Raw genomic sequence first — 67,500 nt, 5'->3', positions numbered from 1 at the left:
CATCATTATTACTCAGTCTCTTAGTGGTGTGTTATCATTCACAACACACACACACATTCTTTTGACACCAGCAGTACACCATAACAACAGGCCAGGCCCCCTGCCACTTGTCATGGCTGACAGGTCTCATCTCACGGAGGGAGTGGGAGAGACAGGCGGGCGGACAGCCGGAAATGGCGGCCCTCAAGCAGAACCAACAAGACACACAAGGCCTGGTGACACTGACTGACCAGCTGAACAGCCCAGGTCCGGCAAGACACGGTCCATCAGGGGGCAGCGGGAACTGACCACTGATGACCACTGTCCACTCACTCACAGGTCTGACCTTACTCCCTCTGCAACCTGTCTGTCTTGTCTCGTGCCGTCCGACTGGCAGTGTGTCATGGAAAGCGTTCACTGCATTTTTTTTCTTCTTCATTAATGGTAATGTGATGGTTCTGTTTGAACACTGTCGTTTGAGGAAAGTAGTAGTAGCAGCAGCAACAACAGCAGTAGTAGTAGAAGTAGTAGTAGCAGCAGCAACAGTAACTCTGGCATCATCATCAGCAGTAGTAGTAGCAGTAGTAACAACAGCAGCAACGGTGGTTGTAGTAGTTCCAGCAGCAGTTGTAGCAGCAGCAGCAACATTAGTACACGCAGTATCAGTAGTAGTTTTACATGAGTAGAAGTAGTAGCACTGAGCAGCAGCAGCAGCAATAGTTATAGTAGTAGTAGTAGTGTGTTATTCTTTTGTCACAACTGTGCGAAATTCTGGCTGCTCTCTCCAGGGAGAGCGGATCGCACTTAACAGTAAGAGCACCACTTTTTTCTTTCTGCCTGTGAGTGTGTTTGTTTTCTTGTCATTGTGGATATTTCAACAGAATTTGCCTGTGACAACCCTTTCAGTTGTTGCCGGTGCGTGTTTTTTTTTTTATGTGTTAACTTTATCGACTCATCCGAATAGCTGCCTAGCGCCCAGAACTGACACCACTCAAGGTCTAGTGGATTGGGAGAGAATAGTATGTGGAGTGATGGCCTTGAGGTAACGCGTCCACCTAGGAAGCGAGAGAATGTGAGCGCGCTGGTTCGAATCACGGCTCAGCCGCCGATATTTTCTCCCCCTCCACTATACCTTGAGTGGTGGTCTGGACGCTTGTCATTCGGATGAGACGATAAGCCGAGGTCCCGTGTGCAGCATGCACTTAGCGCACGTAAAAGAAACCACGGCAACAAAAGGGTTGTTCCTGGCAAAATTCTGTAGAAAAATCTACTTCGATAGGAAAAACAAATAAAACTGCACGCAGGAAAAAATACAAAAAAATGGGTGGCGCTGTAGCGTAGCGACACTCTCTCCCTGGGGAGAGCAGCCCGAATTTCACACAGAGAAATCTGTTGTGATAAAAAGAAATACAAATACAAATATAAATACTGGCCTGTGCAGTGTGGGATTCAAACCTGTGCAGTCAGAATTTCTCGCTTGCTGTGGGGACGTGTAACCACAAGGCCACCAACCCACACCAATTCACTTCATTAACAGTAGTAATAGTAGTAGCAGCAGCAGTAGTAGTAATAGTAGCACCAGCAGCAATAGTAGCATAGTAGTAATAGCAGCACCAGCAGCAGTAGTAGCATAGTAGTAATAGCAGCAGCAGCAGCAGTAGTAGTAGTAGCACCAGCAGCAGTAGTAACATAGTAGTAGTAGTAGTAGTAGTAGCAGCAGCAGCAGCAGCAGTAGTAGTAGCACCAGCAGCAGTAGTAACATAGTAGTAGTAGTAGTAGTAGTAGTAGTAGTAGCAGCAGCAGCAGTAGTAACATAGTAGTAGTAGTAGTAGTAGTAGCAGCACCAGCAGCAGTAGTAGCATAGTAGTAGTAGCAGCAGCAGTAGTAGTAATAGTAGCACCAGCAGCAGTAGTAGCATAGTAGTAATAGCAGCACCAGCAGTAGTAGTAGCACCAGCAGCAGTAGTAGCATAGTAGTAGTAGTAGTAGTAGTAGCAGCAGCAGTAGTAGTAATAGTAGCACCAGCAGCAGTAGTAGCATAGTAGTAATAGCAGCAGCAGCAGTAGTAGTAGCACCAGCAGCAGTAGTAGCATAGTAGTAGTAGTAGTAGTAGCAGCAGCAGCAGCAGCAGTAGTAGTAGTAGTAGTAGCAGCAGCAGCAGCAGCAGTAGTAGTAGTAGTAGTAGCAGCAGCAGTAGTAGTAGTAGCACCAGCAGTAGTAGTAGCATAGTAGTAGTAGCAGCAGCAGCAAGAGCAGCAGCAGCAGCAGTAGTAGTAGTAGTAGTAGTAGTAGTAGCACCAGCAGTAGTAGTAGCATAGTAGTAGTAGCAGCAGCAGCAGTAGTAGTAGTAGTAGTAGCACCAGCAGCAGTAGTAGCATAGCAGCAGCAGCAGCAGCAGCAGTTAGCGTAGAACTCGAACGGTCTGGGTTCGAATCCCGCTCTCGCCCTTTCTCCCAAGTTTGACTGTAAAATCAAACTGAGCATATAGTCATAAGGATGAGACGATCAACCGAGGTCCCATGTGCGGCACGCATTTGGCGCACTGAAAAAGAACCCATGGCAAAGAGAGTGTAGTCCTCTGTGGACAAAATCCACTCTGATATGTACACAAATATATATTATATGCATGCACTCAAGGCCTGACCAAACGCGCTGGGTTATGCCGCTGGTCAGGCATCCACCTAGCAGATGTGGTGTAGCGTATATGGATTTGTCCGAACACGGTGACGCCTCCTTGAGAAACTGTAAACTGAAATTCAAACAGAACTCGCTGCGATCCAGTGTTTGTAACACACTCCAAAACCCAGAGCGACGAATCATATATCGGTCTCATAGCATTTCTCCAACCAAGCATTCCCTCAGCTATCTTATCAGCTGTGTTTACGAGTGGGTGTGGTGTTGCTGCAATTAATTGCCTGAGTGGAGCGTGTAGTGTGCATCGCATTGAGCTGCACTGTGCAAGATTGTGCGCTGTTTAATTAAAGAATATTCATCGCTATCATTTAAAAGCTCACATCAGAGCTCGAGCAACCTAAATCCCGGACAACTCCAATCACATACATGATGTTACGTTAAAATATTCGCTGAAATTGTTCATGAAAACAGAACATTCAGACAAAGAACTTTGTACATTTAGAAGAATACTTTTTTTTGAATAGTTACAATGTACTGATGGAAAACTGACGTGTTTAACTCACTCAGTACGGCCAGTCCTCTCTTCTCCTCTACACAGACCACTCGGATGTCCAGTGGGTGTCTGAGTGACCCAACCTTTAGCTTCCGTCGTCAGAATTGTGGTATTCTTTGTCAACATTCACCTCTTCAGTATAAGAGCCTTCCGCTTGCAATATTTTGATGATGGTAATTGGGGTGAAACGCTGTTAACGTCGTCTCTTTCGCCGTTCGTATGGAGAGAGTTAAGAAGAAGAAAAATAGACAGAAAGGAAACAGATAGAAAAGAGACGGGGTTTTTTGTTTTTGTTTGTTTGTTGTTGTTTTTGTTTGTTTTTGTTGTTTTTTTTCAAGTGAAGAAGGCGTGTGAAGTACCAAAAAAGTGTTAAAAAATATATACATATATATATAATTGTGGTGCTCTATGACCAGCATGCAACTGAGGACACACACCCACACACACACACCACACAAACACACACACACACACACACACACACACACACACACACACACAAACACACACCACACACACACACACACACACACACACACACACACGTTAAAGGTCCCATCGCCTTTTACTGCCACCACCGAAGCACGGTGAAAATTTACATCCACTATGTCCAGGCTCGACACAAGAAAGGTTGGGGCCCAAACCTCTCCTTCAGCCACTGTAATAACCTTCCCTGACCGAAGTCGGGTACCCGTTTAAACTGGGTGGAAGTCCGGAAGATCCGGGTAAAGTGCCTTTCCGAAGGACACAACACCAGTTAAAATCATTTCGTCCTACCCCTATATCCTGGGAGGAGTAATATTGAAACAAGTACAAGAGACACCCTATAATGGAGTACAAATCGCGAGCGACTTGAAATGGTCCCCACATATCTCCAATATCTGCCGCAAAGCTGGATCGACCCTAGGGTTCCTGCGCCGAAACCTCCGAACTGTCTCAGAGACTGCAGGCGCCTGACATATACGGCATTGGTCAGATCCAAGCTGGAATACAGCGCGACAGTGTGGGATCCGCACCAGAAACAGGACATCGAGAAGCTGGAGAGAGTGCAACGCCAAGCAGCACGCTTTATTACCGGAGACTACAAGTCCAGGAATCCCGGATGCGTAAGTGGCATGCTGAAGGAACTAAACCTGCCGCCCCTGGAGGAAAGACGCAGGCACCAACGCCTCAGCCTCTTCTGTAAGATTGCTGAGGGTGTCTTCCCAGCTATCCCAGCGGAAAAACTCCTAACTCCGGCCCCCACAAATCGCCGCAGAATTAAGCTCACCAGTTCTGAGGGATTCAAAACAACAAATGTAGTTGAAAGACAGGCCATCAACCACTCCCGTGGATTCCGGGTCCCTGACACGAGAACAGAGCAATATTGTAGCTCTTTCTTCATCAGGACTGCCATGGAGTGGAACCAATTGAGTGAGGCCACTGTCATCGCAGGCTCCGTCAGCGCATTTTCATCAGTGCTGATCAGATCACCATCTGAGCTTGTGACTAGCAACCACTAAATTTTGTTGTTGTTGTTTTTTGTCTTGCTTCTGGAAGTGGGGCCTGGACTCTTCCGGCCGAACCAGGTGTTTTGATGGTCTTAACCCTGGGTAGACAGTTTTCTTTTGGTTTTTCTTTGACTATTTTTTTCTGCTAGGTACATGCGTCCTCATAGTTCCTTCGTGTTTATATCGCCAGAAGTGGCGTACACCACCAGATCCAGGCCTTGCCTCCAACTGGGATCACCGGTGAACACTGCATCACAAGTCCAACACCTATAACTGATCCTGTCCTGGCGCCTCCATTCTTCTTATCATCATTTGTCAGATGACTGCAGTGTTGTGACTGTCGGAGACTCAGTTATTTACAAAAGACAGTCTTCGAAGAGACTTAACCATTACGATCTTCATTATCCATTATTTACAAACTTAATCCCCCGCCACACTCCAACCCCACCCCCCAAAAAAGAAGCCAAACCAACCATGAAATCAACCAGTGAGCATGAATCAACATTCTTAAAAGTAAATTCAAGATAGTTTGTTTCGGTTTGTACTGGTGTAACTCAAACTAATCCCATCAAATCAAATCAAATAATAATGAAACGATGTTGCTGGAAGCCCAGCTGAAGGCAAAGAGGCCATTTCAGGGCTGAACGCTCGTCAGTTCTTTCCTTAACCCCTTGCTGGCTAGTACGCTTGTCAGTGAAGGGCTGTCAGCTTGCTGAGATGACACTGAACTAAAACACTTTGCAGGTTCATCAAGGTTCGGCAGTCAAGGGGTTAACTCACAGACAGTACAATCACAACACTTTACAGGTTTAGCTCAAGTCATTCGTCTCATCGAGTCCGCAAGTCCCGTTTTCATGAAGTGCAGACTCACTGAGTCGTTACAAACACTGTACTGAGATGTAGTATGCAGGACATTGGTTCTGGAGCGCCTTCACATCTGCATCTTGTTCAGCGTTCTGATCATGCTCATGGTACTGTGTTTGTAATCCTCGCCATAGTGGTTCCTGCACATGCAACAGTAAAATGAGTGTGTTGGCCTGTCTGCGTGTGACAAACTTTAGTTTTATCTGCTTATTGTTAGTTTGTCGTGTCCGACAATGACGTTTACCAAGAAGCTGTTAGAAGAGAAAAAAAATTAGCGTGTATCAGTGTGGTAGCGTGCGAAAACTAAATTGATGCGCTGTGAAAACAAAAACTACCATCCTGATGTTTTATTTTCCCCTACCTTCGTGGGCTGCAACTCCCACGATAACTCGTGAGTGGGCTTTTTACGTCCATGACTGTTTTTATCCTGCCATGTAGGCAGCCATACTCTATTTTCAGGGGGGCGGGGGAGGGGGGGGGTTGCATGCTGGTCGTGTTCTTGTTTTCATAATTTACCGAACGCTGACATAGATTATGGAATTTCTCTCGTGTATATTTGATCTCCTTCACATGTATACACATGAAGAGGGTTTATGCACTAATTGGTCTGAACCTCCACCCTTCACCCACCAAGTGCCTTGATATGGATTCGTACCAAACGCTCACACACGTGCACACGTGTGCGCATATACATACACTCACACGCGTGCATACATGCGCACGCACACACATACCAGGGTTCGAATTTAACTTATTTTTTTTGAGTGCCAGTCGGGCACTCTGGACAAAACATTTGAGTGCCCAGTTGTGGTTTTGGGTGCCAGCATAATAAAATGAAATAAAATCTTCCTTCGTTTCAACGGTGTGCTGAGGAAAGTCTTTCTGCCAGGCTTCATTGTGCATGTGCTGGCGCTTTGAGTCGTACTCCTGCTGTTTATTCATTTTTGTCATCCTGAACTTTCGTCTCTGTTTCGGGAGCCTTTCTTTTAACATTGAAGATGGGAAACATCGTTCTTCGCTAACGCGCCATGAACGGCAACATCCGATCGCGTACGTGCCTTTAACTCACTCAGTACGGCCAGTCCTCTCTTCTCCTCTACACAGACCCCTCGGATGTCCAGTGGGTGTCTGAATGACCTAACCTTTAGCTTCTGTCGTCAGAATTGTGGTATTCTTTGTCAACATTCACCTCTTCAGTATAAGAGCCTTCCGCTTGCAATATTTTGATGGTGGTAATTGGGGGTGAAACGCTGTTAACGTCGTCTCTTTCGCCGTTCGTATGGAGAGAGTTAAAGAAGCAAGCTGCAGCTGACAACACTTTACATTTCGATCGACCGCGTTCAAGCTTGCTTTTCTTGGTGTGTCTTTTGAGTAATTTTATTTCGCCTCGATCATTTTTTGAGTGCCAACTGGGCACTCTCAACAGAAAATTTGCATGCCCGAGCCAACTTTTCGTAGCATTTGCACCCTGGCACCCACTAAATTCGATCCCTGCATACACACACACACACACACACACACACACACACACACACGCATGCACACACACACAACCAACACACACACACACACACACACACACACTACGCTCCCCGCCCCCTCCCCCCCCCCCCCTCCATCCCCTCCGCCAACAAACACCAGACAAACAAGAAGCTCTCACCAGCTGTTCAGGTAATGAAAAAGCTGATACAGCTGGAGACGACTGTCAAAGCCTTTCTCTTTGGGCAGCAGTTTGAAGTAGCTGTCGAAAAAGCTTTGGGGGAAACCCACTCCAAACATGGTGGCTATGGCCATTTCATACTCTGAGTGTCCGTAGAAGGAAGCTGGGTCGAAAATCACTGGAAGCAAAACAAACCTCATTGAAACAACAACAACAGATCACTGTGTGGATCCGAGCATCATTGTCTGTTCATGTACGCACACACATGTTAACACGTGCATGAAACACATACAAATACATGCAAACACAGACATACGTATATACATACATAGTGCAAAGACATACGTATGCGCATGTAAACAACTACATACTAACATGCAACGATACATTTATGATAGTCAGTCGTGTGACCATCAGAACAGCAGAGAAGGTAACTGCAGTCCCGACTATCTGGGCCAGGACTTGATTATAGTGAAGAGTATCTATATACATACGCATGTGCAAACACACACATATATACATATTCATAGAACAACACACACACACACACACACACACACACACAGAGACAGAGAGAGAGAGAGAGAGAGAGAGAGAGAGAGAGAGAGAGAGAGAGAGAAGTTCAATTCAAAAAGTACAATAGTCAATAACTGATTAAGAAGGTAATCAGAACGGAATTAATGAGTTTTGTGAGGAACATCTACATCACCTAAAATTTTGCGCGACGCAAATAGTGGGTGTACAGTCATCCATGGTTTCTAGGCTTTGTCGTACGTCGTGGGTGTACAGTCATCCATGGTTTCTAGGCTTTGCCGTACGTCGTGGGTGTACAGTCATCCATGGTTTCTAGGCTTTGCCGTACATCGTGGGTGTACAGTCATTCATGGTTTCTAGGCTTTGCCGTACGTCGTGGGTGTACAGTCATTCATGGTTTCTAGGCTTTGCCGTACGCAGTGAGTGTACAGTCATCCATGGTTTCTAGGCTTTGCCGTACGCTGTGGGTGTACAGTCATCCATGGTTTCTAGCTTTGCCGTACGTTGTGGGTGTACAGTCATCCATGGTTTCTAGGCTTTGCCGTACGCTGTGGGTGTACAGTCATCCATGGTTTCTAGGCTTTGCCGTACGTTGTGGGTGTACAGTCATCCATGGTTTCTAGGCTTTGTCGTACATCGTGGGTGTACAGTCATCCATGGTTTCTAGGCTTTGTCGTACGTTGTGGGTGTACAGTCATCCATGGTTTCTAGGCTTTGCCGTACGTCGTGGGTGTACAGTCATCCACGATTTCTAGGCTTTGTCGTACATCGTGGGTGTACACTCATCCATGGTTTCTAGGCTTTGCCGTACGTCGTGGGTGTACAGTCATCCATGGTTTCTAGGCTTTGCCGTACGTCGTGGGTGTACAGTCATTCATGGTTTCTAGGCTTTGCCGTACGTCGTGGGTGTACAGTCATCCATGGTTTCTAGGCTTTGTCGTACGCTGTGGGTGTACAGTCATCCATGTTTTCTAGGCTTTGCCGTACGTTGTGGGTGAATAGTCATCCATGGTTTCTAGGCTTTACCGTACGTTGTTGGTGAATAGTCATCCATGGTTTCTAGGCTTTACCGTACGTTATTGGTGAATAGTCATCCATGGTTTCTAGGCTTTGCCGTACGTTGTGGGTGTACAGTCATCCATGGTTTCTAGGCTTTGCCGTACGTTGTGGGTGTACAGTCATCCATGGGGTGTACAGCCATCCATGGTTTCTAGGCTTTGCCGTACGTCGTGGGTGTACAGCCATCCATGGTTTCTAGGCTTTGCCGTACGTCGTGGGTGTACAGCCATCCATGGTTTCTAGGCTTTGCCGTACGTTGTGGGTGTACAGTCATCCATGGTTTCTAGGCTTTGCCGTACGCTGTGGGTGTACAGCCATCCATGGTTTCTAGGCTTTGCCGTACGCTGTGGGTGTACAGCCATCCATGGTTTCTAGGCTTTGCCGTACGCTGTGAGTGTACAGTCATCCATGGTGATGAGCCTCTCACCGTGAAACACGTGCTCCTTGACTGTTGGGATCTGCATGACGTTAGACACAGACATTACACGGCGGTTTCTTGAAGACCTTGTTTCGGTGATGTCCCTCCGTGGGCGCTGATGGACTTCTTGAAAGAAGTGAACATTTTTAATCAGATTTGAAGGTTTTAAATTATAGAAGTTTTTTTTAAACTTTGAGTGGAAAGTTTGAAGTGGTGACTCGTTTTAATTGTTTGTTTTTTTACCCTTGTAGTAGGTATTAACGTGGCGATAACCTTGAGATGGCCTTAGTGGTCGGCGAGGCTCTAAGCACCATAATTTCATTTCATTTATCCATGGTTTCTAGGCTTTGCCGTACGTCGCGAATGAACTGTCATCCATGGTGTTTGTAAACGACGTTGTATTTCGTGGGTATGCAGTCACTCACAGTTTCTGTGACGCAACAATAGTTTGCCCAACGTAGCGGGTGTAAAGTCAATCGTTTATTTCTGTGAAGGAACAAAACATCGTACGTAGTGGGAGTACAGTTAACCATGGTTTCTGTGAAGGAGTCTGAATGCTTTCTGTCACAAATTATGAAGCAAACGAAGCACGCATACAGAAATTACAAGTGATCCACACGGATCGTCTGATGTTCTTTGTCATATTTCGAAAGAGTGATGATGTAACATGTTGAAATGACACAGTGACGGAGTAAGGTTACTACTTTTTGTGTGCTGATCAATGGTGTCATTAATTTTGCTGAACAATCAGCACTGCAGCCCCAAGAGGAAAAAGTCACTGACACCCTGACCTACAAACCCAGTTTCATCTCAGTGAGAGACGGGCGCAATAGTCGAGTGGTTAAAGCGTTGGACTTTCAATCTGTGGGGCCCGGGTTCGAATCTCGGTAACAGTGTCTGGTGGGTAAAGGGTGGAGATTTTTCCGATCTCCCAGATCCACATATGTACATACCTGCTTGTGCCTGAACCCTTTCGTGTGTATACGCCAGCAGAAGATCAAATATGCACGTCAAAGATCCTGCAATCCGTGTCAGCGTTCGGTGGGTTATGGAAACAAGAACATACCCTGCATGCACATCCCCGAAAACGGAGTATGGTTGCCTACATGGCGGGTTAAAATCGGTCATACATGTAAAAGCCCACTCGTGTGCATACGAGTGAAAGTAGCAGTAGCAGCCCACGAACGAAGAAGAATCTCAGTGAGAGGTGACAACCACTTGTCTGAAGACAATACCTGTTAGCAGCAGCTGAGGGATTCAAACTCACCCGGTTCATCGGCAGTCTCGCCGGCATTGCCGGACCACAGGTCTCCGTGCAGAAGGGCGGGGACGATGGTCAGTCCTGTGAAGAACTTGGGGATGTTGCGCTGCAGTACCGCCCACTCCTGGCCTGCTTCACGGTCGTTGTACTGGAACAAGGGGACATACTGTTTGTGAACCATACCACTGATCGGTATACTGTTTGTGAACCATACCACTGATCGGTATACTGGTTGTGAACCATACCACTGATCGGTATACTGGTTGTGAACCATACCACTGATCGGTATACTGGTTGTGAATCATACCACTGGCTGCTATACTGGTTGTGGATCATACCACTGGTCGTTGTTCTGGTTGTGAATCATACCACTTACCGTTATCCTGGTCGTGAATCATACCACTGGTCGTTGTACTGGTCGTGAATCATATTATGGGTCGTTATACTGGTCGTGAATCATACCACTGGTCGTTGTTCTGGTTGTGAATCATACCACTGGTCGTTATACTGGTTGTGAATCATACCACTGGTCGTTATACTGGTTGTGAATCATACCACTGGTCGTTATACTGGTTGTGAATCATACCACTGGTCGTTATACTGGTTGTGAATCATACCACTGGTCGTTATACTGGTCGTGAATCATACCACTGGTCGTTATACTGGTCGTGAATCATATCACTGGTCGTTATACTGGTCGTGAATTATAACACTGGTCGTTATACTGGTCGTGAATCATACCACTGGTCGTTATACTGGTTGTGAATCACTGGTCGTTATACTGGTCGTGAATCATACCTCTGGTCGTTATACTGGTCGTGAATCATATCACTGGTCGTTATACTGGTCGTGAATCATACCACTGGTCGTTATACTGGTTGTGAATCATACCACTGGTCGTTGTACTGGTCGTGAATCATACCACTGGTCGTTATACTGGTTGTGAATCATATCACTGGTCGTTATACTGGTTGTGAATCATATCACTGGTCGTTGTACTGGTTGTGAATCATACCACTGGTCGTTATACTGGTTGTGAATCATATCACTGGTCGTTATACTGGTCGTGAATTATAACACTGGTCGTTATACTGATCGTGAATCATACCACTGGTCGTTATACTGGTCGTGAATCATACCACTGGTCGTTATACTGGTTGTGAATCATACCACTGACCGTTATCCTGGCTGTGAACAACACACACAAACACACAAGCGTGTGAGTGCGCATCACACACACCAACACGCACGCGCACACACATGCACCACACATCACAAAACATATACCACACACACACACGCGCTTGCTTGCTCGTACGCACGCACACACACACACGCACGCACGCACGCACACACACACACACACACGCACACAGTGTGCTTTCATCCACACATACAATATTTAAAGAAAGAAATTGAGCATTTAATGATGACGTACCTCTTTCTGTATCAGGGTGACCTGCTGATCCAGTTTTCTTGCATAGAACTCCTGAAACGAACAGACACTGTCACGTAACTTCCCCAACCCAAAAGGCATCTGTTGTGTTGAAACTAATTCACATGGAAGACGAACCGTATTTGGTTGGTTCTGTTGGCGATAACAACCACGGAAAATCAGACAGCCGAAGGAAGAAACAATGGCCTGAGTGGTGATCACACACGGCACTGGAAGTCTGCTGATGTCTGGAGAAGCAAGGGAGAAATTTAAGTAGTCATGTGTAAAAACCACAGCGAGAAATGTGTTTGTGTTTGTGTGTGTGTGTGTAAAAGTCATAGATAGAAACGAAAATGACAACTATAGAAAGAATATTAGACACAATTGTTTGCCTACAACTTGAAGAAAGTACAACAGAAAGAATATTTTACATAAATGTTCACCTACAACTGGAAAAAAAATACCACAGAAAGAATATTTTATGCATAAATGTTTAACTGCAACTGGAAGAAAGTATTACAGAAAGAATATCATACATAACTGTTTACCTACAACTGGAAGAAAGTACTGTGGAAAGAATATCATACATAATTAATTGTTTACCTACAACAGGAAGAAAGTACTGTGGAAAGAATATCATACATAATTAATTGTTTACCTACAACAGGAAGAAAGTACTGTGGAAAGAATATCATACATAATTAATTGTTTACCTACAACAGGAAGAAAGTACTGTGGAAAGAATATCATACATAATTAATTGTTTACCTACAACAGGAAGAAAGTACTGTGGAAAGAATATCATACATAATTAATTGTTTACCTACAACTGGAAGAAAGTACTATGGAAAGAATATCATACGTAATTGTTTACCTACAACTGGAAGAAAGTACTGTGGAAAGAATATCATACATAATTGTTTACCTACAACTGGAAGAAAGTACTATGGAATGAATGCCAAACATAAATGTTTACCTGCAACTGGAAGTACTATGAAAACAATTATTTATCATACATAAATATTCACCTTCAACAGGAAGTAGGCTACTATGGAAACATTAACAGCATCACACATAAATGTTTACCTACAACTGGAAGAAAGTACGATGGAAAGAATGGCATACATAAACGTTTACCTACAGCTGGGAGAAAGTTAAACGCATAAAACATAACGTAGCGAAGTCAACCTTCGCTCTCCACGACTTGGCTCACTCATTGACCATGGTGACCGACATAGCCGTCACAAGCCATGGCAGACGTCACCTTTGCCGTAACACTGCTCAGCACATGACCTGTAGCTTACCGAGACAATGGCGTCACGCCATTTCAAAAATTTAATAAACTAAAACCCACACTACAAAAATGTTCCCAATTTTTTTTTTCAACCCCAAAAACAAAAAAACACCCAATTCTATGTATCATTCACTGCTCTATTATGCCTGTTGTGCTTTCACACACGCTTGTTTGATTTTTTTTGGTTTGACGTTGAAGATTACGTGATTCTGTCTTTTCGTCACATATGACGCTTAATTTATTGATTCTCTCTAATAATTATGATTGCTTGTCGGTGCACCAGAACCAACACTTTTACAGTGTGGGTATGAAAATAGATCAGGCATAAGATACGAAGCAGATTTTCATTGTTGACACAATGACAGTCACTTCGTGTATTTGGCGTTGCTTGCATGCTTGGCTGATTTGCAATCTGTGTTTCAAGTATCCACAAACAGAATAATTATCTCTTTCACCAGATCAGAAAACTCCAAGTATTATATACTGGCAGAATTGTCGCAGTTCCTTCTTTACCTCTACACGTTTAGTGTTTGCCTTCGTTAAACGGATTTAACGCAATAAGCAATTTTCAGCTCTGACCTCATTAAAAGTGCTCAATATCAGATGCATTGAATTAAGTTTACAAATGAATCTTTCATTGTCCAAACTTCATTTTACATTCATTAGAAAGGTTGAGCTGAGCTCTTTCATTTGCAACCAATCTGGCGTAAATCGGTTCAGGGTTCATTTAGAAATCTATCATTGATCACTTTGCAACAAACACAAATTTCTCCATTTTTGACCCAGCGAGGAGCGATTTGCATGAACCCCCACAGGGCTGTCCTTGCAGTTCGCGTTGTCAGTATCTTGTTCTTATTCTTGTTGCTTATAGCCCAGCCGACCGCATGGGGCCATATCAGGACTGTCAAACCATACAAATACTCAACCGCGTTAACACAAAACTGTCACATCTACGAAAAATCACTAAGACAAATCCAGAAAACACAGTTCATGACATAATATCCCAACCATTTAGCTCCTTATGGCAAATAAGACGAGGCCATGCTGAGGACGCCAGCCCTTCCGCTTAATTTATCATCCCAGATTACAAAAAATCATTAAAAAAAGGAAAAAAACAATACTTCAAAGCCAAACAAAAAAAATACACAAAAAAGACCATACAGGCAAATAACACTGCAGAATGGGCAGCTAGTGCCCATCCCACTGTTCACATCACACGACCAAATCGCCAGAGCAAAACAGCACAGATAGTGCATCATAGACTGCAGAAAAGAGAAAACAGTGTCAAGGCTTGCTTGAAAAAAAGAGGGGAATGGACTGGGAAGGCAGACAAAGGAGACAACAGTGAGGAAAGAAAAAAAGGCAGAAACAAAGAGAAAATTTCTAGCGCATAATTTCCAGAAGGCGGGAATCTTATTTATACTGAAAGACCCCCGGCATCCCCATAAATAGCATGATCGGCGTTAAGCTTGTCAGTTTCAAAGGCGTCCGTTGCTCTCCAACACACTTTCAGTGAGTCGCACACAGGGCCAGCTGCCCAACATGAGTACTTTATGTTATGATAATTTTTAAATTGTCAGTTTTGACAGATTGCTAGTTTTCATATCAGTATGCTGAGTGTATTGAAGGTAAGTATGCTGAGTGTATTGAAGGTAAGTAAAGTTGGTTAGAAGAATGGCATTGTCGCTCAGTCACAGGCCTAATATCCTTGATGTAACTCATCCTCGTGTCCCTATGATTTGCTTTCAGGCTGTTGCGGCCATCATTTTTTTTCTTCGAACGTCACAGTCAGTCATTGACGTAAAGTGTTGACGTAGAAATCTTTTCGTCTCCACTCACTGATCCTTTGTTCGGATACATAAGGACCATTCAAGAATGATCTAACATTCTAGGGCTGATACCTTTTTCTCGTCTGTACAGCGATCGGCCTAGGCACAGTGGTGAGGTCTTTCAAAAGAATTGATTAAAGGTTAAAGCAAATCTTGTATATCCCATGATAAGTGGAGGAAATTTCATCTCATTTTAGGAGAAAGTCCATACCCAGCTGTGTTGATACTGCCAACGTTTGCCCCCCCATTCAAAATAATGATACCGAAATAAATGACGACTTTATCTCGACTCATTCCTACAGAGAAACTATGTGTGGAACTTAACTGATTAATCATGTTTCTTTTAGTTACAGCTGAGCCGACCACAAACGGGCCATTTCAGGGCTTGAATACCCCTCAGTTCTTAAAATCTGTCAAAGAGAAACCAAAATAATGTTTAAAGTGTCAAAGTTTAGTTCGAAATACCAATTCGTCCTCGTTAAATTTGCATGCCATGTGAATACCCACTCGTTATCAAAGGAGTCAAAGAGAAACAAAAAATGCTGTTAAATGTTCAACTAAAATTACACTGACAGTCAGTCGTATCCAACTATTACCACCAGAATGGGAGAGGAGGCAACTGCTGTCCCGATTATCTGGGCTAGAATATGATAATAATGGAGAGTGTCTTGCCCAAGGTACATCCCCACTCTTTCGGCTAAGAGGGTTTTTGAACAGTCGGCGCTGGGATGGTCCCAAAAAGGCCAACAATTAAGTCCCTAAGGCTGCAGCACTAAGGGCCAGAGCAGTCTTGCCTCCTATTTTGAGATTCGTAGTCCTTCACAAAAGACCAAGCTGTAAGTGTCTTCCCTTTAACGGAGAAACCATTGCTCGGACAGCTCTCTCTCTTTGCTGCTGGAAATTTCCAATTGACCCACGTCTTGTGCAGTCCAGGTCAAATTTACCTCCCACGTGGACGTCCACTCGTTGTTCTGAGGGATGTATCCACAGCATGTGGTCACGGGGAAACCGAACTCCTTGACAGCTCTGGCCCCGCTCCCCTTGTGCACGGACTGAGCCCCGGCTGTGTTCTTGGCGGCCAACTCCGCGTTGTGCCTGTGAAGTCTGAAACAAAGGGTTGACACCACGTCAGTCAACGAGTGCAACGCCACGCAAACAGGCAGTTAATTAAAAAAAAAAAAAAAGAACTCAAATAAACCAGCAGATATTTATGAATCATTTTCAGTTTCAGAGAGGCATTAAAGCATGCGGACAGATCCATATTATGCTACACCATGTACCATGGGGAGGGGGAGGGGGGGGGGGAGCAGAAGCCTGACCAACGCACAGACCCAACGTAATTGGCCAAGCCTTGAGAATATACAGAAATATTTGTGACTGATCGATAAGGATGCTTATATAGCACCTATCATCGGTCAGAGACCAAGATCGAAGCGCTTCACAAACAAGAAGTCATTTGCACAACAGGCTGCCTACCTGGGTAGAGACGACTGTGAACTACCTTTGGCCACTCACTAATCATTCAGTTCCTGTGTCATTCAGTCAGGCTTCAAACACAGTCCAGGGGTACTTGGAATGGGCGGCGTGGGAACAATGCCAATGAAATAGTGGATGGTTGAGCAGTTAAAACAAACAAAAAAACAGAGGGAATCACCTGGCCAGTTGATCGCCCAAGGTGGCCGCTTTGGAACGCACACTTCCCATGATGTCCAAGTTCTCCATCACAAAGGCCGCCCCTCCGCTGGGGATGGATACCACCTGTACAGAGTGTTGTGTTGTGTTGTGTTGTTGTGTTGTACTGGGTTATGTTGTGTTGTACTGGGTTATATTTTGTATTGGGAGGGGATAGCACCTGTACAGAGTGTTGTATTGTATCGTGTTGTGCTGTATTGTGTTGTCCTGCATTGTGTAGTGTTGTACTGGGTTATGTTTTGTATTGGGAGGGGTAGCACCTGTACAGACTGTTGTATTGTGTTGTGTTGTGTTGTCCTGTATTGTGTTCTGTCGTGTTGTGTTGCACTGAGGTGTGTTTTGTATCGGGCATGGATAGCACCTGTTCAGATTGTTGTATTGTGTTGTATCGTGCTGGATTTTAATGTATTACATTGCATCGTATTGTCCTGTGGATCCTATCGTATTGTTGTTTATTTGTTGTTGTCATTTTGTTTTGTACTGTACTGTATTGTATCGTACTGTATTTGTCGTACTATATTGCATCATACTGATTTGTATCATATTCTACCATCTCTTTGTGACCCCTTCATTTGAAATAAAATCACACCAGTTTCTTCTTCTTCTGCATTCGTGAGCTGCAACTCCCACGTTCACTCGTATCGGTGTTCGAGTATGATTTTACGTGTATGACCCCGCCATGTTGGCAGCCATTCTCCGTTTTCGGGGTGTATATACTGGGTGTGTTCTTGTTTCCATGACCCACTGAACGCTGACATGGATTACACGATCTTTAACGTGCGTATTTTCATCTTCTGCGTGTGCATACACATAAAAGGGGTTCAGGCACTTGGTGATCTACAAATATGATGACATGGGAGAACAGTAAAATCTCCACCTTTAACCCACCGGGTGTGCCGAAACCAGGGGATCAAACCCAGGAAACTCCAGGGCTAGGATACAGCTCCTGACCACAGCGACCGTCAAAATAATCATGCCAGTGGATGCCGAGGACCTTGATCTCCCATAGGCATTTGGTGCTGACATCAGACCCCGCCAGGCATGATCCACCAAAGGCATGGGAGTGGGTGGAGTGGAAACTGAGGTCACCATGACAACAGGGCATGTAAAGCCAGAGACTTTGGGACATTACAAAAAGAAAAAAAGAAGAAGACGAAGAAGAAAAGATGGTAAATAAATAGCGCAGTCACATTGTTTATCCTGAAAGGAATGTGTTTGTTTTTCTGTGGATATCATACCTTGACGGGCTTCGGCATCTTGACCACGTCCACAGCAGTGATCGCTTCCAGACTTGCCGCCTCTCCGTCAAACATCGTCCTGGCCTGCAGACCGGCAGAAATGGGACTGACGGTGGTGTGGTGTGTGTGTGTGTGTGTGTGTGTGTGTGCACGTGCCAATGACTTCTGACATTAATATGCAGGCAATTTAAAAGCATCAGCCAGATGTTTTCAGCCTCAGTCACAACAAAACCTATCGATAGCATGTCTTTCATCTTAGTCAAATGGTAACTCATTGCATATTATGACCTGCAAGAGTTTTTAACTCGGACAAAAAAACTGAAACAGTTGAAGAACACTATGACTTTGGTGGGATGCTGAATGCTTGAATTAGGGACACAACTCAATATTTTTATAACAATTAACATACACTCTGCTTTCCCTTCATGTCTGATTAGTGTAGACAGCATTCAAACAACATCACCTGTGCTTTGATATATGTCTTCTTTTTTTTTCAGTTGATACGAAGTAAATATTGTCAATATTAAGACAATATCACAAACATCAAAATTATTTTTCAATGTGTTTGTTTTCATACTTGTGTCGTTGCACATTGCTGGACCGAAGTTTTTGATCCAATGTGTATAATTATATTTGTTATTGTTTTCTCCACACCCCAGAAGGGAAAAACGTTATTATAATATACAGATTTCTTTGACTCTGTGGATCATTTCGACAGCGGACGGGCGCAATAGGCGAGTGGTTAAAGCGTTGGACTTTCAATCTCAGGGTCCCGGGTTCGAATCTCGGTAACGCCGTGGAGATTTCCCAAGCAGAAGATCAAATACGCACGTTGAAGATACTGTAATCCATGTCAGCGTTCGGTGGGTTAAGGAAACAAGAACATACTCAGCATGCACACCCCCGAAAACGGAGTATGGATGCCTAGATGGCGGGGGTGAAAACGGTCATGCATGTAAAAAGCCGACTCGTGTACATACGAGTGAACGGGGGAGTTGCAGCCCACGAACGAAGAAGAATTTCGACAGCTTACACCCTTTTTTGTGTTGATCTTGATGAAAACTTTGCCAGCGTCCGTGTCGCAGGTCTTCGCTTCGCTGATCCAGCCCCCACCGCTGCGACCCATGAACTCCAGCTTGCTGGTGTTCAGCTCCTTCTTCAGCAGCTCCGTCAGTTCGGAGTCCCCTGCTGCCTTGGCCGCCATGCTGGGTCTGCTGCTCTCTGTTGTTGCTGCTGCTGCTGATCCTCCCTTCCACTCTCCACCGTCGGCGTTGTTGTTGTTGTTGTTGTCGTCGTTGTGCTGCTGGAATCACACGTGAACCATGAAGCATTTGCTTGTTGTTGTTGTAGGTGGTGGTGGTGGTGGTTTTGTTAAATTCTTCTTCTGTTCAGCTCTGTTGTATGTACCATGTGTGCAGACGAAGTCGCACGGATTTTTTTGAATAATTTTGTTTTAATGGTTTCTGAAGTTAAGATGTGTGTGTGTGTGTGTGTGTGTGTGTGTGTGTGTGTGTGTGTGTGAGAGAGAGAGAGAGAGAGAGAGCATGCGGTCAATCAGTCTCTGTCTTTCTCTCTTTACTCTGCGCGTGCTTGTCTTTTGTTGGTATACATTTTTTATGTTGGGTGGGAAAAATAATATCAATAACTTACCTTATTTTCTTCGTCAAACAAATCCTCTCTCTCTCTCTCTCTCTCTCTCTCTCTCTCTCTCTCGGAAGCAGTTCTCTTGAATTGTGCGTAGGTTTGTTAATTCTGAAAAAAAAGAGCATCTGATTCAGTGTAAAGAAATCTGCTGTGGCCTATACTTCAGAATTACTTAAAGTGGAAAAAATATAAAATATTACTACTTCTACTACCACTACACACAAGACACACACTCATACCACTGACACACGACACGCATTTCAAGTCAGCTGTCTTCAGGCAAAGGGCCTATAGAGACAACACCATCAGACCTACATGTCCTCCTGTGCGGAACCCCACCCCCACCCCCTCCTTGCCCCCCGCTGCAGCAAAAGTCAATCTTGGCTTCAGCAACGAACTTACGGAGATCCAGAGCACACACACACACACACACACACACACACACACACACTACGGCACACACACACAAACACGCACACACACTACGGCACACATACACCGTGACACACTCACATTCACACACTGACATACTGCCACTCACCTTCCTTTAGACTCCACACCACACTGACGTTTTATCCATGCAGAAAGATGAGAACAAAAGAGGTTAACTATCACACGCACGATGTGTGATGGGCTTATGTATTATATATATAGTATTCAGGTCACATTTTCACCGGCACATGTTTTGTTCGTATGTGCGTTTATGGTATTGGGTGATATTAGGTAGTGTTCCTGGCTTCAGTTGTGGGACAATGAAACAGGGGCAGTCATGTCTACTGCTGTGTTGGGTTAAGAAAGGAGAGCTGTGTGTGTGTGTGTGTGTGTGTGTGTGTGTGTGTGTGTTAGCTGTAGTCGTAGTAATGGCAGTGTCACTAAGTATCACTCACATGCGCGCACGCGCTCTGGCATACTCAAAGTCAATCAAAAATGAACAAAAAACAAGACAGTGCCCTGTTAACCTGGTTCCTTTCGAGATGAATCACTGGTGTGTGTGTGTGTGTGTGTGTGTGTGTGTGTGTGCCAGTGTGTGTGTGTATGTGTGTGTGTGTGTGGGGGGGGGGTAGCTGTAGTTATAGTAATGGCAGTATCACAGTGTATCGCGCGCGCACACACACACACACGCGCGCGCGCGCGCTCTGACATGTAATACAAAATGAACAAAATAGGACAGTGCCCTACTAACCTGGTTCCTCCGTGGGTACAGCAGACGTCATTTACCCCGAGACTGCTAACATCAGAAGGGCGGTCACTCATGTAAATAGAAGCAGACGACGTTCGTTTCAACTTGCACGGCGTTCAGGCCACTGGTCTAAAAATAGGGACCAGGCATCGACGACAGTCTCCGTGGCCTCCAGTGGTCAAGTCAGTCAGCTTCCCATCTCGAACTGAAAAACAGACTGGATCATACCAATCGCCGAGAGGCTGACACTGCGTCTGCCTCTTACTGACTCCGTGGAACCCCAGTATCCAAATGTTGGAGTTTTAACGACCTATTGGCGCCTACAGCCTTAAGGTCAAGTTTGTTCGGTAGGAGTTGTTTAATCCCAGTATCCATTAAACAACACGAAAACGTACATCATGTCACACTGAACAAAACATGTGTTAGTTCTGTTATCTTTCTTTTTCTAGTTCTCGAAATTTTGCATGGCTATGCCATTCTGCTTCTCGGCACTGGGAAGATGATTTGTCATCTCCCCTCTTTTCTTATTTAATAAAAAAAGAAAAAAAAAGTGATAATTTTGTTCGTTCTTCTGCTGTGTTTGTGATGCAGGGAAGTAACTGTGTTCAGGGTAGTCGATGACGCGTTTATAGAGTGTCCTCCCATTTACAAGCTGCTCTATTCGGTTTTTCCATGACTCAAAAGAGTTAGTGGGAATAAACAAACTCTGAAACGCTGGTGATCTGTGTATTTGTCTATGGAGTATTGCTTTCGCTATTCCTATTGCATTGTATCAGACTGATGATTACATTTGGCCTTTTATTTTATTTCATTTTTTTCCCACTTTTTTGTATTATCCCCCCTTTTCTTTCTTCTGTTTAAAATATCTTCGCTCTTCCTCTGTGGCCGTCATCCTGTTTTTGTCATGTTTCCTAGTTTCTCTATGACTCAAAAGAGTTAATGGGAATAAACTCATTGTCATTGGAAGGTAAAACCTTTGTTTTATTGAGCATTCTGCATCAAGCCGACGGGCTGCTTAATATGATTTTGTCTGCGATTTTTGTCTGCCGTGTAGTGATGTGGTGCCAAAAAGTAGATTTCGGTGCTCATAGAGCAGGCCGGCTTCAGAGCAGGGAGAAGCACAACAGAACAAATCTTCAACCTGCGTTTGCTGTGCGAGAAATATCTCCAGCACCAAAGAGACCTCTACCACGTCTTCATTGACTTCAAGAAGGCGTTCGACAGGGTATGGCACGCTGCCTTATGGGCCACCATGCACAAATTCAACATCAGTGAAGACATCATCCAAGCCATACAGAACCTATACGAAAGAGCAACCAGTGCAGTCCTCTTCAATGGTAGCACGGGTAACTGGTTTAGAACCACGGTCGGAGTCAGACAGGGCTGTCTACTCTCTCCCACTCTCTTCAACCTCTTTCTTGAAAGGATCATGACTGACGCCCTGGAAGATCATGTGGGAACTGTCAGCATTGGAGGCAGAGTCATCACCAACCTGCGCTTTGCCGATGACATTGATGGCCTGGCAGGAGAAGAGAAAGAACTCGAAGAACTCGTGCACAAACTTGACAAGACATCATCAGCCTACGGCATGGAGATCAGTGCCGAGAAGACCAAGGTTATGACCAACAACAGCCAAGGCGTAACGTCCAACTTGCACGTAAACGGTGAAAAACTGGAAGAAGTCTCCTCCTTCAAATATTTGGGTGCCATTGTGTCAGACGAGGGTTCGAAACCAGAGGTCCTGTCCAGAATAGCGCAGACTACTGCCGCACTGAGTCGATTGAAGACTATATGGAAGGACAAAAAGATCTCCCTCTCGTCCAAAATCAGACTAATGCGCTCCCTCATCTTCTCAATATTTCTATACGCTTGCGAATCCTGGACCCTCACTGCAGAACTCCAGAGAAGAATCCAGGCCCCGGAAATGAGATGCTTCCGCAAGATCCTGAACATTACATACAAAGACCACATCACAAATGAGGAAGTGAAAAGAAGAGTCCAAAACACCATTGGCCCATTCAAAGACCTGCTAACCACAGTGAAGGAACGCAAGCTCCGCTGGTATGGACACGTCACACGATCAGACGGCCTAGCCAAGACCATCCTGCAGGGTACCGTACAAGGAAGGAGGAAGAGAGGCAGACAGAGAAAGCGGTGGGAGGACAACATCAAAGAGTGGACGGGCCTGCCATTTGCCACAACTCAAAGGGCCGCTGAGGACCGAGGCAGGTGGCGCGAGCTGACCAGGCAGTCATCCATAGTGCCCCAACGACCCACCCACGGGTCATGGGATAGATGAGAGATGAGATGAGAGAATCATTGACGTCAAATCGTTGGTAATTGCATCAATATTGACGTCATCCATGTCGAGTTTCTCGTATTAGATCTGCGACGTTAAATTTTGTTCGAGGTCATATTTAAGTGTTGCTGAAAGTCTTCATTCAGATTTTTGTTGTTGTTTTTGTGTTCAACTGAAGGGTCAGGGTCCTTGACTGGCGAGTCGGGTAGCTGTTTTGTTCAAGTTGTATTTTTGTTTCTTCTCAGTTTCGTAAGTAGTCATTCCCGTGGAGCTACTGCCCTTAATGACAAATTTCTGGAAGCTGAGTGCCAAGCCATCTGGTCGACCTGCTGTTCACGACATTGGCAAACTTGTGTTGGCGCCGGTTCTGTGTGCTGGTTTGATCAGCCGGCGGGTCAAGTCCAGGTTTTCGGCTGTTTCTCAAGTTCGGTTCTTAAGTGTCTCCTGCCCCTCTCGCTGATGAGGTAGCTGCTTTGGCCGTTGCTGTCGCCGCTGGTGGGTGTGTTTCGTTGACTGAGGCGAGGAAGAAGACGTCGTTCATCTACTTGTGCACCCCGTCCTTGTGAACACAGAGGGTGTGTGTTGTGTTGTGCGCACCTTGTCTGTGCGCGCTTTGCAAGGGTGTTTCTTCATCTGTTGCTGCTGCCGGGATCAGGATCAGGATTTGGGGCGTTGTTATACTGATACAACTTAGCCTTTTTTTGGCTTTTTATGCCTCCGAGTTCGGATTTATTCCTTTTTATTGTTGGTCAGGTTGTTGACTAGCTCAGTCATTTTAATTATCCGTCAAAGTAGTATTTCGTTTTTGTCAATAACTCATGTTTATCTATGAGGTTCTTAAAAGTATTTATACTAGGTGCACGTTTAATATGTTTGTTAATTTGTTCCAATAATTTGTTACTCTGTTATAAATGTAAACTTTCTGAGTTTGTTCTGGAATATTGTTTAAATATTTTGCCTGTACTGTTTCTTGTAGTGTCTACCTTTGGAGTATAAAAAAGCATGCTTTGTTTACATCGTCAACCCCATTAAATATTTGGTACGCCTGTATCAAGTCCCGTCTTACTCTTCTTGCTTTTAGTGATTGTAGTTGTAAGTATATGAATAATCTTTTATGCTATAGATCAGCTTTGTTGCTCTTTGAACCCGTTATATGGCTTGTGACTGTTTTATTTGCGTTGGGTACCATACAGTGTTTCCATATTCTAGGATAGGTCTAACTAATGTTGTATTTAACCGTAAAAAAGTAACCTTATCTATAAATGTAAATGCTCTTTTTGTTATTCCAATCATTCTGTTCGCTTTGTTTATTCTATTTGTTACATTTTGTTAAATGATAAAATGTCATCGTAGCCTGCGCCCCTGTCACCGTAGTCGTTTTTGTCTTCACTCCGTCGTCGCCGCCGTCGTCGACTGCGGTTGTCGTCGTCGTCACCTTCGCTTCGTCATCGTCTTCACTGTACCTTCGTCGTCGTTGTCTTCACTTCAGACTTCATTGTCATCGTCATCGATTCTGTCATCGTAGGTGCCTACGCCATGGTTGACCGTTTATTTCCGGTGGTTTGTGTGTGTTTGCGAGGCTGTGCCAATGTGTGTGCGGATCAACTATTTATATATATATAATATTGCTTTCGTTATAATTGGTTGTTTGAGTAAAATATTTGTGTCCCTTTATCTATGGCTCCATATTATCTTGTGTTTGTTTATGTCATGGTGTGGGGGTGTCATCAGTAAGGAAGGGCTGAGAAAGGGGAAATGTCTCGGCTTAGCGACCGTGACAAACCATGACTTTAAAAAAACCATTATTTTCCCCCATCTTTTCCAGTAAATATAGAGCAATTCCTACGGTTACCAATCACACACAAAATGTTTTTAGTTTGTTTTTTTCACTCTCTCTTTTCCCAGTTATTTTTAGTATACTATATTTTGTTATCGCTTAGTAGCAGTGACATAAGTGGATGAGCTCATTACACAGTTTATACACAATGTGTTGAGTTTACTCACCCCCCCCCCCTCCCCCCACCCTCCCCTCCCAATTCCGACACACACACATACTACCACACAGATACACAAACTTTAACATATATTCGAAATATAAAATTCACCAAAACACCCCAAATTTGAACTAAACATACAGACAGAGAGAGAGAGAGAGAGAAGGATAGAGACAGACATATGGATATAACATTATGAGGGGCGTGGATTGTACATAACAGTAAATACACAATTGTAAACATAAACACAAATAAACTTAAACATAACAAGAGAGCTAAGGCCTTCCAGACTCACGTGTGCTTGTGATGCATGCTTTTTTTCCATCAAAAATTAATCATTGAAATGTGTTCTGCATTTGTTATTATAAAGCTTCTGGTAAAAAACAACAGGGTAGACAGAGCTGTCAGGAATGAGACACCAAGCTGCAGTGGTTTGGTATCATTATTATCATTCTTCTGTTTCCATTTGTTTGTAAGGAATGTGTGTCCCCCTATGTCTGTGTGTGTGTCTGTGAAGAAGGATTCATGTCATGGATATTACATGTCTTCATGATTAAGCTGCGCCTGAAAAGTATCCAGTTTGTGGAGGAGTTGGAAGACATTAATGTATGTGGTTTCATTTAAGAGAGCATCTTATATATTTGTTTCTGATTCCATTCGTTTATTTATTTTACTATAATACCATGATTGTTGTGTCGTTTGGGCTATGATGGTGTATAGTTTTCAGTATTGTTATTCTTATTATTGATTAGTTTTTGCCTTTCTCTCTGACTGTGAGCATTAAGCAGGGATGAGTGCACTGGCTCTGTGGTCAGTGGTCTTGCTATTGCGTTTTGTAGTGTTTCTAAGAGGAAGGCATATGTGCGAGCATATTGGTGTGTGTGTGGGAGGGAGGGGGGGGGGGGGGGGGGGGGAGGGGGGAGGGAGTTAGAGAGCCTGTGTGAACTGTCATTGTTTTTTTGTTTGGTTGGTTTTTTTGTGTTTTTTTTAGATGTGGTGCTACTGATGATTGAATGTCATTTTAACAACCTTTACAAATACTAAATTCTAGTTGAAGCCAATGAATTCTTGAAGTCTTATTTCGTGCCAACAGTATTCTTCCTAGAGATAATTATTGATTCACTTGTGTTTACAAAGTCTGTGTAATAACCAGTTGTTTCAATTGTGTGTCCATGCTAACCGACCGTGTAAACTTGAAACTGACATTTCCTCGGCTACTACAAGTGGCAGAGGAACCACAGTTGGCAGGATAGTAGTAAGATGATATGGTAAGCAGGGTGAGTGGTCAAAGGTCAAGTTAAGAATGTAGCAAAATACAATCACACACACACACACACACACATCTCTCTCTATATATATATGTGTGTGTGTGTGTACGTGTGTGTGTGTGACGCAGCACGCGAAATCCCGGCCAAAGTCGCATCCAGTGATTCTTAGCTGTACACAAAAACAAGTGGTTAGGGTCAAAATCATCAAGATTAGGATTTTTTTTTATAAATATTGCATCTTCGAAGTCTTATCTTTGCTGTCGGTAAGCATCTTTGCACAAAACACCCTGGAACTGTAGTGTTTTCAATGTTTTCAGGTGCATGCCTGTCAAAAGCATGTAGAAAAATACTGCACTCTTTTGCCCTATTTCAGTTGCATGCTGAAAGCAACGAAGCCGGGGAAATTCCGGTCTGCGAAATAATATATGGAAATGAGCAGTGAACAGGCATTAATTGTCTCCCCCAGACCTGAAGAATCAAGATAGCGTATGAATGCAGTCGGTTTTCAAGGGTTTTACCGGCTACCCTCTGTAAGTTGCAACTTTAGCCGGGTCCCATCGAGTCTTCGAATTTTGCCAAGTTTCCAACTTAAAGTTGGAAAAAAAATCATTTTATTGAAAGCTCAGGCTTTCTGTGGAATATTTTAATTGATGTTGTTTAATTCTGTGGTGTGTGTAACTCACAAAAATTCATCGAAGGACCTATGTGTTCATAAAATCAACGCAACGTGAAGTGAACAAATATGGCGTCTTCGAAACCATCATCTGCTAAGCGGCTCGTAAATTCTCAAGGAATCCGAAGAGGAAGAAGACAAAAATGACTGCAGGATTCTTCAAAGACAAAAAACTAAAGTTTATGAAGACCATTTTGATGGTAGATGAATCCTCTTTGTTTAGTGGGATAGACGTTTCGAACCACAGGCCCGTTGTCAAGTGATGAGAAGAGGACAGTGTGTACAGGAAAGCCTATGTGAGAAAAGGGTGATGACATCTCACTACTTTGTTGGACCATGCACACTAAAACACTTGCTGATCACCATTCAGTGCAATACATACTCACTCACTCACACACACACACACAAATATATATATATACATACACACATACATGTATATACACACATATACATACACCCATACACACACTCACACACACACATATATATATACATATATATATATACACACATGTACATCCATATATGTACACACATACATGCACATACAATATATATACATATATATATGTATATATATATATATATAGCAGACCCTGTGGGGATCAAAAGTGCAAGTGCTGCAAACAAAACGATTCTATCTTCAGCAGCCCGCATCCATCTTCATTTCATGGTTTTAAGATCATTATTTAGATTTGTCAAAGTTTCAAACTTCCTCTATGTTTGTCGCGACTTTCTGGCATTACTACTGTAAAAGGGGTGGGAGTGGGGGTAAAAGGAGAAGAAGGAAGAAGAGGTAGGATAACAGGCAGAGGATAGGTGCACAATCCACTCTCTTCGTACCACAGCAGGGTCTTTTAGTAAGATGAATTGAGGTGTATATTCCCCTAACTTAACAGCACTAAGCAGCACATCCTAACTTAGCAGCACATCCTAACTTTGCAGTTAGCAGCAGCTAGCATTTAGCAGCACACCTGGAACACATACAAAAACCAGAACCAAGGTCAAAACAATACCAAAACACGTGCTAAACATCACTGCCATGAAAGGCTAGAATAACTTGCAAACATCAATATGTCGTCGGGCCGATTCAAACACACACTCAAAGCCTTCACCATGTACGCAAATGTATATACTCTCCTCAAAGGAATCCATGTAGAATACAGAAGCTCCATTTACTTTAGCTTATTCTCAACCAACAGTTAGTGACATAAAATATTGTACCAAATATATGACTAATACAAACTGTGCACCAAAAATGTCACTGACTAAAATACAAACTCTGAGTGTTCATAACCACAGTTAAACCACCGTACAATAATAACTGTTTACAAAGTACTGAACATATCTTCCCTTTGTCTCTGTAAAGTATCTCACTGGTAATCGTAGTACCAAGTAAATAGTCTCTGGTAAAATATTTAGCAACCTGTGTGCACCAACATAGGACTGACTCTCAGTGGTCTCAAATCTTTTAAACACATTACAATTATGTGTTGTCCCACTGGCATTTAACTCTCTCCATACGAACGGCGAAAGAGACGACGTTAACAGTGTTTCAGCCCAATTACCATCATCAAAATATTGCAAGCGGAAGGCTCTTATACTGAAGAGGTGAATGTTGACAAAGAATGCCACAATTCTGACGACGGAAGCTAAAGGATGGGTCATTCCGACACCCACTGGACATCCGAAGGGTCTGTGTAGAGGAGAAGAGAGGACTGGCTGTACTGAGTGTGTTAACACATGACTACAGCACATGGGAATCACAACTATCAACTAGTTAAACATGTCTCCCATAACAGTTTGCTGTATCACCCTGGTGCACACACACACACACACACATGGAATATCCTCCACACACGGTTAGCCAGTATATTTGTTTGCCTTAAATATAACCGTCACCACCTAACATACAAACAGGTAGGTAATATCTCTAACTCCATGAGCAACTTAACAAAACATTCTGTTCTACACACAGATACTACACACAATTATCATCTTTATATCTTCTCATAACACTGCTTTCATTGTTCCCACAGTAGGTCAACAACTGATACACTACCGACATATCACTGAACATTGTCATTTTGCGAGCCAAGATACAAGACCAATTAAACCAAAACATGATATCAAAACATCATACCATAATACCTATCGCAAAATAGCATGACAAGGGTTGGGGGTGGGGTGGGGGGATACTCAAAGACTCAAACCAGTATTTCCATTCAACAAAGTATTGGCTACATTTTGTACCTTTACCTCTTTTCTTTCACTCAACAAGTCACACACATACTGGCTGTACTCTTGACACAGCTCATGATTTCTGAATCAAACACATGTTTGTTACACTTATAATTATGTGCAGTAGCACATCAGATTGATGGTTCTATTAGAGTTTATGTGATAAACATTACAGTTCACTTCGTGTTCTTGTGACAGAACACAATCCCACTGGGGCAGTGTGTTAGTCACAGAACCCAATACTTGAAATAAAACATTCAACCAAGTCCAAAAAATAGATCCTAGTTCACTACTTACAGCCCTCCTGGTCAACAGATGTCTCTCTCAGTGGAGCCTCAGTCTCTCAGTCTGGCTCCCTAGTTTGCTAACAGCAGGGAAAAGGCTGCAGCCATGCGAGCTTGCTGTTTATACTCATGCTTTCCTAACTGGTACAACCTAATGGACCAATGGTCCCAACACTCCAGTCTGTGTCTATGATTTAGAGACACATCACCTGATTGGTTGTGAACACACTATGTATATAAAATGTTCCAAACGGACACCTCTGGTTGGTCAGAAGAGGATGATCAATAGCCAGGATGCAACACACACACACACTGTCTTAATCCCGACTAACACTTAAAAAAAGGTGGGGGGAGGGATGAGGAGAGTGGGGGAGGAGGGAGTTGAAGAAGTGGTGTCTGACAGGCTAATTGTTCTGGCTATGTGAGCTAAGCAGGGTAGGAGGGGGGCGGGGGGGGGGGGGGGGGGGGTGGAGAGGGAAGGGAATTCCTGTGACCAACAGTCTCAAGTGGGGTAGGAGTGGGGATGGGGGGGGGGAGAGTAGGGGGGAGGTGGTAAACAAGGGGTAGTGTATTGTGGCTTGGGGATGCCACAATCCAACCCATAACCTGACACTATAACACTAACGTGTAACAAAAATACCAAAATCAAATTCGGGTGAAATATTTTTTGGCAGTCACTCCGGGCAAGTCCATTTCTTCCAACGATTTGTGATTGGCAGATCAAACGCGCATTTCCACTATTTTCTTGTGTTCAGGAGCGTGCGGAATTGTCCATGGTCCTGTGTGTGTGGGTGTGTGTGTGTGTGCACGCAAAGTGAATAACTCAACACCACTCAGAAGCACACAGGGAGTTGATTATGCACCTCTTAATACATGTCGCACTGATCTCATTTTATCAAGGGTCAGCAGTCAAGGGGGGCAACTCACAGACAGCACAATAAGAACACTTTGCAGGTTTAGCTCAAGTCAATCGTCTCACCGGGTTTGGTCAGTTCTGGCGTCTTCAGGAAGTGTGAAATTGCTGTGTTGTTCCAAATATTATATCAATGGAATTAATATGCAGGGCAGTGGTTCAAGAGCACCTTCACATCTGCTTCATGTTCAGTGTTCTGAAGATGTTCATGGAACGGTGTTTGTATCCCGTGCCAAAGTGGTTCCTGCACACACACACACACACATGTAAAATGAGTGAGTATCTGCGGGTTAAAACTTTTGTTTTTAACTGCATTTTTTTTTTTCTAGTCCATCATGTCCGATGATGACGTAGACTGAGAAGCAGTTAAAACTTATAAAAAAAAAAAAAAGAGAAAAAAATCAACACACATACACACTCTCTCTCTCTCTCTCTCTCTCTCTCACACACACACACACACAAAGTAGTGAGTATTAACATGCAAACATGCCAAAACTTTAATTTGACTTCTGTGGAAAACAAAAGTCACCAGACTGATGTTTTTGTTTTCTTTTTCACTGTGTTTGTGAACTGCAATTCCCACATACACACCTGTGTAGATGTATGAATGGGCTTTTTAGTGCATGATAATGTTTATCCCACTATGTAGGCAGCTGTAGTCTGTTTGTATTGAAGGGGTATGCATGCTGGGCATGTTCTTGTTTCCATACCCCATCGGACGCTGACATGGTTTATGGAATTTTTATCGTGCGCGTTTAATCATCTGCGTGTGTGAACAGACGAAGGAGATTCATGCACTGACTGGTCTGGTTCCCCACCTTTCACCCACCAGGGGCCGTGACAGGGATTTGAATCCAGGACCCTCATATTGAGAGTCCAGCACTTTAACTACTGGGCTGTTGCACCTGCCACCAGACAGGTGTTGACTCCATGGAAAGTGTGTGTCCGGAAGATGGAGTAAGAAGACTGAGATAAATGTTTCACTACTGAACGACTGATTTTTATTTTTCAAATCAACACATGCACACTACGTCCCCCCTCATGTGCACATGCGTACGCACATACACACGTACAAGCGTGTGCGCACCTACAAACACAAACATAGCACACACACGTTCACACACATGCACACACACACACATATTCATATATCAAGAAGCGCGTTCACGAGCACACAGAACGAACACACATGCACGCACACTATGCCCCCCTTCCTCTTCCCCATACACACACCAGACAAACAAGAAGCTCTCACCAGTGGTTCAGGTAGTGGAAAAGCTGATACAACTGAAAACGACTGTCGAAGCCTTTCTCTCTGGGCAGCACTTTGAAGTAGCTGTCGAAAAAGCTTTGGGAGAAACCACCGAACATGGTGGCTATGCCCAGATCATACTCTGAGTGTCCGTAGAAAGAAGATGGGTCGAAAATCACTGAAAGCAAAACAAACCACACTGGGAAAAACAACAACAGATCAGTGTGAGGAACAGTTAAACCTGAACATCAGCTGTCTTCTACGCTCGATCTGACTGGTTAACCTTTCCCGTACGTCGCCTAAAATTTTGCGCGCCGTACATCGTGGGTGTGCAGAAACCCATGGTTTCTAAGAAGGAATGACCCCTCGCTGTACGTCGTGGGTGTGAAGGCACCCATGGTTTCTGTGTATGAACTAACCCTTCGCTGTATGTTGTGGGTGTGCAGGCACCCATGGTTTCTGTGTATGAACTAACCCTTCGCTGTACGTCGTGGGTGTGTAGGCACCCATGGTTTCACTGAAGAAATAAGACCTTGCCGTACGTCGTGGGTGCACAGTAACCTACACCTGTCCGTAAAGCAAATCTGACTTTTCTTCAGCAGACTTGCATGCGCAGTTTCCACTTGTGCGTGTAGGCTATTTACTCCAGTGCTTGACCAGGCGCACTGTGAATAAGTTTTGCCCGTGAGAAGAGAGTGTTGTTTTCTCTACTTTGAACAGATTAGGATAAGAATAAAATTTCTATATCAACTATCTTTCTTTTTTTAGCCATAGTCGGGTTTTCTCTACTTTGAACAGATTAGGATAAGAATAAAATTTCTATATCAACTAGATTTTAGATCAATTGATTTCAGACTTACAAAAATATCCAGTTCTTAGAAAGGCACTTTAATTCCAACTAGATAAAAAGCTATCAATCAGTTGCTCCCGATCATTCTCTACAAGAAAAACAGTCCATTCAATATTGTTGAAGATATCTAGTGCAATAAATATTGTCTTCTGAAATTAGTTACAACTTTAGAGTAAAACTTACCGCAGACTTGAACCGGGATACGATCAACAAAAGACAAGGTCACTCTGATCTCTCTCTGTAGCAAGCCCAAGTGACGTCACGTCGACAACGCGTGGCGCGCAAGCTTTGCATGGGTGGCTCCACACCCACGACGTACGGCGTGCAAGGTTTATTCTTTGGGAGTATGGGTGTCGTCACACCCACGACGTACTGGGACATTAATTGATTAATAACTTCTTTGTTTATGTATAAAAGAAAATAATGTTCAGTGGATATGTAGTAAACTATATTATGGACAAAGTCATGAAATTATGTGGAAGTGGCTTCAATATTACTTGAGTTACAGAGCAAAAACACTTGTCTGGGTGATTTCACACCCACGACGTACGGGAAAGGTTAAAATGGAAGCTGGGAACACATAACTATTCATACAGGCACATGCATATTCATATGCAAACAAAAACACATATACAAATACATGCAAATCCATACATACACATGTGCAACCCCCACACATGTATACACACATAATGCAAAAACACATACATATGTGCATGCAAAAACACACTTGCGCACACTCGCATACGCAAGTGAAAATATATACACATTCATAGAACAGAACACACACATACACACACACACATATATATATCTACACATACATACACACACACACATACAGAGCAAAAGTTTAAAAAGTCAATAGCTGATTAACACTGCATGCAGAACGGAACATAGTGAGTTTTGTGAGATATTAATTTAACCTTTCCCACACATATCTACACCAACTAAAATTGCTGTATGTCCTGGGTGTACAGTCACCCATGGTTTCCATGCTTTGCTGTATGTCGTGGCTGTACAGACACCCATGGTTTCTATGCGTTGCCGTTATTTGTGGGTGTACAGGCACCCATGGTTTCTATGCTGTGCTGTATGTCATGGGCGTACAGACACCCATGGTTTCTATGCTCTGCCGTATGTCGTGGACGTACAGACACCCATGGTTTCTATGCTGTGCTGTATGTCATGGGCGTACAGACACCCATGGTTTCTATGCTCTGCCGTATGTCGTGGACGTACAGACACCCATGGTTTCTATGCTGTGCTGTATGTCATGGGTGTACAGACACCTATGGTTTCTATGCGTTGCCGTTATTTGTAGGTGTACAGACACCCATAGTTTCTATGCTCTGCTGTACATTGTGGGCGTACAGACACCCATGGTTTCCATGCTTTGCTGTATGTCGTGGCTGTACAGACACCCATGGTTTCTATGCGTTGCCGTTATTTGTAGGTGTACAGACACCCATAGTTTCTATGCTCTGCTGTACATTGTGGGCGTACAGACACCCATGGTTTCTATGCTGTGCTGTATGTCGTGGGCGTACAGACACCCATGGTTTCTATGCTGTGCTGTATGTCGTGGGCGTACAGACACCCATGGTTTCTATGCTGTGCTGTACGTCGTGGGCATACAGACACTCATGGTTTCTATGCTGTGCTGTATGTTGTGGACGTACAGACACCCATGGTTTCTATGCTGTGCTGTATGTTGTGGACATACAGACACCCATGGTTTCTATGCTCTGCCGTATGTTGTGGACGTACAGACACCCATGGTTTCTATGCTGTGCTGTATGTCGTGGACGTACAGACACCCATGGTTTCTATGCTCTGCCGTACGTACAGACACCCATGGTTTCTATGCTGTGCTGTATGTTGTGGGCGTACAGACACCCATGGTTTCTATGCTCTGCCGTACATCGTAGGCGTACAGACACCCATGTTTTCTATGCTGTGCTGTATGTTGTGGGCGTACAGACACCCATGGTTTCTATGCTCTGCCGTACGTACAGACACCCATGGTTTCTATGCTGTGCTGTATGTCGTGGGCGTACAGACACCCATGGTTTCTATGCTGTGCTGTACGTCGTGGGCATACAGACACCCATGGTTTCTATGCTGTGCTGTATGTCGTGGGCGTACAGACACCCATGGTTTCTATGCTGTGCTGTATGTCGTGGACGTACAGACACCCATGGTTTCTATGCTCTGCTGTACGTACAGACACCCATGGTTTCTATGCTGTGCCGTATGTTGTGGACGTACAGACACCCATGGTTTCTATGCTGTGCTGTACGTCGTGGGCGTACAGACACCCATGGTTTCTATGCTGTGCTGTATGTTGTGGACATACAGACACCCATGGTTTCTATGCTCTGCCGTATGTTGTGGACGTACAGACACCCATGGTTTCTATGCTGTGCTGTATGTTGTGGACATACAGACACCCATGGTTTCTATGCTCTGCCGTATGTTGTGGACGTACAGACACCCATGGTTTCTATGCTGTGCTGTATGTTGTGGGCGTACAGGCACCGATGGTTTCTATGCTGTGCTGTATGTCGTGGACGTACAGACACCCATGGTTTCTATGCTGTGCTATATGTTGTGGGCGTACAGACACCCATGGTTTCTATGCTCTGCCATACGTCGTGGACGTACAGACACCCATGTTTTCTATGCTCTGCCATACGTCGTGGACGTACAGACACCCATGGTTTCTATGCTCTGCCATACGTCGTGGACGTACAGACACCCATGGTTTCTATGCTGTGCTGTATGTCGTGGGCGTACAGACACCCATGGTTTCTATGCGTTGCCATTTTTTGTGGGTGTACAGGCACCCATGGTTTCTATGCTCTGCCGTACATCGTGTGCATACAGGCACCCACGGTTTCTATGTGTTGCCGTTACTTGTGGGTGTACAGTCACCCAAGGTTTCTGTGAAGGAGTGTCAATGCGTTCTGTCACAAATATGAAGCAAATGAAGCACGCATACAGAAATAACAAGTGATCCCCATGGATCTTCTAATGCTCTACATCACTTTTTTTTTTTTTTAAACTGCAACGATGTAACATGTTGAGATGATACATTAGTAAGGTAACTACTTTTTGTGTGCTTATCAATGGTCTATCAGTGATTTGCTGAACAATCAGCATTGCAGCCCCAAGAGGAAGAAGGGCAAACAAAGAGAAGTGACTGACATCCTGACCTACAAACGCAGTGTCATCTCAGTGAGAGGTGACAGCCACTTCCCTGATGACAATACTTGTCAAAAGGCAGTCAAGGGATTCAAACTCACCCGGCTCATCGGCAGTCTCGCCAGCATTGCCGGACCACAGGTCTCCGTGCAGAAGGGCCGGGACGATGGTCAGTCCTGTGAAGAACTTGGGGATGTTGCGCTGCAGTACCGCCCACTCCTGGCCTGCTTCACGGTCGTTGTACTGTTTGTGAATCAAACCAGTGACTGTTATAATGGTTGTGAATCATACCACTGTCAGTTATACTGGTTGTGAATCATACTACTGGTCGTTATGTATTATAGTCATGTCCGTCTATGACCGTCAGAACAGCAGAGAAGGCAACTGATGTCCCAACTATCTGGGCTAGAATTTGATACAAGTGGACAGTGTTTGCCCAAGTTACGTCTCCGCTCTCAGCCAAGAGAGCCGGCAACGGGATGATTCCCAAAGGCCTACTAGCCCCCAAGGCTGCATCACTAAGAGACAGTGCAGTCTTGCTTCCCAGTTTGAGAGCCATAGTCTTTGATAAAAGACTTTAAATGAATTCCCATTGCTGCGGAGAAACCATACAGCACTCACTTTGCTGTTGGCCTAATTGTAATATGTAAATCTCTGATATAAGCGGAGTCCTGGGTTGTTACGCTGAGTGTGAATCATACCACTGACCATTCTACTGGTTGTGAAGCATATCACTGACCGTTATACTGATTGTGAACAACAGGCACACACACACACACACACAACTGACACAGACATACACATCTTACTCATACATACCACACTGCACACCAAACATGTATCACATACACAAACACAGTGTACTTTCATCCACACTTATCATGACTAAAGAGAGACAGAGACAGAGAGAGCATTCAATGGCATACCTCTTTCTGTATCAGAGTGATCTGCTGATCCAGTTTTCTTGCATATAACTCCTGAAACGAACACACAGACACTGTCACATAACTTCCCCAACTCATGAGTCATCTATTGTACAGTAACTCACGTGGAGGACAAACCTTATTTGACCCCATTGGCAAGAGAGGTAATGCCTTGTTTTTCAGTGCAATCAATTCGTTACTCTTTTCGAGATGGACAACACTGTTTAAATCATGTTATTTTCATAAATCTTGATTGTTTAAGAATTTTTCTAAAGTTTGCGGTAGATGAGACATTGCCATCGCCTCAGTCACACCGCAACATGCTGCTGTTTTCTCCAGATTTGCTGCACACCGGCGCACACTTGACTTACCAAAACTGAGAAAGCTCTGCCTTATTTTTATGGTCATTCTAGTTAATTCAGTATCCACTTTAAAATAATCAAATGCAGTAAACATGTCAACGGTGCAGTTCGTGTCATTCTAGGTGTACTGTCCAGAATTTGTATTTCTTTTCTTTTAATTGTGAACAAGAAAAATGATGTCATGACATCTTTAAACCCTAACATATGTTCAGGCAACTGAATGGGAAGAGCCCAAAATATATTTTCTGGATTCAGAGCCTTAACGAAGTCAGCTGTTCACGATCCAGAAATACAGCTTAATCCGGAAGACTTAAACTTTTCATTAGTATGAGTGGAAAGATTTTTTTCACTATGTTTATTCCAAATTTAGTGTTGACAAAGTATTACCAGAGAAAACAAATTTGTCAAAGTTTACCATGGACACACTGACAGACAGACACATGGACACAAAGACAACCGAACACTGAGTTATTACACAGACTCACAGACAGACAACAGGAGAAATAATGGGTTGTCCCTGGGTCTCAAGGAAGACTTAATTGTGTGTCTATCTATGGGAGTGCCTCTGCAGGCCCAGTCTGAATTTGCAGAGTGGTGAGCATACACGGCATTGGAAGTCTGCTGATGTTGCAGGGAGAAGCAAGGTACCAATTTTAAGTATGTTAAAACCACACTGAGAATAAAAAAAATGTAAAAGTCACACACAGACAGAGAAGAAAATGACAACTATGGAAAGAACATCATACATAAAATTTAATGTTTACCTACCGCTGGAAGAAAGAAATGTACAGAACGCAACAAGCAGGAAGAGGAATCTAAGTAAGTGACAACCGTCCACAGAAAAGTAAGGTTAAAGTACGTATCTGCCATGCCTCCCATTCCAAACAATCATACCGGAAAAAAAAGAAAGAAAGAAAAACAACAACAAAAAATGATGACTTTATTTTGCATTTCTACCCAGAAAAGTAAATATGTGTGAACTTCACCTCCGATTAAATCATCATTTCTTTTTTTGTGGAGCCGACCACAAAGGGTCCATGGCAGGGCTTGAATACTTGTAAATTCTTAAAACCCATCAAAAAGAAACCAATATAATGTTTAAAGCGCCAAATAAAATTACATTAGAAATTTCTAATTCACCCATGACTTGTTCAGTCCTTGTAAAATTTACCTGTCATATGAACACCTATTCATGGTCATAAGAGTCAAAGTGAAACCAAAATATTGTTAAAGGGTCAATTAAAAATACGTTGTATGACAGTCGTGTCCAACTTTGACCATCAGAACAGCAGAGAAGGCAACTGCTGTCCCACTATCTGGGCTAGAGTTTTATAAAAACTGGAGAGTGTCTTGCCACTCTCTTGGCCAAAAGAACATAAGGACAGTTAGTGTTAGGATGGTCCTCAAAGGCCAACTAGCTCCCAAGCCTCCTAGTTTGAGAGTCAAAGCCCTTCACAGAAGACTACACTGTAAATGAATTCCCACTGAAGTGAACAAACCATCGATCATACAGCTCTCTCTCTTTGCTGCTGGAAATTTCCAATTGACCCACGTCTTGTGTAGTCCAGGTCAAATTTACCTCCCACGTGGACGTCCACTCGTTGTTCTGAGGGATGTATCCACAGCATGTGGTCACGGGGAAACCGAACTCCTTGACAGCTGTGGCCCCGCCCCCCTTGTGCACGGACTGAGCCCCGGCTGTGTCCTTGGCGGCCAACTCCGCGTTATGCCTGTGAAGTCTGAAACAAAGGGTTAACACCACGTCAGTCAACGAGTGCAACACCTGACAAACAGGCAGTTAAACACAACAACATGCACCTAACATAATAGGCCAAGTCTTGAGAATATACATAAATACTTTTGATTCACTGATATATGGATGCTTATATTGTGCCTATTCTAGGTCAGAGACCAAGATTGAAGCACTTTACAATCAAGGAGTCATTTGCACAACAGGCTGCTTACCTGTGTAGAGCCGACTGAAAACTGTCTTTGGGCGCTCATCATTCGGTTCTTGTGTCATTCAGTCAGGCTTCGTACACACACACACAAACACACACACACACACACACACACACGTGTGTATGCCAGAGTAGATTTTCCTACGAAATTTTGCCAGGGACAACTCTCTTGCTTCCGTGGGTTCTCAGTTTTCCGTGCACAAAGCACACGCTACACACAGAACCTGTTTATCATCTCATCCGAATGACTAGCATCCAGACCAAATAATCTTTCAAACAGTAAGCAAACAAACTCAGGAAAAAAACATTCAGATATAGAAATAAACAAAGAGATACTGACTAACAAATGATCGATAGTTCCATGTGGACTGTCGACGCTGGGATTGCAACAGACGAACATGGGTGTGGTGTGACTGTGTATGGGAGACTCGCAATGAGCAGTGTGGATGTACTGCCATTGAAATCAGTGTCAGATGGTGAGGAGGAGAAAACAAAATTACCTGGCCAGTTGATCGCCTAAAGTGGCCGCTTTGGATTGCAGACTTCCCACGATGTCCAAATTCTCCATCACGAAGGCCGCCCCTCCACTAGGGATGGATACCACCTGTACAGAGTGTTGAGTTGTGTTGTATTGTCTTGTACTGTGCTGTACTGAGTTCTGTTTTGTATTGCATCGTACAGTATTGTAAAGTTGATATACTGTATTGCACCACATCAAATTGTATCTTTTTGTGTTTTATACAGACAGTATTACTTTTTGTCATTTCGTTTTGTTCTATATTGTATTGTTGATGTACTTTATTGTATCATACTGATTTGTATCATATTGTACTGTATTGTATTGTACTGTATTCTATCTTATCGCACTGATTGTATTGCATTTTGCTACACTATGTCATAGTACAGTGTATCGTACTGAATCATACTGTATTTTCTTTTATCATTCTGCACTGTATTGAATCTTACTGTATAGTATAATATTGTAACGTATTTTATCGTATCGTATGGTATAATTCTTGTAATGTGTCATTCTGTAGTATGTTGTATCATACTGTATTGCATCGTATCACATTGTACTATATAGTGCTGCATCGTCTAACCATGCCCGAGTGGTGAACAAAGGGGTTACAAAAGAATGACTGAATTACTGAATTTACAGGATTGAAAGAGAAAGGATAGAAAGAAATTTAGATCGTCACACAGACCGGAGACATATGGAGGCCAGTCACAAAAGGTTTCCTATTGTTTTATTTTACAATGGTTCTAAGAAAAGCTGAAGAAGAAAAGAAGATAAGAAAGAAGATAAGAACAACAATGCAGTCCTAAGTACGTTAAATCAGAACAGGCATCACTGAACACCACCGAAGTGACTCAGCAGCAGTGCAGGGTATCCTCTGGTGTGTGGCCTCCTGGTGACCTAACATCGATGGTTCACAGTGGACTGCCGATGCTGGAACTGTGATGGACGAACCCGGGTGTGGCCGTGTATAGGGGAATCTAAATGAGCGGCGTGGGAGTAATGCCACTGAAACGGTGCAGAAGAAGACAGTGCAGTTGAATGTCAGGCAGGTGACTGTGTGCAACACTCGATATGTGCTTGCGTGCAACACCTCTGTAAGTGACTGGCGGATGCCTAACAGCTTTCATTCAATCAATTTTTTTAAAATAGCGTCACACCACACAAATTACATCAACAGGTCAATGGTTGGACACCGTCACTGAATGTAGTAAAACTGTCATCCACTTCATGGCATGTGCTGTGAGATGCACTATGGTTATCGTAGCCATCTAAGCGCTCGGCTACATCGTATTACATTTTGTCACAACAAATTTCTATGTGTGAAATTCAAGCTGTTCTCTTTTTGGGAGAGTGCATCACCAAAGAACAGCGCATATATACATACATAAATAAATAAATAAACATACATATATAATACAAGCATCAATGGACACATGTGGCAGTCAAAGCGCTCCACAGTCCACAGTGCTCAACCAGTTTGCCCATGCCACCCCATCGCATGGAGTTATAAACAAATGGATCCTGATCCCATCGTCTGTCAGCATGTCAGAGGTCTCTTGCCACTATTTGCCACCATCTTGGTCTGTCCCCTCTTTCTCCAATCTTGGCTTGAAATTCTTGTCCCCGGGGAGCTTCAATACTTGTCCCAGCCTGTGGAGATGCTGTCAGCAGATGATGGCTGACAAGGTAGGCAGCTGGATCTGTATCCTCTTTATTCAAAATAAAATCAAGCCAGTTGACGCCGAGGATCTCCCATACGCATTTGGTGCTGACATCAGAGAACCTGACGGGAATGATCCACCAAAGGCATGGGAGTGAGTGGAGTGGAAACTGAGGTCACCATGACAACAGGGCATGAAAGGCCAGAGACTCTGGCACATTAAAATAAAATGATGATAAATAAAGGAATGCAGTCACTGTGTTTATTCTAAAAGGAATGTGTACATTATTCTGTGGATATCATACCTTGATAGGCTTCGGCGCCTTGACCACACCCACGGCAATGATGGCTTCCAGACTTTCCACCTCTCCATCAAACATCATCTTGGCCTGCAGACAGAAATGAGACAGTGGAGTGTGTGTGTGTGTGTGTGTGTGGGGGTGTGTGTGTGTGTGTGCGTGTGTCTATCACTGTGTGTGTGTGTGTGTGTGTGTGTGTGTGTGTATCACTGTATGTGTGTGTTTGTGTGTGTGTGTGCGCATGTGCACATGCATACATCAATGTGTATATGCGTGCATGTGTGTGTGCGCACGCATACATCAATGTGTATGTGCATGTGTGTGTGTGAGTGTTTGTGTGCATGCATGCGCATGTGAGCATGCATGCATCTGTTTGTGTGTGTGTGTGTGTGTGCACATGCATGCTCATGGCTTTAAACATCAATATTATGCAGGCAGTTTGATAGCCGCAGGCAGATTTATTCAGCCTCAGTCACATTACAATAAAAACTACCAAAAGCACATGTCAAATGCACATTGTCATCTCAGTCAAATGATAAACCATTGTTGGACACTTTCATGTATCTTGTTTATTCAAAAATATATTAAGTGGAAAAGCTGACGTCCTCAGCATGGCTTAGTCTTATTTGCCCCAAGGAGCTAAATGGTTAAGATAAGGTGCAATAAACAGTGTTTTGTGGTTTGTCTTGATGATTTTTTTTCTTTTCTGTAAATGCTACAGTTTTGTGTTGATGCCGGTTGGGCATTTGTATGGTTTGACAGTCCTGATATGGCCCTGTCTGGTCAGCTGGACTGTAAGCAACAATAAACAATAAACAGCATGTTGAGTCAATGCAAAGTGCAGGCATGTAGACCCCCCTTTTCTATAACAGAAACAAACAGATGTCATGTAATATATATAATTTATGTGGATAAGTCTGCACACTTCGATGCTTTCTTGATTCTCAAATGGTTGGAAAACACTATGACTGTTGGTGGGATGTTGAATGCTTGAATCAGGGATACAATACATCATTCTTATAAAATTCACATACACTCTAGAAGTCTAATTTCCTGAATTTTCTCTTCAAGTCTGATTATTGTAGATGGCATAAAACAGCACATCTGTGCATTGATATGTAGCTCTTTTTCTTTTTTTTTTAATTGAAAGGAAGTGAAATACTGTCAGTACAATATCATGTCTTTTATATCTATTCCTCAATATGTTTGTTGTCATGCTTAATCATAATGTCACATATTTCATATTCTCGTTTTCTTGCACGCTGCTGGACTGATATTTGTGATTCAATGTGTACACATATATATTTCAATGTGTACACACACACACATATATATGTGTGTGTGTGTGTGTGTGTGTGTGTGTGTTAGTGTTATTGTACCCTCCACACCCAGAAGCGGTAAAAAATAAAAATAAAAATAAAAAGATTATTATAGGGTACACATTTCTTTGACTCCATGAATCATTCCGACAGCTTACACCTTCTTCCATGTTGGTCTTGATGAAAACTTTGCCACTGTCCGTATCACAGGTCTTCCCTTCACTGATGCAGCCCCCACCGCTGCGACCCATGAACTTCAGCTTGCTGGTGTTCAGCTCCTTCTTCAGCAGCTCCGTCAGTTCGGAGTCCCCTGCCGCCTTGGCCGCCATGCTGGGTCTGCTGCTCTCTGTTGTTGCTGCTGCTGATCTCCCTTCCACACTCCAATTTCAGTGTTGTCAGTGTTGTTGTCGTTATTATGCTGCAGGAATCACACGTGAGCCATGAAGGCTTTGCCACTTATTGTTGTTGTGTATACAAATATATATCTCTCTCTCTATATATATACATATGTGTGTGTGTGTGTGTGTGTGTGTGTGTGTGTGTGTGTGTGTGTGTGTTTGTGCTGTCACTTTGGTGCACCTCTTCAGCACAGCAATAAGCACCATATCTTATTGAATAATAACATATTCTCTTCACAAGAAAAGTTAATGCTTAAAAGAATGCGAGCATGGAATGGAAAATGTCACACTTTCACAACCAAACCCTCCTACTCGCACACTTTACACATGTATACCCACAAATGCTGAACGTGTAAATACCACACAGAGACAAACACATTTCAATACACACAAGTATCCATACACATATGAATGCACACGAAAACCTGCATAAACTATGTAAAAATAGCATCTGAAATAATATTTCAAAGATAGACCCAGTACTGTTAAAACTGCGCTTACATACTCGCTGGGTAGATAAACTGGATGGTTTGAGAATGGTGTCTGAGAGATAACACACACAAACAGCCATACACAATCACTCCCATCACTATCAGCAATAGAAGAAAACTACAACATCTCTTCAACAACAACCAACCAAAATGAGTGATGTCTGTCACGTAATAACACACTGCACTGATGGACGTGAGGAGAACTATATATTGGCCTTTGCCCAAAAGAGAGAAAGAAAAAAAAGAAGGAAAAAGAATGTAAAAAGAAAAAAAAAATTCCACGTCAGTCTACCTCTGCGCATTAAAGTCCCCACCACATTTCATTCAGAGTCTGGACGACCATGACCCGAAAAACTCCCGATATCGAAACTTAAAAGAAACAAAAGATGAAGAGTATCTGATCCATTTAAAAACGTAACAAATGGGAATCATACATATTGTCGACCAAACACAAAGGTGTTTTTTGTTGTTGTTTTTTATCCTTTTTTTTCCCGAGCAATGCAGATTTTTTGCACAGCTAATTGTGTGTTTCTGTTGTCATGCCTTCTATTTTTTCATCTAAAAAACATAAGATAAACAAACCCTGATCATCTCAAAAGAAAACTTTGACAGGGAAAATACGCCATTTGGAAAATGTATTTTTGAGAAGTTTACAATGTGGGAGCTGGAAAAGTGAGATCTGTTGAATCAAACATCGAGTTTGTCGTGTGAGAGCTCTCACACAGTGCAAGTTCTCGAAAATGGGAAGAAGATACTACTGTGACTTTTGTGACAAAGCGTTCGCCGACAACCCAGCAAGCAAGAAAAATCATTTCAATGGAGCCTATCATCAACAGATGAGGAAAGCGCATTATGATGCTTTCAGAGGTAAGAATTTTCAACTGATGTCGACGTTGTGGCTATGTGAGAAAAGAACTGGGGGTTTTGATTCTGCAATCAAATTATTAGTTTTTAGTCTTCCACCAGTTTCTGTTTCATCTTGAACCACTCTTTGGCGTCCTGATATCTGACGACCTCGTCGCACACACCACCAAAAAAGCCAACACCACCTTAGGCATCTTCATCATATCATATCAATATCATATCAATAATTATTAAGGCGTGTATGCCTGATAAGGCATCTTGCCGCTTGAAGTAGGGAAGAAAAAGAGAGTCCCTTCATATAACTTCCATGAGGGAACTCTCTTTTATTATAAGCATTTTTCAAACATTGAGTGCGCAATGCTTGTCTGTTGTCAGTTCATATACATGTCAAAAAATAGATGAGTTTTGTATTTAAAATTCTGTAAATGAATGTCAAGATAATTTTCAGAAGTCTATTCACTGTTCCTGCGCAAACTGCAAAACAACATTTGTTACTCTGTCAGTAAAAAGATGTGCAAATCTGGAAGTTTTAGTTGAAACTTTTAACAGTGTGTGGGAATGGCGGTTGGCCTCTTGTAACACTGTGCTCTCATTGAATGTAAACAAAGAATCTTTCTACAATCATATAATTGGTGAGTCATTTTAAACATCTCTATTAAATCACCACACAGTCTTCTATACTCTAAACTAGGTAACTGAAGTGCTTGCAATCCAGTTTCATAGTCCATATCAGCAAAGCCAATAATTCTTTTGCTTTTAGTAAATCTTCATTGAACATTTTCAATACTGTCTATAGCATGTCACTATATGTTTCACTAAGCCCTGATTCCAAACATCATTCCCATGTTCCAAGACTGGCCTGACTAATGACTTAAATAATGGCCACCATAGTGTTCTTACTTTCTAGTTCTACACAGTATATTCCCAACTAACATTCCAGTCAATCTACTGGGTTTTTTTAAATGGTTTTATTTATATGAACATCAGAAGAGAGATCAGAGTCAACAATGACCCCAAAATCTCTCTCAGATGAAGTCTCCAGCAACTCAGTACCATCCATATGGTACTTAAAATGTGGATTATTCCTCCCTACATGTAAAACATTACATTTATTGCTATTAATTTAATCCTGCGATGATATCTACACACTGTCCCGTACACTACAAAAGAACAGAATACATATATTGCCCTTGTCAAATCTGTCATCATGGAATTGGAATATGGGGTGGTTATATGGGACCCATACCATCAAGGCAACATTGACAAACTAGAATGTGTTGGAAATCATGCTGCCCGATTCATAACAAGGGACTGCTGCTCGAGGGGCAGTATGACAACCATGCTGCAGGGCCTTCAGTTCCAGATCCTACAAGACAGATGCCGAGGCCTCAGGCTGACCTTCAGTTGAATGGTTCAGGGGTCTGTGGCAACACTGCCATCAAATAGGTATTTACAGCGCCCTTTAGACCCACACAAATAAGACAAACGTCATGGACAGCCTAGACGCTACAGTGACTTTATCATGCAAAACATCTTCGAATGATCAGCAGTTAACAACAGCACATGATTTGTAGTGCCATCATCCAGTGCTGAACAATATATAGAAAAGTCTCCATTTTCATTGGAATAACACCTCCATCCGTGGCAGTTATAGTCAGTCTTGACTCCAGCAATGTACTTACCCAGATCCAGATCTTTGAAAAACAAGAGTTGCCATTTTGGGGTACTGATTGATTAATTGATTGATATGGATACATTTCGTGCTTTTCCTTGGTCAGAAACCTAGCTCTAACCACTTTGCAAACATGGATTTAATTATACAACAGTTTGCCTACCTGGGTAGAGCTGACTTAGACTGTTAGAGGGTCTGCCTTTAGGTGTTTGTCATTCATTTCCTGTGTCATGCTTGCGTCGGGGTTTTCAGTATATAATATGCACACACACAGACACACAGACTCAAACACACACACACACACACACACACACACACACACATCACTGCAGACTCAAACACACACACACACACACACACACACACACACACACACACACATCACTGTCATCAGAGTGGGTTTTACAATGAAATTTTCCCAGAGACAGCTCTCTTGTAATTGCTGCCATGGGTTCTTTTCCATGCGTTAAGTTTATGCTACACATGGGACCTTGGGTTTATCATCTCATCTGAAAGACTAGTGTCCAGCCCACGACTTAAGGTCTAGTGAAGGGGTGGAAAATTCTGGCAGGTGTGGGGTTTGATCCTGAAGCTTCCTAGGTGAACAGGTTATCACAGTATTACACCACTCTATTTAATTTTTTATATGTTTTACACTTTTTCACACAACTTGTGCACACACACTGGCCTCAGCATAATCTATTTTTCACCCACATGCATGCACTTGCTCATGAAGTATGCATTCACACAGATGACCAGGCTGCAAGTATGCTTGTGTGTGTGAGTGTGTGTACATGTATTTTTATTTATAAATCATTGAATGAAGTCTTGACCAGAGCACATTGCTTGAATCACCTTTGAATGATCAAACCACCTTGTTACTTTTAGTTGAGGAGGAATGTGGCACAATGGTTAACTCTCTTCGGACGAAGGAATGCTCATGCATTCCTACACAAAACGTATTCATTTTCGGACGAAGGAATGGAATAGCATTCTTCGAAAGTAAAATTTCATCACACGCTGTACACGTGATTTTGTGATTAGCCAAGCAAAGTGTGCTATTCTGGGTCACTCCACAATCGAACAGTATGATTGGTCAGCCCGGCATGTGTGGCCTGTCTCTCACACACGCTGACAAAGTCACTGACCGGTCATCTGCTCGCGTACCAGCCTGTTAGCAAAGCGGGCTCTTCTCAGAATGTTGTGAAGCGAACAAGGCAGCGACGGCAATGTTTTAGGGTTGCCGAAGTACTTGAAATGCTACAAACTGAAGGGTCGGACATGGAAGAGGTGGATGATGACGAAGAAGAAAGCGAATTTAATGCAGGAAGCGAGCATGGGTATGGTGATTCGGGGTGAAAAATTGGCAGTATTTTCTACATATGGCAAAACTGTAAAAATAAGATGAGAAATTTAATTATTTTATATGTACTAGCTCAACACGTAATAAACCAGTTCTGAAAGTTTCATTTTCTTACACAGTATTTTGTATTTTTTGTAATTTTTTTCCAAACCCTTACAAATGGGCCATCTGTGGGGAAAAGCATTGGAGAAAACTTGTCGTCCCGAGTGAGTTAAGACGCTCATCTGCCAATACAGAGAGTCAGTGAGGGTCTGGGTTCAAATCCTGCTCTTACCTTTTCTCCCAAGTTTGACTGGAAAATCAAACTTAGCACCTAGTCGTTAGGATGAGATGATAAACCAAAGTCCTGTATGCAGCATGCACTTGACCAGTTGACTCCTTGAAAAAGAACCTGTGGCAATGAGAGTGTTGTCGTCTGGCAAAATTCTACAGCAGATTCCACTCTGGTAGGTACACAAATTACATATATGCATGCACTCAAGGCATGACTAATCGCGTTTGGTCATGCTCCTGGTCAGGCATCTGCCTTGCAGATATAGCGTAGCATTTGGATTTGTCCGAACGCAGTGACGCCACCTTGAGAAATTGAAACTGAAACTGAAAACAGTTGTATAGAAATAGAAAATTATTGGAATTATTCATAAATTTATAATTAATATATATATATATATATATATATATATATATATATATATATATATAGATAATTGATTTTAGAATCACTGTATGTTTTTATTAACTACATTAGCAAACTGTTGCAGATCCAGCATCCATTCTTGCTGCAGAGACGGCCAAGAAACCCTGTCGCAGATTTCAACAGACAGGTAGGTCTGATTTCTTGAGAAGATCAGGTTTGTTCGTGTTCATCTTCTTCCAGATCAAATTGGGCTTTGCAAAAAGTAAAAGTTACATTAACTTTGATTAAGTTTCATGTTGGGCTTAAAGTTAAATTCACCTTTGTTAGGTGATTTGATATGACTGGGAATTCACCTAAGGCAGGACCCATTGCCGAGGAAATTATAATTGAAAGATATTAATGCAGATATATATATTTTTTAAAAACCTTTTCTTTGAAAAAAACAAACAAAACAAGAAACATTTTAAGTCCTTTTCAGTTCAGTTGAAATTAATACTTTTATCAGTCCACTGTATGAAATTATTATTTTTCATGATTTCGATTCTTATGATTTTGCAAAGATGATGGATGAGCAAAAAACTATAAGTAAAAGATATCCCAGTTACACCTCAAACTGATGAACAGGATCTGATTTGTCTGATTTTTAATTTTAGTGAATCAGGTCTGATGTCAAATGTGATTGGGAATATTAAGAGTATTTAAAATTGCTATTATACTTATAAAATTAATCTTGTTGATACAATGATAGGACAAGAGTATAAATTGTTATCAGTTTGCTTTGTATGAATGTGATTGTCAATTAGAATTAAGAGTTTTAAAATAAATTACATTTCATCTTCTATAAATCTGTATTGTATTGATTTGTTTTAATTATCATATGATTTATTGTTAACAGAAGCTGCACAGCATATCTGTACATTTGTATAGATCTTTATTTCCATCATGGAAAGTTTAAATCATGATCAGCATTTTAGTTCTCTGTAGAGAGTTGTTAAAATCATAGAGTGACTGACAATCATAAATCTGATTTTGACTGCTGCTTTGAGAGATAGTTTTCAAAATCTATGGAGACATGCTCAAGAGGCGAGTAGTAAATGATTGTTTTATCGAAATTTCAAAAGTGGATTTGGTAGAGAAAAATATATAAGTCAAATGCCTGATAATTACGTTATCAGCTTCTTCAGATTTCGAAGTAGTAATCATAAGCTGGAAATAGAAACAGGGTGACACAAAGGCATACCACGAGAGTTACGAGAGTTACGACTTTGTAAGGTTTGTAACATGTCTGTGATTGGGGATGAGTTTCATTTTTTAATGGAATGTCCCAATTATGATCAGTTACGGAATAGATATGTTCCTAAAAAATATTTGTCTCCAAAATCGGTTTTTAATTTTTGTAATATGCTCAAAGGAGGCAAAAAAAATCATTTTAGCTGTAAGTAAGATGATTAGATTTGCAAATGTTGCCTAGTTATACTTTTGGAGTTAAAAGACATTTGTGTTTTCTCAGCTTTTATGTGACATTGTTGTATATTTGGAAATGTTTGTTCTGGGCATGAAAACATTATTTTACAGTAATCCTCCATACTCCAATAGGAGTGAAAGGATAATTTAAAACTTGAAACTTGTGTGTGTGCGTTACGTGTGTGTGTGTGCGTGTGCGTGCGTGCGTGTGTGCGTGTGTGTACACACAACTATGTGTGTTTATTTATTTATTTTTGATCACAGGTTTCTGTGATTATGGTGATGGGTGTCGCTTTTCACACATGACGGATGAGAAGAGAAGAGAACTGGAGGAACAGTGTAAGTTTGTGTATTTTCCTTTTTGACAAATCTCTGTTTCATTCTGTCTGCATGTTCCTGTGTACACAGTTCTTCTAAACTGGAGGGAAAGAAAGATATGAGGGGGATGATTTGTGTGTGTGTGTGTGTGTGTGTGTGTGATACCCATTAGATGTTTGGGGAAAAAAAAAAAGAAAAAAAAAAAGATCCAGACCATAGAATCATTTAATTTTAAACAATAGTTTCTTTTACCACATCCAAAGCCTTTAAGCATGTGACACATCTCTAATATTTACTTATCATATATCCCCATGGAGTCTCACTCTCACACACACACACACCACATTCCAGCAGATCATACAACAATACACCCATACATATGCTGACTTACACCTATGAATTTACACATACACTACACAACTTCACATGCATGCGCATACTCACACACATACACAAACACAATCACAATGACACACATGCCACATACCAGCAGATGCACCAAAGTATACACCCCTACATATAACTGACATACACATGTGGATTCGCCTCCCCAACCACACACACACACACTCACATCCTCTCTCTGTGCTTTACACATAACAACAATTCAACCTTTCTCCACGTTTCCTTCTACGCAGGTCGACAGAGCCAACAGCAGAAGCGTCATCAGACCTCTTCTTCCGCAGCAGTGAGCGACCAGCCTTCTTCGGTCGTGCTCGGGGACGTGGATGAATGGCTGGCCAAGCGTGCCAAACGCCAGGAGAGCGCCGACGCTGGGGGCCGGAAGGGAGGGAGACGGACTCTGCTGCCCAGGTACTGCCTGCCTGCACACCTGGCCGCTGCCTCCCCCGACCTCCCCCCCTCCTTGCTACCCCCCACCAAGGACGACTTTGTCGGTTTGCCTCTGCTGGAGTGGGGGTAGGAAAGGGGTTTTGATGGGGTGGTGTGGTTTGTTAGTTGGACGTTGTTTTTGTTTTTTTATTTTTTGTGTGCTGTGTAAGAGATATGTTCATATTGCAACAGAGGGAGAGAAAACGAAAAGCAAAGAAAAAAAAAAGCCAAGCCAACATTGTTGCACTCTCCATATATGTAAGAAAGAGAGAGAGAGAGAGAGTGTGTGTGTGTATGAGGGTTTTGATTGTTTTAGATTGTTAATTTGGCCTTCTGGGAGGGAAAGCAATCATTTACCATTTCTGAAATCCGGATAAGGAGTGTCTGTGTGTGTGTGTGTGTGTGTGTGTGTTGCATTTTGAATACTATTATTAAAGTTATGTCCAGTATGTGTGTTTGTGTGTGTATGTGAATGACTTTTTCTTCTGTGTGTGTGTCTAAAATTGACCTGAACACAACTTAGGGTTAATGTCACAGAACACAAAGAGGGTGTAACCTGGAAATGGTATTTGATGCACACACACACACATGCACGCGCGCACATACACACACACCAAAATTCTCATGGTTTTTCATTGTATTATTATTTTCATATTGACAGTAATTAAAAAAAACAACAACAGAATACACCTCATAAATTCATCGTCCACTTATATTTGAAGACAGGAGAAAGTAATCCCAACAAGAGAATTATGTTGCTCAATGTTATTTCATGCTAAATGAAGACATACAACACCAACATAGGCTGATCCTGGCTGTGTGTATCTCAAAAAATTAATCATGAAAGAAAACACATCTGGAACCAAACATGTTGAGTAATTAGTATGAAAATAATAATAATCATCATCATCATAAGATATAGCATGTGTTTTCTTTTCATTCTATCATATTTCTTTTCAAGATAACTTCAGTAGATTGTAAACAGGTTATAAAGTTTTGGTTTGTTATTGGAAGTTGTTATTTTGGAGGAAGAAAAACAAAAACAAACAACTACCTGAAGCCAACTTAGTACACTTCAAGTTCTGATTGTATAATAAATACATGAGTATAAACTTGTAGTACAACCATTTAAGTTATATCCAAAATACATGTATTGATTGAGAACTGTAACTGACAGTGTTACAGAATTAAGAAATGTTTAATCTGAAACAAACAATAAGTCATACTACAGTAAAAAAAAAAAAAAAAAAAAAAATTAAAGTACAGGCGAAGGAAATAGGAAATGGAGAAAATGTACTACTGTATCACAATATTTCTCTTGGTGCTGTTGCCCATGAGATTGTAGATGAAATATGTCTGAGCCATCATAACCACTGCTGCTTGCTGTTATTCCAAATGCTCTCACCTCTGTTGTCGGGAACAAAACCCATCAGGATCCGATAAATGGGACAGATCTGGCCCAATAAAATTCAAAGTGCCTGTATTAGATCCTGCACATTTTCCCATATTTCAAATCAGAAACCTAGAGTTCCAACAATTGCATAGCAACATAAGATTAAAGAGCTTACGCATGCACACATCCGTAACCCCCCCTCCCCTCCAATCCACACACAAGCACACACGAACTGTCGTACTGCCAGTTGAAATCCATTACAGTAATTTCAACAAAGCATGCACACTTTTTTGACACGATCACCCATCATCCATATACATGTAAAAGAGAGGAAGACAAGCAAATTCATATCTTGTAGTTGTACACTTCTCTTCGATGAAAATCCGGCATCTTGACAAGAACATGAACCTTTCGTGTGTACTTGTAAAGTTCACACGCATCTGTATAACTGTTCTATGTGCATCTTGTAGAATAATGCGTATCTGTCAAAACTAAATGACAAACAAGAGGACGTGCAATTTAATGAAATGTATCGGAAGTCATTAAAAAAAAAAAAAAGTATTCTGATCCGTATATAATGTTCTAAATTACTTTAGCTTTATCTTGGAGGTTGTAAATACGGTATTTTTTTCTCTTTTTAATATACCAGTTTAAATCAGTATGAAGATATAGAGGAAAATGAATTTACTTTATTCTGGGATTGTAAGTACTGTCAAGAACATAGCAGTTTCAAAATCCACAGTGTGACAGAGAAGAAAGCCCAGGGCACTGAAGAGATGAAGGAGAACTGAAGTGCTCATTCCCACAAGATGAACCCCAAATGACACACACACAAACAGAAACACAAGCAACCGAGAAGTATGGACGGCAAACCTGTGCTGACAAATCTGGCGTCACATTCTGACTGTAGACACACAAAACCAGAACTGAAGACTAAAGTCCAAGCAGAAGCACGCAGCCTGTTGGGAACTCTGGATACAGATCAAAGCAGCAAGCTCTGAGTAACTAGTGCCATGTTTCCAACACTTCTCTTCCTTTTCCTCAGTCATTCTCTGTCTCTCTACCCCTTCCTATTTACTTTTCACCTTCTATCACACAAACATTCAAATAATACAAGGGCACACACATGAATACGCACATCTAAGACTTTCTTTTACACACACACAAACCCTTGTGATATATGATGGTAATAATAAATGCGATACGTTGTCCTCTCAAAAGTTGTACATGAGCCTCATCCTCCTATGTGACCTTTCTTCTTTAATAATCGTGTTTCAGTTGAGTATTATTATTATTATTATCAATCTTTTAGATCTTTAATAACCAGTTACACTTCTAGACTAATCCACTTCTGCTATATCCACCCCCTGCTACCTACGAGTATTTCTATAGGAGACCCTTTTAAGCATGCTAGCTAAAAGGCTAAATTATAACATTATTTTGTTTATGCTTGTGAGCTACAAACAAAAATACAACATAAACTGAATGCTCGTCAGGATGAAATTAGGGAAAGCAAAAAAAAACAACAAAAAAAACAAACAAAAAAACTGACTAAAGAAAGTTATCTAATTATTTGATGCTAGTCATGCTGCTATTTGAAAAAAAACAACAGGAAATGTATTTTCTCGAAACAATGTTATACATCTGATTCCACATAAAACAGGTATCTTGTTTATTATTATTATTGTTGTTGTTTAGTGTTTTTATTTTCCTGGCAGGCTTCAAGCCCAGATTCTGGGCCAAGTGCTGATGATCATACATGTTTTGCTGCAATCGTATGTGCACTGAACTCTACACAAGCAGACTCTGAAACAGCCTGTGCCACCCTGTATTCAGAATAAGTGCTGAACTTGGAAATGTCAGCACTTACTGAAAAAAGAAAGAAAAGAAAAAGGGGGCGGGGAAGAACTGATCAGTCTTTGTTACATGAAACAAAAACACCTGAAAACTCAAAACCCTAAAAGCACATTCTTAATATCAGAAGAGGGACTATACAATCAATAATACTGTTGATTTTTTTCAATATGCACAGTACAACCACTGCTCCCCCCCTCCCCAACCTATCCCCCACCCCACCCCCAAAAAACATTACATCTACAGGTCATATTAATGAAAAGGATTGATAAAAAAAAATAATAAATTAAAAAAAAACATTGGTGAAGACACAATGTATTAAGACTGTCACACACCTACTGTTAGTTAAAAGCTGTGTTGGGCAATGCCTATTTTGTCCAACTGATCACTAAGCACCAAACATGAAGTACAGTTTCTGGTGCTGATGCAAGACTGGTGTACATGGCCTGGCCACAGGCTTCAAACACCATGCACTGACTTCACACAGTCCTTTTCCATACTTGTGTAAATAAGTGTACGTGAATACATTGATATCACCTCCCCCCCGACACCTCCCAGCTCTCCAAATAATGTGCCGTCTCATTAATTTTCTTCCATAACAATGTCAGTGATAAGCTACAGTTCCACAACATGAGCAAAGGTAAAAATGTATCTTGATTAGTTAACTGGCTGCATGTCATCATCTAACTGATTACACGTTACACATTTACAATGCAAAACCCCTTTAAACTGTTTTTTTTCTCTCCTCTTTTCCCCCCCTGTTCACATATACACAACTTTGTCAAGTATTGTATGCTCAAATCAGAGCTGTGTAAAAGACTATACAAGTTAACCCAAGATCAATGCTAATGATAGTAGAAGCAAAATATTGTCAAAGAACATGTAATTCAAATACCACTTTGTCAGTAAGCCTTGGATGTATATCACTTCTTTCCAAGTTTGTTATCCATTTTTTTAAAAAATTGTTTGCATGTGTAATGCAGCAATTTGCCCGGTGTCCATATACATAATATCGGAACACATTCCCAATGCACCCCCCCCCCCCCCGGTCCCCCCCCCCCCCCCCCCCCCCCCCCAAAAAAAAATCATTACAGTCTATTAGGGAATTAAAAAAACAAACAAACAAAAAAACTTAAATAACATAACAATTTCAAATAACTTACACCCCCATAAAAAAAACTGGTTTGAATGTGTTCCTAAATGCCTAAGAAAAAAAGTACCCAGCACCTGAAAGTCAGTTTTAAGGAGAGAAAAAATATAAAAAGAAAGAAAAGAATTATGTATTGAATCCAAAATGTAAAAAAATAGTATGTGAAACTTTTGGAGTGTATGTGTGTGTGTGTGATGGGGGAGGGGGGGGGGTGATTATTTGTGCATTAGGAGCACCATGGCAGAACTGGTTAGGTGCTGGACGACTTGACATCTTGTGCTCACCCATGATCTGGGCTCAGGGCCCTGTTTCAGCATGGTGTTAAGGTCCTGAGGAAAGGCACTTTACTCCTAATCTCCCTCACCCCATCCAGGTGTGAATGCAGACCTGACCCTGGTCGGGAAAGGACAGGATTGCCTAGTCCTGGACACAGTGGATATGAACGCACTGCCCCCTAGTGACCTTGAAAGGCAAAGGGACCTTTCAACCTTTAAAGTATGTTTGAGAGGGAAGACATGTATTTCTTAAGCTACACACGCAGAACACTTTCAAAACGATGTCACACAGTCGTGTAACTCCCGACTGAATCATTCTGCTGCTGCACAGGCCGCAAGCTTTCCCAGCCATAAGCCCCCCAAAAGCAAGACAAAAACCACACAGAACAGCACAATACAAGCAGTTACTGCGGCACATATGGCCATCAGGAGAAAAATTGCATAATAATATATTAATATATGTTTGTTTGTACTTAAACACACAGCCCAACACCCCTCCCTTCCAAACCCAACCAGCACATAATGTTACAGCCAAGATAGGTATACAATGGTGAAAGCTCAAAATGGCAGCATAAGCTATATAAAGAAACTGTTAATATACAATACATTCATGGCATTAAGAAGCAAGATATATATATATATCGTACTTTTACAAACCTGACAAACTTGGAGGCGGTGGTTGGAGCTCTCATTTTCTCAGAGTCTCCTGATGTTTTATTACAGTTTTTATCAAACAAAGCCAAGAAATTGAAGCTGAAGAAGGCATCATTCGCACAGAGGCACTGACTGATCCAGGATACAGACTCACCTCATCATCATTATTATTGTTATTATTGTTACAACTGTGCAGAGCAGGAAAAAGCCAACGTTCCCTTTTGTAAGGAACATTTAAAGATCTGTGACTCTCACCTTCAGAGAAAAGAAAGAAAAACCCCAGAAAGTACCAAGTACATTGGATGATCAACTACCATTTCACAAGAACCTTTGCTTTATGAATTCAAAAGAAAAAAAAAACTTGTTCAAGTAGAATTTGACTAAGGACTTTTTGCCATCCAAAGTTATTTCTGATTGCAGGTCATTTTTGAAAAAAACCCATAAAAACAAACAAAACAAAAAAATCCCAAACAAAATCAACCTAAAAAACCACCAACAACAGAAAACAACAATGGATGATTACTTCTGATTCTAGGAGACATTTTTGAAAAAAAACAACTATGGATAAAACTTTCCCTCAGGAATAAGAAACAGTTTATCATATATTAATTTAACACCACCACCACAGGCACAACTGAATCTGCCTCCACTTTCTTCTTCATAGACACTGTGCAGAAAGGGGGAAAAATAAATCACAGTGCTACCTACTGCACTTTGTCACCTGTAAACTATCTTCTTTTACTTTCAATATCAGTGTGTAGCAAATTTTTGGCTCAGGTGTGTGTCATCTCTTTAAAAAAAAAAAAAAAAAAAAAAAGGAACAAGAGAACAACTCAATCCAGATAAAAAGAAACTTATTTTAAGTGAATTCTCATGGTGAATGACACAGTCACTGCGTCATTTCAGTCAGTGAATCGGTACCACTCCCACTGAAAATATTCACACACACAGCCAATAAATAAATAAAAATTGAATCACCTTACACAGACATTTCACACAGTTCCATACACAGGTGCAAACAATTTCATCTCTTTCGTCTGATAACTGAAGCAGCAGACATGAAAAAAAAAAAAAAAAAAAAAAAAAAGAAAAAAGTTAAAAATCAAACGACCAGTATCACTACCGCAATGCAAAACTTGGCACTAGGATATTGCGGAATAAGACATGCAATAATTCACTGCACCCATTTATCAGAAACGCAGAGCACGGTAAAAAGTAATGTACAGACCAATGTACAGAGGCAAGCCACAGAGGGCTTCAGTCTTGAGGAGCCTGGCACACAGAGAGGGAGAGAGAGAGAGAGGGAGAGAGGTAGAGGGAGAGAGAGGTAGAGAGAGAGAAAGGGAGAGAGAGAGAGAGACAGAGAGCTGGAGCAAGAACAAAGTACAACCCAACAGGCTGCAAGGTCTATTCCATTCCATGAGAAGATGACCCAACTTTAGCCCTGACACTCTTGATATGGATGCGTCTTGTGACAGAAAACTTGATATATGTCTCTCCTTTCATGCCACAGGTTGAGCTAGTCTACACTTGCACAGTTAAGGATCATACATTGACTCTGAGCATATCTGGCTCTTGACCATAGATCCAAAACGTTCGACTTCTGAGCAAATGCACTCCAGATCACAGCTTGGAAACATTCAGTCTGAGCCAACAAGCCTGGGCTAAAAAAAAAAAAAAAAAAAAAAAAAAAAAGTTGTGATCAAACCTATCAGTTACTGAGCAGGTTTTCAAGGGGTGTCACACAATCCATGTAAGTTGTTCACACAGCGAGCCTTTCGGTGAAAGAGTGCATGTCGCGTCTCCACAAAAGCAGGTGGTGTCAGCGCGCCAGGTCAAGCTTTGTCGGGTGTGGAAAGAACAGAAACTGTTATGAGAACGATGAGCGCAGCACGGCTCAGGAGCACGGCATGGCATTCCAGGAACACTGTGGAGGAGGTACAGAACACTGTCAGATATGAAGAAAACATTATACAACATGGAATACTAAAGGACCAAGAGAACACTACAGTTTCAGTAGCTCAAGGAGGCGCCACTGCGTTCTGACAAATCCATATACGCTACGCCACATCTGCCAAGCAGATGCCTGACCAGCAGCGTAACCCAATGCGCTTAGTCAGGCCTTGAGAAAAAAAAAAGAAAAAAAAAAGTAGTAATAATAATAATAATGAGAACACTACAGAACATGGAATACTACAGGATCAAGAGAACACTACAGAACATGGAATACTACAGGATCAAGAGAACACTACAGAACATGGAATACTACAGGATCAAGAGAACACTACAGAACATGGAATACTTCAGAACCAACTCTAGAACTGGGAATTCTCCAAGATGCAGAGAACACTACAACAACAGGAAATACTACAGAGCATAGAATACAATAGTACATGGAACACTACAAGGTGCATAGAACACTACAGAACAGGGAATACTACAAGGTGCATAGAACACTACAGAACAGGGAATACTACAAGGTGTAGAGAACACTACAGAAAAAGAAATACTTCAGAACCAACTATGAAACAGGAAATACCCTCAAGATGTAGAGAACCTGATAGAACAGGGAATACTACAGGTGTAGAACACTAAATAACAGGGAATACTACAAGGGGTAGAGAACACTACAGAACAGGAAATACTACAGGGCACAGAACACTACAGAACAGGAAATACTACAGGGCACAGAACACTACAGAACAGGAAATACTACAGGGCACAGAACACTACAGAACAGGAAATACTACAGGGTGTAGAACACTATAGAACAGGGAACAGAAAGCGTACAGAACACTACAGAGCACTTCCAGGCCAAGAGAACACTGAGGAACATGGACACTACAGGGCACAGACACTACAGGGCATATTAGAGCAGCAGGCCACAGGAAGGCCAGACAGAACCTGGCCACAAGGCTGGCCACACTCCTCAAGGAATGGCAGGGCTGGGGTGTTGGGGGTGGGGGGTGGGGCGCTGTAGTTCAGGGAAACGCAACCCACACCAGTTCTCATTCTCCGTCCTCTAACACACGCTGCCATCTGCTGCTCTCACTGCGCTTGCCACACTCTCTTTCTCTTCTGCTCGAAGTAGGAAATTTGTATTTCATTTTTCTCTTCGCTCTCACTCTCTCTCTCTCTTGTTCATATTAAAAACAAGTCAATTTCATTTGTTTAGTTCCACTTTCCACAGACCTCTCCCCAGCAAATAAAAATAAAAATTTAAAAAAAAAGCAAACAGTTTTACTTCAGCAGTAGGCCATTGCACACATGTTAAAAAACAACTAAACAAGCAGACGTGAGAGAGAGAGAGGCAAACAGAACAACTGCTCACAGGGTGATCTGTTACAGACAATGTAATACAACAGAATATCATGGTCACTGCACTCCCCTTGGAACGGTGACAGACACAGCGACAGGCCTGGAGTGAGGAGCTGATCTGATGCCTCTCTCTCTCTCTCTATCCCTTGTCCCACATGTTCCGACAAAAAGAAGACAAAGTTTCAAGTCCATGAACGCTGTCAAAAATATTTCCCCCCAAAAAAACCGTCCACAACAAGCTTCACAGTACAGGGAATGAAGAGGCCGAGCTGTTCACAACAGGGGGCTGAAATCCCCCGCAATGCCAGCTGCAGCCTTGCTGCCCAGATCGCTGTGAAGCCACCCAACCATTCATTCATTCATCACTTCAACTCTCTCACTTCTGCACACAAACTGCCCACTGTCCTACACATAGGAAATAAAAAGGGGGAACAGGTTTCTGGAAGAGGGGGTGGATGGGGGTAGGCATGGGGGGGGAGGGGCAGAAGAACAGCATTTTGTAAAGCGACAGATATTGGACCCATCTGAGATGCTCTGTGGGCTGAGTAAAGTAACCCACATCAGATGAAGAAAGTGATATGAATTCAGTTCACAATCAACACGATCTGTACACAATGCTGAAATCCGGTTTGGTCAGAGGGGTGAGCAGCACTTTCTAAAAAATAAAAACAAAAAAAGGGTTGAAGAGTATCAATCAAAACTTGCGTTCTTTCCCTCCCCCAACAGTGTCCTCTCAACCAGCCCTCCCCGACAGATGGAGAAACAAAAAAAACGGGAAATAATCTGACCGCCCACAGTTCAACAGATGTACAGTTTCACAACAACCTTCAGAATGAGGATCTGCTCCGCTGTCCCTACCCCGCACACTTTGCCTTCATCATGTTTGTCGACAGGAACAACTGTCTTCCACTCCGTATCACTCTTCACACACTTCAAATTACACTTCCATCCATCACTCCATGTCAAAACATCTAAGTGCAGTGTTTCTGCTTCCAGTTCCATCTCTTACCAACTACGTATTCTACATAAATTCCCAGTAACTTTTTTTTCAGTTCCAAGTTTTATCCTGTCATTTCGATGGACCGAAAAATCTGGATATGCACACTTCTAGTCAGTCACTACGAAATCTACACACCAAACGTTTGTTTACTCAGTTCAATCTGTCACTGCTAACGCTAGGGACAAAAATCTTGGCACACAATCCATGAATACTCAGGGGAAGGCTTCCATGCTGGGTCGACTTCACAAGGTGCTTGGTTTCTCAAGACGGACGAAAAAGGTATGCATGTAAGTGTGACTTGAGAACGATACGTTCCACTTCCCTGGGAAACTGCTGAAGACGTCTCCATGTTCTCTGCCTGTCCTTTCTTTACAGTGCACAGCACACTGTCCGCTGTACCACAGCAACACAAAATCCAGCCAAGGTTCACACAACACACACACAAAAAAAAGCCACACCCAGTTTTTAACCAGCAGAGAAAACGTCCGATGCTAATTCACCAGCTTCTTGTTGTTCAGACGATGAAACAACCAGCAGACAAACTGTCCCCAGGGACTCAGCGAGGAAGTGGAAAGAAAGACGTTGCTGGGACCAGAGGCTGATGGTTTCACGATGCTGTCGTTGCTGCTGCCACGTACCCTGTGCAGGACCGGTGTGTGTGTGTGTGTGTGCGTGGGCAGCAGTCACACAATGAAAGGAGGACGGTAGGGACGATGACGAAGGGGGTCTGGGGTTTGGCGTAGTTGGGTGGTGGCTATGGCAGTGTGTTGTCGCTGCTATCACGCCTCCGACAAGCCTGCAGACATAGGTAAAAAACAGGACCAATGTTTGTTTTCTGGGCTTTGGAAGAAAATGGCAATGGAAGATACAGTGAGTAGTAGGGGAAAAAAAAGTTAAACCTATTGTCTGCAGTAGGTTAAAAACAGAATTAACAATTAGATTATATATATATATATATATATATAAAAAAAACAGAAAAAAAAGTTAAATCTCAAACCAGTAGTGAAAAATGTAGTCAGCAGTAAGTAAATATCAGTAGGAAAAGTAAAAAGAATGGTATTCATAGGTGTAAAAACACATGTACAGAGAAAGCAAGAGAAAGTGTAGGGTGGAAATAGAGAGGGGAAGGTAAGGAGCCATTCTGGAAAGTGGTAAGAGTTAAGGTCACACTTGGAAAGAGCTGAGTGTTGAAGGTTTGATGGCAGAGAAAGAGCAGTGACCAAATGCGGAGTGTTCCAATCTGGGTATGCGGAAACAGTGACTGATCGACCTGAGGCTTAATGCAGAGAGTGAGATGGGGCGTGGAGGTGTAGGCAATCACTGAGATAGGGATACAGGATAAAAGAATACTTCATTATCTCTAAAAGAGAGAAAACTTGTTGACACGTTTGGTGACAAAAAAAAAAAGGCGACACATGTATAAGCTCCACAGAACGACACAATGTCCAACCATGTCCTTACATGGGCTGATCCACGTTCCAATAATAACAATAATAACAACAACAACAATCACCCAAGGCCAGCAAACTGACCGTTTTCAGCAGCGACAGTGGCGTGGCGGTCACTGCGAGGGCTGGAGAAGGTGGAGCTGGTGCGGAGTGATGCCCCCTGCTGGCTGCCCAGATAGGAGTCCAGGTCTTCGTTATCATCATCCTCTGAGTCCAGGTCACTGCACACACACACCACTGACCTTAGGTCACTGCACACACACCACACTGATCTTAGGTCACTGCACACACACACCACACTGACCTTAGGTCACTGCACACACACCACACTGACCTTAGGTCACTGCACACACACCACACTGACCTTAGGTCACTGCACACACACCACACTGACCTTAGGTCACACCACACACACACCACACTGACCTTAGGTCACTGCACACACACCACACTGACCTTAGGTCACTGCACACACACCACACTGACCTTAGGTCACTGCACACACACACACACACACACACCACACTGACCTTAGGTCACTGCACACACACACACACACCACACTGACCTTAGGTCACTGCACACACACCACACTGACCTTAGGTCACTGCACACACACCACACTGACCTTAGGTCACTGCACACACACACACCACACTGACCTTAGGTCACTGCACACACACCACACTGACCTTAGGTCACTGCACACACACCACACTGATCTTAGGTCACTGCACACACACCACACTGACCTTAGGTCACTGCACACACACCCCACACTGACCTTAGGTCACTGCACACACCACACTGACCTTAGGTCACTGCACACACACCACACTGACCTTAGGTCACTGCACACACACACACCACACTGACCTTAGGTCACTGCACACACACACCACACTGACCTTAGGTCACTGCACACACACCACACTGACCTTAGGTCACTGCACACACACCACACTGACCTTAGGTCACTGCAACACACCACCACACTGACCTTAGGTCACTGCACACACACACACCACACTGACCTTAGGTCACTGCACACACACACACACCACACTGACCTTAGGTCACTGCAAACACACCACACCTGACCTTAGGTCACTGCACACACACCACACTGACCTTAGGTCACTGCAACACACACCCCACTGACCTTAGGTCACAACACACACACACCACACTGACCTTAGGTCACAACACACACTACACTGACCTTAGGTCACTGCACACACACCACACTGACCTTAGGTCACTGCAAACACACCACACTGATCTTAGGTCACTGCACACACACCACACTGACCTTAGGTCACAACACACACACCACACTGACCTTAGGTCACTGCACACACACCACACTGCACATAAGTTGACCTGGGAGAACGGAAAAACCTCCACCCTTTACCCACCAGGTGCTGTTACTGAGATTCAAACACGGGACCCTCAGATTGAAAGTCCAACGCTTTAACCGCTCGGCTGTAACAACCCCTTGGCCTAAAGTGAAACAAAGCATCAGGCCGGTCACTCACCTGTCGTCCAGCTGCAGACTGTCGTCATCAGAGTCCAGCTCATCCTCCAGGGCGGCCTGCAGGTCTGCGATCCTCTTGAAGGCCAGCTTCAGGTCGGCACGGCTCTGGGCCAGCTCTGCTTCCAACGTCTCCATCTCGTTTTCCTGTTGGTGGACATCGCCATCATCATCGTCGTCATCATCGTCATCATCATCATCATCGTCGTCATCGCCATCATCATCATCATCGTCATCATCATCGTAACCACGGCTGCTCAGCCGAGCACAAAATCCACCTCTTTAGTTTCCGAGCAGCGTCTAGCGTCTGGGGTCAAACTTTTTTTAATGCCAGACTTTCCCACCACACTCTGCATTGGCCGGCGCATTCACCGCGGTATTTCTGGCCCCGCGTGCCAAACCTGGACACTGCCTTCTTTGTTTCACTTGGCCCCGCAGCCCCTGCCCCACTTTTCTCATGCTTCCACAGCATCCACACATTTCCTGCAGCGATTACACTCACCCTGCTCTCCATGCCCCTGCTGCTCTGCACTCACCATGCTACAGTGTGTTCATTTAAACACTTGTTGTGCTGACAAGAAAAAATCTACAACTCAAAAGGGTGGGCTGATCTGCATGCAGGCATGCTAAATGTTCTGGTGATTTTTTACGATTTCATTGTAATAAGCGTATGTTTTCTTAGAGAGGGATTTAAATTTTACGATTTTTGCGATCATGTTTCTGCTTGACCTTCTCTTCTCTTTCTTCATGCATGTTTCAACTGTTGCCTGCAACAATTGCTATGTAAGAAAATATATTGTGTTTGGAGTCAATGGAAAGCTCATTTTGCATTCTTTGTAGAAACCCACTTCTTTTGTCGTTATTTCCAATCCATCCGGGAAGATGATGCGCAAAAGAAACAAAGCAGATTTACCGCTGAACAAGCGTACAGCGAGTTCCGCTGGCACGGCCTGTTTGTCAGCCACGTTTATTTATATCCATGCCCTACTTCCTGGGTTCATGAACTTTCGCTGGGCCAACTAAAGTGCCAGCACTGAACATCCGTGTAACAGCACAATAACAATAAGAGAAGAGTATATCCTGTGAGTCAGTTCTGCTTGTCGACCCTCTTCACTCCTTCCTCACTGCATCCTTTAACCTCTGACTCTCAAACAAAAACAAACAAATGAAAAAAACCCAAAAAAAAAACCCCAAAAACCAAAAAAACCCCAGCCCAAACAAAACAAAACAAAACAAACTAAAACAAGAAACAATAAAAAAAATTTTTTAAACCACTGTTGGTGCCCGCCCTCTTCTCCCTCCCTCCTCACCCTCTCCTTGAATCTCTGACTGGCGGAAAAAAAAAAAAGAGAGAAAAAAAAAGGGAGAAAACAATATTTGTATTTCTTTTTATCACAACAGATTTCTCTGTGTGAAATTTGGACTGCTCTCCCCAGGGAGAGCGCATCGCTACACTACAGTGCCACCCATTTAAAAAAATTTTTTTCCAGCATGCAGTTTTATTTGTTTTTCCTATCGAAATGGATTTTTCTACAGAATTTTGGCAGGAACAACCCTTTTGTTGCCATGGGTTCTTTTACATGTGCTAAGTGCATGCTGCACACATGACCTCGATTTATCGTCTCATCTGAATGACTAGCGTCCAGACCACCACTCAAGGTCTAGTGGAGGGGGAGAAAATATCGGCGGCTGAGCCGTGATTCGAACCAGCGCACTCAGATTCTCTCGCTTCCTAGGCAGACGCGTTACCTCTAGGCCATCACTCCACACACACAATAAAGAGAGAGAGAGAGAAAAAAAAATCTTTGGCACCCTCTTTTGTCACTTATATCGCCTTCTCCATAACCACTGACTGGCAAAGCTAATAATAAAAAGAAAAAAAACCAGGAAGCAGCAGCATTGATACCTGTCCTGCTCCTTCCTCACCATCTCTTTGAACCTCTGACTAGCAAACAAACAAACAAACAAACAAAACAAAACAAACACAAAAAAGAGAGCATCAGCACCCTCCTACCTGACTGCTCTGCTTGAAAATGTGGTATGGAAAATGAAAAGTGCCAAATCCTGGGGCACCATAAAAAAAAATAAAATTAAATTAAATTAAAATGCGTAGTCAATGCCCTTCGCCCTTCCCTTATTCACACCTCCCTCCCTCCTCATCTTCTCCTTGAAAATGTGGTATGGAAAACAAAATGAGTCAAAATCTTGGGGCACCATCAAAAAAAAAAAAAAAAAAAAAAGCGCCGTCAATGCCACTTCACCCTCTCCCCTCATTCACTCCTCCCTCCCTCCATCCCCTCTCCACCTCCCTCCCTCCATCCCCTCTCCTCCCCTGCCCCTGCCCCTCCCTCACCCTCTCCTTGAACTTCTGGCTGGCCTCCATCTCCTTCTTCTGTGCGTCGGCCAGCTCCTCCCTCAGGTCCCTCAGCTGTTTCTGGGCCCGCTTGGACACCTCCTCCGCCGCCGCCCGGCTGGCCGCCACGTCCTCCTTCTCCGAGCCCAGCTTCTCCATCTGCTCCTTCAGCCGGCTGGTCTGGCTCTGTGGACAGTGGAAGGGGGGGGAGGGGATGGGGGGGGGGGGGGGTGGGAACGGTCAGTGTGTGTGTGTGCTGGAGTTCTCTAAGATGGTTGTCAGATTAAATTAGAAATACAATAAAACTTTGCTCACATGCTGTCCACTCATTAAAACTTGTTCTTCGTGAAATAACTTCAAACGCAGACACAGACACACACACATATATATATATGTATTGTATTGTATTGTATTGTATTGTATTACCCTTTGGTCGCAACAGATTTCTCTGTATGAATAACAGCAACAACAACACTAACAACAGAGAAGTATCGGCGCTGACAGAACCTTCACACAAAGGGAAACAACAAACTGCAGCAGCAACAACAACAATAACAACAACAACGCTAAAAAAAACCCAACAAACTCACAACAAAGAAACCAAACTTGTGAACGTTCACAGAAAGAAAAACAACAACAACAACAACAACAACAAAACCCAACAAATCACAACAATGATGTCAATGAAGAATCAATGATGCAGGGCTCTAACAACAACAACAACAACAACAAAACCCAACAAATCACAACAATGATGTCAATGAAGAATCAATGATGCAGGGCTCTAACAACAACAACAACAACAACAAAACCCAACAAATCACAACAATGATGTCAATGAAGAATCAATGATGCAGGGCTCTAACAACAACAACAACAACAACAAAACCCAACAAATCACAACAATGATGTCAATGAAGAATCAATGATGCAGGGCTCTAACAGAAAAAAAAAAGAGAGGCAAGGCTTTCAAGACTCACTTGTGATACACTTTAAAAAAAAAATCCAAGCTTTTTATGTATTGAGTATAATTTCAAAATGTAATGTTTAAGATGAGAAAGATCAGTTTAAAGCAAACTATGTCCCCTGGCTTTAATTACAGAGTAATTTCCCTTCTTTACTATCTGCACCAAAAACGTTTGCAAAATAAAAAAAACTTCCATGCTTAGCAAAATAAGTTCCTATTTGAACAAAAAATAATACTAATGACTGCTCTTGTTGTTGGGTCAGAATATCAGATCAAAGTTCCAAGTTTAGAGAATACAAAAAAGATAAATATAACAGTAAATGCAGTTTGCATATAATTAGGCTTCATTTAAAAAAAATTTTTTTGTGTGCCCATCTCAGAGGTGCAATATTGTTTTAAACAAGATGACTGGAAAGAACTGAATTTTTCCTATTTTTATGCCTAATTTGGTGTCAACTGACAAAATGTTTGCAGAGAAAATGTCAATGTTAAAGTTTACCATGGACACACAGACGCACAGAGACAACCAAACACCAGGTTAAAACATAGACTCACTTTGTTTACACAAGTGAGTCAAAACCAACCCACCAACTATCAACAACACTTCCAACAACAACATAACACTTCCAACAACAACATGACAATGACAACACAACCCACCAACTATCAACAACACTTCCAACAACAACATGACAATGACAACAAAGGATGCATGTCACTGACAG

General features: G+C 42.6%; 4 protein-coding genes across 6 annotated transcripts in view; 1 reads left to right on the top strand and 3 right to left on the bottom strand.

The window, feature by feature from the left end:
* Nucleotides 1-5,134: 5,134 nt before the first annotated feature.
* Nucleotides 5,135-19,220, bottom strand: LOC143288493 (ketosamine-3-kinase-like). 2 transcript variants are annotated; one of them, XM_076597060.1, is made up of 8 exons: nt 18,973-19,220; nt 17,940-18,023; nt 16,664-16,767; nt 15,954-16,113; nt 11,890-11,940; nt 10,458-10,599; nt 7,180-7,357; nt 5,135-5,659 (listed from the first exon to the last, which is right to left on the bottom strand). In XM_076597060.1, the coding sequence occupies exons 1-8, from the start codon at nt 19,141-19,143 to the stop codon at nt 5,587-5,589; spliced, it is 963 nt and encodes a 320-aa protein (XP_076453175.1). In that variant the 5' UTR covers nt 19,144-19,220; the 3' UTR covers nt 5,135-5,586. The 2 variants fall into 2 exon arrangements, with proteins under 2 accessions (XP_076453175.1, XP_076453176.1); XM_076597061.1 differs by lacking the exon at nt 17,940-18,023.
* A 10,827-nt stretch (nt 19,221-30,047) lies between these two features.
* LOC143288494 (ketosamine-3-kinase-like) lies at nt 30,048-48,008 on the bottom strand. The gene is made up of 9 exons (XM_076597062.1): nt 47,854-48,008; nt 42,950-43,209; nt 41,479-41,562; nt 39,494-39,597; nt 38,612-38,771; nt 36,674-36,724; nt 35,849-35,990; nt 31,694-31,868; nt 30,048-30,682 (listed from the first exon to the last, which is right to left on the bottom strand). Exons 2-9 carry the CDS (start codon nt 43,118-43,120, stop codon nt 30,610-30,612), a joined length of 960 nt encoding a protein of 319 aa, XP_076453177.1. The 5' UTR covers nt 43,121-43,209; nt 47,854-48,008; the 3' UTR covers nt 30,048-30,609.
* LOC143288495 (zinc finger matrin-type protein 5-like) lies at nt 44,190-51,280 on the top strand. 2 transcript variants are annotated; one of them, XM_076597063.1, is made up of 4 exons: nt 44,190-44,547; nt 48,341-48,403; nt 49,945-50,019; nt 50,637-51,280. In XM_076597063.1, the coding sequence occupies exons 1-4, from the start codon at nt 44,421-44,423 to the stop codon at nt 50,918-50,920; spliced, it is 549 nt and encodes a 182-aa protein (XP_076453178.1). In that variant the 5' UTR covers nt 44,190-44,420; the 3' UTR covers nt 50,921-51,280. The 2 variants fall into 2 exon arrangements, with proteins under 2 accessions (XP_076453178.1, XP_076453179.1); XM_076597064.1 differs by lacking the exon at nt 44,190-44,547 and adding an exon at nt 47,378-47,556.
* A 7,308-nt stretch (nt 51,281-58,588) lies between these two features.
* LOC143288492 (unconventional myosin-XVIIIa-like) overlaps nt 58,589-67,500 on the bottom strand; it is a 195,818-nt gene continuing 186,906 nt past the window's right edge. Inside the window, exons 35-38 of the mRNA XM_076597058.1 lie at nt 65,809-65,994; nt 63,460-63,602; nt 62,006-62,142; nt 58,589-61,269 (exon numbers count right to left, since the gene is read on the bottom strand). Coding sequence (XP_076453173.1) covers nt 61,253-61,269; nt 62,006-62,142; nt 63,460-63,602; nt 65,809-65,994 — 483 coding nt within the window. The 3' untranslated portion in view covers nt 58,589-61,252. The remainder of the gene's footprint in view (nt 61,270-62,005; nt 62,143-63,459; nt 63,603-65,808; nt 65,995-67,500) is intronic.

Source organism: Babylonia areolata, chromosome 12 (assembly GCF_041734735.1).
Source record: "Babylonia areolata isolate BAREFJ2019XMU chromosome 12, ASM4173473v1, whole genome shotgun sequence".
Classification (NCBI taxonomy): Eukaryota; Metazoa; Mollusca; class Gastropoda; order Neogastropoda; family Buccinidae; genus Babylonia; species Babylonia areolata.
The sequence above is the reverse complement of the archived record's forward strand: the minus strand, read 5'-3'. Positions and strand labels throughout refer to the sequence as shown.

Bases quoted from the DNA above. Each gene is read 5' to 3' on its own strand.
- LOC143288493 (XM_076597060.1), bottom strand. From the start codon at position 19,143: ATGGCGGCCAAGGCAGCAGGGGACTCCGAACTGACGGAGCTGCTGAAG. The intron at 18,024-18,972 runs GTAAGCTGTCGA...GCCGGTCTGCAG, and splicing joins AGATCAACACAAAAAAGGGT to GCCAGGACGATGTTTGACGG. The intron at 7,358-10,457 runs GTGAGTTTGAAT...TTTTGCTTCCAG, and splicing joins CGAGACTGCCGATGAACCGG to TGATTTTCGACCCAGCTTCC.
- LOC143288494 (XM_076597062.1), bottom strand. From the start codon at position 43,120: ATGGCGGCCAAGGCGGCAGGGGACTCCGAACTGACGGAGCTGCTGAAG. The intron at 39,598-41,478 runs GTATGATATCCA...CACTCTGTACAG, and splicing joins AGGCGCCGAAGCCTATCAAG to GTGGTATCCATCCCTAGTGG. The intron at 38,772-39,493 runs GTAATTTTGTTT...CCTTTGTTTCAG, and splicing joins TTAGGCGATCAACTGGCCAG to ACTTCACAGGCATAACGCGG.
- LOC143288495 (XM_076597063.1), top strand. From the start codon at position 44,421: ATGGGAAGAAGATACTACTGTGACTTTTGTGACAAAGCGTTCGCCGAC. The intron at 44,548-48,340 runs GTAAGAATTTTC...AAACTGTTGCAG, and splicing joins GCATTATGATGCTTTCAGAG to ATCCAGCATCCATTCTTGCT. The intron at 50,020-50,636 runs GTAAGTTTGTGT...CCTTCTACGCAG, and splicing joins AAGAGAACTGGAGGAACAGT to GTCGACAGAGCCAACAGCAG.